This window comes from Martes martes, assembly GCF_963455335.1.
Source record: "Martes martes genome assembly, chromosome: 2".
In the NCBI taxonomy this organism is placed as follows: Eukaryota; Metazoa; Chordata; class Mammalia; order Carnivora; family Mustelidae; genus Martes; species Martes martes.
This window is the reverse complement of record NC_137889.1, coordinates 111004637-111076725: the sequence shown is the minus strand read 5'-3', so window position 1 is coordinate 111076725 and position 72089 is coordinate 111004637. Positions and strand designations below refer to the sequence as shown.

The window sequence follows — 72089 nt, the reverse complement described above, 5'->3', positions numbered from 1 at the left end:
ATCCTCTTCACCTCTCTTAATCTATTTTCTGGTAGACCAAAAGACAGTTTTTTTATTTTATTTTATTTTATTTTATTTTATTTTATTTTATTTTATTTTATTATTTTTTCAGTGTTCTAAGATCCATTGTTTATGCACCACACCCAGTGCTCCATGCAATACATGCCCTCCTTCATACCCACCACCAGGCTCACCCATCCCCTCACCTCTCCTTCCAAAACCCTGTTTGTTTCTCAGAGTCCCCAGTCTCTCATGGTTGTCTCCCCCTCTGATTTCCCCTAATTCACTTTTCCTTTCCTTCTCCTAATGTCCTCCATGTTATTCCTTATGTTCTACAAGTAAGTGAAGCCATATGATAATTGACTTTCTCTGCTTGACTTATTTCACTCAGCATAATCTTCTCCAGTCCTGTCCATGTTGATACAAAAGTTGTGTATTCATCCTTTATGATGGATGCATAATACTCCATTGTATATACTGACCATATCTTCTTTATCCATTTGTCTGTTGAAGGGCATCTTGGCTCTTTCCATAGTTTGGCAATTGTGGCCATTGCTGCTATGAACATTGGAAAACAGTGTGGAGATTCCTTAAGAAAATGAAAATAGAGCTTCTCTATGACCCTGCAATTGCACTACTGGGTATTTACCCCAAAGATACAGATGCAGTGAAAAGAAGGGCCATATGTACCCCAATGTTCACAGCAAAAGACACTTTTGATTGGATCTCTAAACAATAGTGATTAGATTTAAGAATTTAATTTTAGATTATTTAGTATGTAAATAGCTCTAGGTTTTGTGACATGTGAAACAGTAATTTTTCTTAGATTTTAGTCTCCAAAGATTAGGAATATGCTTATTTAACTTGTCTTTTTTTCCTTCGCTTGTCCATGAATAATTTTTTAAGTCTCAGATTCAGCTCTAAGAAGTATTTGAGTGAATTCAACATAAAAGCATAAACTTTCATCATTTCTCTTAATCTCTGTTTTGCTGAGATTGAATTTCCATCCTCAAATGCACTCCTCAAAGTTTCTTTGTTCTTGAGGCTATTTTTCTTTATGTCTACAATTAGATCATAGTTGTTGGGGATTCAAGATGAGGTCCCATTGTCCGGATTTAAATATTCTGGTATCAGTTGCTTTTTTTTTTATTCCTGAAAGGGATCATCTTAATTTTCAGTGAAGACAAACACATTTGTTTAGGACATAAGAGAATTGTACTTTTAAATATTTAACTGAAGTGTTAGCAGTATGAATTAGTCACTTTAGGCTCTGCTATGCTGGATAAAAAAATCCCCACATTTTAGTGGCTTAATACAATAAATGATTACTTTTTACTTACAACACAGTCCAATAGCAATTGGGACATCTTCCTTCTTATAGATCCACCAACTGGAACGTGTGCTATTCATGGTTGCCAATGAACAGAATAAGAGGACTATAAAAAAGCAACTCAGCCTTATCTGTCTCAGCATGAATGTGACATTCATCACTTCCACTTACATTTTATTGTTCAGAACCCGTTATATGGCCCCAATCAAACTGTAGGGAAGGCTATGAAATTTGCAGAAGCCCAGGTATGTTTGAGGAGAATTAATAATCTCTGTCACATTACTTTTATTGTTATTCCTTGACTTTCTCTTTCAGAAAATCGTGATAATGAAATAGATGAAAATTTTTCCAAACAAAAGAATTAGAGTCCTATTGTGCAATTTTCAAAATTAGTCAAGTGAAATTTGGAGCCAAACTAATACATATAGAAGGTTTATTTCTAATTCATTAATTATACTCATGCTAATCAGTTGACTTTAAAGGGCTTGTGGAGATTTAAAATTATGTCCACAAATTCTTTGCCATTTCTCTCTTCTAAAGATGGAGCCTAATTCATCTCTCTGGGTGTGAGCTGGACTCTATTTGTTAATAGAACATGGTGGAAATGATGATATGTGATTTTTCAGGACTAGATCATAAAAAGCATCATGGCTTCTTCCTTGCCCTCTCTTTTGGATCACTAACTCTGGGGGAAGCCAAGTGAAAGGTTTTGAAGATGTATTAGACAGCTCTATGTATGTGCAGTGAGAAATTGAGGCCTCCTGCCAGTAGCCATGTAGGTAAGCTATTGTAGAAGTGGATCTTCTAGTCTCAGTTAAGCCTTTGGATAAATGTATCTCCAACAATCTTATAGGACCTTCTGAACCTAAGGCATCAGCTGAGCTGCTATGAAATTCCAAACCCACAAAAACTGGGAGATAATAAATGCTTTTGTTTTAAGTCACTATGATTTGGGGTAATCTGTTATGCAGAAGTAAATAGCTAATTCAGCATTATAAAATAAAGTCCTACTTTATTGGCTCATTAAAAACTTTCTAATGAAATGTTAAATAAAAATGTTTTAATTAGCATTTTAACACTTTTAAGTAAAACTTGAGTACTCCATGTGTATAGGGGAGGAAGAGGGCAAAGTTATTCAGTTGTGTTTGTGTCCTCTTACAATGTTACATTAACAAATAACCAACCAAGAGAATTTAGATGTTTTCGTTGAAATAGTCGAAATACATAGAGGTTAAATAACTACAGTATACTCTCAATATTAGAAAAGGATTCTAATTTTAAAATCAGCCATAATAATGTTTAGTTCATTTTAATGAAAACACAGATTGCATTATCTTTGTATATAGTATAGAAGGAAATATATTGATGGATATTAGAAGTCAGACTTTGGTCATATTTATATATGCTGTCAAGCACTTGCTATAATAAGCACAATTTGATATTTGCTAGTTCAAGCTTGGTGATAAAACTAAAAACAACCATAACCACTATGGTTTTATAGTGAAATTTTGTGGAAAAATAGTAAATTTTCTTTTATTTGTGTGTCATATCACTTTTCTTTTAGCAATAAGTTCCAAGGTAAACTTTAATAATCAGTTTATCTTTGAGGAGATTTTAAATATGGCCTGTGTTGAAATAGTTTAAACATATTAGTTAATAAGTAATAATATCATTATGGTCTCCTGAAGAATCAGTCTCATTATGCTTATGCCATTGGGTCAATAAACATAGGTTGATACTCAGGTTGATACCTTGATTTTGGGCATGCGGCTCATAATGAAATCTTAAAAAATCATTGAGATATAATTCACATATCATAAAACTCATTCCATGAAAATATACAGTTCAGTAGTTTTTAGCACCATCACCACTGGATTGTTCTAATTCCAGAACATTTTCATCACCTCTAAAAGAAACTCTGTATCCATCAGTGGTCACTCCCAATTCTCTCCTCCTCTCAGCTCCTGGCAAACACTAATCCACTTTCTACCACTGGACATGTCATATAAATGTTATCATGCAATCACATGTGGTCTTCTGTGTTTGACTTCTTTCACTTAAGCATAATATTTTCAAGGTTCATGGATATTGTAGCATTGATTAGTACTTCATTCCTTTTTATGGTAAATAATATTCTATTGTATGGCTATCCATTTTGTTTAGCCATTCATCAACTGACGGATATTTGGGTGTTTCCACTTTTTGTTTTTAGTAATACTGCTGTGAACATGTGCAATTTTTTTTGTGTGTGTGTGTAAATGTGTTTTCATTTCTCTGGTGTTTATATGTAGAAGTGGAACTACTGGGTCATATGGAAATTCTAAATTTAACTTTTTGAGGAACTCCTAAACTGTTTTCCAAAGCAGCTGCATGATTTTACATTTCCATCAACAATGTATGAGGGTTCCAATTTCTCTACATCCTTGCCAACATGTGTTATTATCTGTTACTGATTATCATCATCCTTGTGGATGAAGTAGGGTCTTCATTTTTATTTTCATTTCCTAATAACTAATGATCTTGAGTATCGTTTCAGAACTTATTGTCTGACCATTTGTATATTTTCTTTGGAGAAATGTCATAATGAAAAAATTTAAAACTTTCTCATGTCGCCTATTAATCCAGACATTAATAGGTATAGGTATAAAAGTTTTAAAGACATTTTATATATGAAAGCTTCATTTATAAATTACCCTTTATTAGCTGCATCTGCTTCTCTAGGACCAGTCTTGAGTAGGTAATACATAGAATTTAGCCGTGTTCAAGCATGTTTGGACTGCTCCTTATCCAATTTTGTACTTCCCAGACACCTAAATATCCAGGGTCAGGGACCACTTAATTCAAGAATCTATAAGAATACCTGATAAGGTCCTTAAGATGTAGAATTAATGAAGAAAACAAAAGAGGTTAGTTAAAAATGAGTACTGTTTAATGAGAACTATATTTAGTTTTCTATATTGTTAAGTGAAATTATATCCAAGAACTAGTAATGCTATACATTGGGAATATTGACATTATTAATTTTATTTATTTTGATTCACTATTTTTCCATGTTTTTAGAAAAATTTAAAAATATGTATATTGTGATTACAAATGAAATACACATTTATTGTAGAAATTTGAACACTATATAATACAAAAGAGAAAAGAAAAGCAACCAGTATTAACATACTGGTAAGAATCCTCTTAGATATTATATGCATGCATTTATAAAAATTGTTTGCTTTGTTTTTTTAAACTACTTAATGTATACACATAGAACAAAATAAAAAGGTTCAATAGGGCACACAGTGAAATATTCAATCTCTTTCTTCCCTGTGTTCCAGTTTTTCTACCCAGAAGCAACCTCTATTATCGGTGTCTGGTATAATCTTCTAGAGATATTACATACAAATACATAATACATACACACATAAGTGTTTTAAATTCCCCCTCTTTAAGGTATTGGTAAAAGTTATAAATCATGGATGGTTTAAGACAATGGTTTCTTTTCCAGTCCAATATGCTTTCTTTTGCTCTTTGCGTGTTCCACTTTTATAGATACTACCCTTTGCCTATTATTTTGCAGGATTATCACTTTGTGTATGTTCCAAATTCACTGCAAGCATTGAATTTTTATAAATGATATTCTTAAGAAAGTTTACTTCTACAGTATGCTCTCTAAAAGCACTAGAAATCCCTCTGCCACCATTTTGCTGATGCCACTCTCCCATCCAATAGTATTCTAACTTCATCATATTCAACCACAGAATTGGATTTATAATCTATTTCTATTTCTTGCTGTTGCTATTAAAGCTTTCAGAGTTATTTCTGATATCTTCAGCTAGATTATAAACTGTAAAAATAAGTACTAGAGTTTATAATTTGAATTTCTTATAGCATTCAACGTCTGTATTGCTTTGCAGACTGTAGGTGTTTAGTAAGTGTTTGTGGATCGAGTGATTCAAAAGAAAAAGCACACCTCTAAAACCTTCTCAAAAAAAGCAAAACAAAATACAACAAAAATCTCAGTATGGAAGCAAATGCCCACTAAAGTTACAAACTGATTCCAAAGAGTTCTCTTCTCTATGCAAATGTCTGGATAACATACAGGTAAGAAATTTTCACTTTGACCATTGTTTTGAGAAAACGTTGAAAGAAGTAATAAAACCTTTTAAAAATCTCTATTTAGATTTGATTTTTATGTTTGCAGTGTTTAAGTTATACGTTTACATGAAGGGACAGAGGAAAGCAGTGGTAGGGCTTGGTGGATGGACAATTGTCCATAGATCAGCAAATCACTTGTGAGCAGGATCAGATTATTTGGTTTCAGGGCTATGCCTAATTCCCAGGCTCTCCAGATTATGGGAAAGCAGGTCTGCAAGATACTTTGGGTATCATAGAAGAAATAATTAAGATTTAAGAAATAAGAATTTCGGGCCTGCTGTTTATTTGATCAGTTATACTAAAATAAGCATTATTGCTGACTTGAGGGTAAAAACAGACTGCTCCAGCAGACAACCCATGGGGGCTTCAAAAGGAACATCTTTCGGCCTTGGTTTGGAATTATTCCTTTCCTTCCTGGCATTCTGTTATGGAAGGAGTGAATAAGCAGCAGAAGTAGGGAACTTTATGAAACACGTGTTCAGGGTTCTAGAATTTAATTCCAGGCATGCAAACAGTTGAAGAAATAACTGTAGAAATTAGGTTCAAAGTAACTGGCAGTAACCAGTTCTCAGTTCAAATGGTTCTCAGTGTTACGACTGACCTTTCCATGACATTAAGTTCATTTTCTCAGCAACAAATTATGCCATCACCTTTGGGGCACTTTGGGCCCCCATAGACCAGGTTCAGTGTAAAGAAAACAGCTCAGCATCTGGCCCTTATTATCTTTTTTGTCATCCAGGCACCACCAAGTGTTCCCATCTGTGTTTAGGCCTGACCACTCATGCAATTTTTATAGTAGCAAGTGAAAATAGTTTGGAAATTTCCATCTTGGAGGCCAACACTTCATGGAAAACTTTGAGAAGCATTTTATTTATTAATAGGAACTCAGTATATTAATATTCTTAGTGTATATTTTTGTAACTTTTCTATTTTATTAAATAGATTATCCTTTTAAAAACCACTTTTCTGCTAGGCAGAGAACAGGTGGAAAGTAAAGAAGTTTAATGCACTGAATGCACAAATTAGCATATATGAAAAACAATAACCTTTTATTATTAGTGTACATATAGTGTAGAATATAAATTAAACAAAAAATATTAAATAAAAACACGCCCACCACTCAGAAATCACTATCATTAGCTCCTTACTATACTCCTGGAAAATGTTTATTAAAAAATAAATATAATAAGCAGTCATAATAAATATATATAAATTTTATATATAAATATAACCAAGTTAATTTAAATTTAATATTTAACCCAACTCAAGATGTTTTTTAAACCTTATCTGATAATGTTTTCCTCTTTGAGAGTTAGATCAAATTGGCATTTACAAATAAGAAAGACAAGACACAGTCTGATTCCTAGAGGGCAGGAGTTAAGAATACATAGAAAGTGCAGTTCTTTTTCTCTGTCATGTCACCTGTTCAATGTACAGATAGTCTTCATAATCACATTGGATAGTTGGAGTAGCTGACCTTCAAAATATGGTCAAGAATATACTGGGGATAGTTAGGCAAAAATGTTTTCAAATTCTCCTAAGCCAGAGGTCTCGGAATAAGAAGAAAACAGGTGTTGCTGTCAGCAGCAGTTATCAAATCTGGTAAAACCTTACACTCCAGAGAGTACACAGTACCAGCTATTTCCTCCTGGGAGGGCCTCAGTGAGATGCAGATATATTGAGGATGCCCTATGGCTAGGCAGGAGTGCAAATGGGGTTGCCAGGCTCATAGGACCTCTCCCTACATGCTTCCTCTTTGGGGTCCTCCAAGGCCACAGATGTATTTTACATTCATATCAACCCTGGGAAACTGACCTAAAAGACTCTTTAAAATATTTTGGGGCCTCCGAACTCTAATGAGTAGACTGTCTTTGAGACTGATACTGTTCTTAGAGCGTTAGGGAGGAAGGAGATGGTGTTCCCGTACAGTGTCATCCTGAGCAGAGAATAACTCAACAGTGGTGAGGCTCTTCAGGTCCCCTAAGCCAACTGTCACTGTTCCAGCCTGCCCACTTCCGGGGTGTTCTGGAGACACACCCATACCTAGTAGGAACCTATAGAAGTATGGGAGTATATGTCAAACCCAAAGACTCTATTAGGAGTGAGCTAATTGCTTTTGTATTACAACAAGTGGATTCCTATAATTTCTCTCCCCGCCTCCCCGGGAAAATTATTAAACATTGATCATATGCTCACACGGAAAATTATAGATCAGTGATTTTACAAAGGAGAGTGAGTTAAAGTGAATTTTTTATTGTTGCTGTAAAATAATCTATAAAAAGGAGAGTGAAAAAGCAGAAGTCATTAGAAACGCATGTTGTCTGATAACACAAATTATGTTTATTGTAAATAAATTACTGACATGACTAAGAGCTCAGTTGAAATTTGTTAAATTTGTTAAATTACTTTTTTAAAAAATAAACTTTTAATTTTATTATTATTATTTGTTGTTAAAGACTTTATTCGAGAGAAAGAGAAAGCACAGAGGGGCAGAGGGAGAAGGAGAGGCAGACTCCCTGCTGAGCAGGGAGCCTGATGTGGGGCTTGATTCCAGGGCCCTGCAATCATGACCTGAGCCGAAGTCAGATGCTTAACAGACTGAGCCATCCAGGTACCCCTAAACTTTTAATTTTAGAATAGTTTTAGATTTATGGAAAAGTTATAAAGATTATACGTAAGGACATTGTATATCCAGCATCCTGTTTCTCCTATTGTTAACATCTTACATTAATATTTATACTTACAGTATATTACATTTCACACAACTATTGAACCAATATTGATACACTATTATTAATTAAATCCATATTTTATTCAAAATTCCTTAGTTTTCCCTAATGTCTTTTTTCTGTTCCAGAATCCTTTCCAGGATACCACATTACATTTAATCATCATGTGTCCTTAGCCTCCACTTGTCTGGGACAGTGTTTCAGACTTTCCTTGTTTTTGGTGACTTTGACAGTTTTGAGGAGTACTAGTCAGATATTTTGTAGGATGATCCTCAGTTTGGGCTCATCAGATGTTTTTCTCATAAGCAGCTCAACTCTAGAGTTTCTTGAGTGGAAGACCACAGATGTAAAGTGACATTCTCATCATATCCTATCAAGGGCATATGCTGTCAACATGACTTATCACTGATGGCATTAAGCTTGATGACCTGTTTGAGGTGGTGTTTGTCAGGTTTCTTCAATATAAAGTTACTCCCTCTACTCCCTCCCATACTGTGCTCTTTAGAAAGTAAAAGCTCACATTTAAGGGAGTTATGCTCCACTTTCTTGAAGGGGCATTATCCTCATAAATTATTTGGAATTTTTCTTTGACAGGAGATTTGTCTATTTTTTCCCATTAATTTATTGATGTCATCATTTATTTATATCAGGATGAACTCATGGATATGTATTTTATATTTTGGGTTATAATCCAATACTACTTTATGTATTTTCTTGCTCAAATTGTTCCAGCTTTTGTTATTGGGAACCCTTTCAATAGGCTCTTACAGTGTGTGTGTGTGCGCGTGTGTGTGTGCGCACGCGCGTGCGTGTGCACCCTCTTTCTGGCACTTTCCAGCACTACAAGATATCCCAAGCTCATCTTGTATATTCCCTGTCCAGCCCTAGAATTGGCCATTTTTCCAGGGACCTTAGATTCCTTTTATTGGACAATAGTATTAGACACAAAGGTCTGGGTGCTGGTGTGCTGGTTACTACCAGGGTATGTTATTTCTAAGTGATCTCAACTTGGATATACAAGATTGTGTATTGTAGGGAAAAGACTATCTACCCTTCTAGGTTTGTTTGGCTGGGTCTATGAAATAAACTGACAGTAGGCAGATCAACAAGAGAAAAGGTATATAAATTTATTGTTATTAGGTGCACAGAAATATCACAGGGAAAAAAAGAGAATACCCCCCGCCCCCAAAATCAGTGAGATTTGAGAACTTTTATATTATTTTGAGAGAGGAAGGGAGTGGGAATGGAGGATTTAGGAGGCAATATATGATCTTTAGGGGAGATGAATGGACTCTTTGAAGAATAGATAGGAGGGAGGTATGATGGTTTATGACAGAGTTTGGGTGTGGTGTCCACTTCCAGTTCCTCTCTTGTGATAAGAATTAATGTTCCCTGGTTGGTGAAACTCGCAGGCAGGTTATGACAATGAGTTCCTTTTGGAACATCTTTCTTTAGGCACATAAGGGGAGCTCAGAAAAAGCCTTTTCTTGCATTTGCTATTTTTCAAGTGCCTTCAGTTCAAAATAATCAATGTACCAAAGTGGCATATTTTGGGATGGCATGTCATGAACTCCTTCAATAAAAATGACATATATATATATAACCTGTACTTATTTCCATATCTTTTATCTGTTTCTATATTAAACTGAACATGAGTTCATACTGATGTCCCTTGTTCTGTATTTAAGGGAAAAAGTTGGCAACAGATGGTGTCTCACAGCAAGTTTTATTTCAGTCCTGCTCTGATTGTATGTGCCAAATCTACTCAAAAAATCATTGTCCATTCTCTGGGCCTCCTCTGAAGATCAGATTGCATTGAAAAGCACGCTTCTGCTGGGAAGAAAGCACTGCATCAGACTGGAAGTGCAGTAGACGTTAGGGGAAATACAAGAGGTAGGCAAAGGGTGCAACAGTTTTGCTCTTTGACTAGATGCCAATGGAGATATGAAATATCAAATATGGGTATACTTTGAGGCATCGGCATTATTGTTTCTCCGGGTATGAACATTTCTGACGGTCAGTGATGAAGAGAAGTGACTCACCCGGTCGAGGTAGTTCGTCTTACTTGACTTGGCAGAGATGAAGCAGGAGCACCTAGCACTAGTAAATGGTATCAGTAAGGTGCCTGTAATTTAACACAAGTATGAAAGCTTAGGTCTTTTTGTGTCTGAATCTTTCTGCATTGCAAAAATAATGTCTTCTTTGTTAGCCTAGGGCCTTTGCAAGCCAAGTTAGTGGAAAAAAAGCCTATGCCATCAAACTTGGGTGTCAGTGATAGGGGGAGGGAAGGAAAAGCGCAGTATATTTCCATTACAGCAGGAGGTGATTGTGATGATAGGGTAGCCGGGCAAGGAGCTCTCAAGATATGTTTCTTACAACTTGAAAAAGGGAGAAATGCCTGGGGAGAACTGTATTTGGCCAGCATCAGCTCTATCTGAGCATCTTATAAAAATATCTGAAAGCATAAATTGACAGGTAAGGAAAATGTGGGAGAACCAGTTTTGAAATGCATTAGGAGATGGCACTAAAGATATGCCACAGCTTATTATAAAACATTCATGTCTGTAAAGATCTGGATTTGAGAAACTTCCATTTTTCAGGTAGGGAGGATTGTTTGAAAGAAAAGGAAATAAGATAGAGGAATGGAGGACAGAACAATGTAAATGAAGACTTGTTAAAACAACGATTACTTAAGATCATTCTATGCTTTTAGCATGTTTTCACAGACTAAAAAGATAAGACTCTATGAACATATTAATATTCTTGTAAGCATTACATGTTAATAGTATTTCTAGCTCATTCTATCTAGCTGTACACAGAATGTATCCATGTGTATTAGTAGGTACAGGATTTTTTGGTTAGAGTATTAATATATAATTATATTTATCTTGGTGAAACATTTCTAGTGTGTATTGATAAATACCATAATGTAACAGAGCAACAAATTAGTCTCAAATTTCGCTTTGAAATCAAAGCAAGATAATTTTTGTGATTCTATAAACATAGCTTAATATTCTTGGCCTAATGCAATTGGAGTAAAACAGAAAAGCATTTTCGGAATTGATTTCATTTTGTGAATTGTTCACATGCACAGCAGAATTGCCCATGCATTGGTGAGTGTTAATTGTGCACCTAGGTTTATTAAGGCAAAGGAGCAATGGAAAATGCATGGCATTGTAGTAAGTAGATGTTTAAAGAAAACACAGTATTTCATTAAAGAAGGTGTGGTTGCATAGAGCACATTTATTTCATTTCTGTTCATCAACTCTTTAGGTTCTTCATTCCTTCTTTTTATGATCATTTTGATTCAGGAAGCACTAATAGTTGACAATAATAAGAGAACTCAAAAAGATTTCGGTCATGAGGAACTGGGATCACAGCATAGAATTTGCTTGTATTTATCAGTCTTTTGCCAACAATAAAAAAGATCAGGCCTTTTCAATTACAAGCTTTCCATGGATAGTGAAATATCTCCTCTCTTACATGTAGTTATTTGTATTTAATAATAGGGACCAGTATTTATTGAAAGCTTGCTATGTGTAAGGCACAAAAAAAGATATGCAGTAATTTAACTAGTCATAACAGTTCCCCCATTTTAGAGACGAGGATCTTGGAGTTTAAAGAGATGTGCGTAAGACTTAAATAAACTGTACACTTAGTCAATAGCAGAACCAAGTCTTAAATTTGGGTCTGACATAAAGAAATCTTTTTATCTGAAAGCTAATTTGCCTATTGTTCTAATATTTTCATATAACCAAAGGGAGGAATATGCCCAAACACTGCTACAGTTTTAATATGTACTTTGCTTACAGCCACTGTCTTGCTTGATCTTGCCACCTCCTAAGATTCCAGGGATAAAAATATCAGCTAAAATTATACTTAGGGGCCCCCAAAATATTCTGGACCAAGACTGGAGAAAGCTCTTTTCAAGTGCCTATCAATTACCAATTCCAATTGCTGAAAACTTTTGTGCTAAAATTAAATAGGAAAGTCATGATTAGGACCAAGTCTCCAAGTCATAAATCAGTCACGATTGTGTGTTGGGGTTGGGGAAGATACAGTTTCTTTACAAGTGAGTTCTGCTCTGCCTTTGAAAATTTTATTTTAAATGTGCTCCAAAAATTTGAGAAGTAAAACTGCTTTGGAACTTGGGAAAGAGGCCAGAAAGCACAAAGCAGACTTAACGTATGTCAGGCTTGAACATACCCAACCTCTAAGACAGACCCTAATGATGGTTTGTCCTGATGTCTTGCGAGACCCTATCTCAGGGATTTATTAGCTTATAGTTGATCTAAGCAGGTTACATATACAAAAATCTCATGGATTTCCTACTCCTAGTTTTAAGTAATGGGCTTTTCTGTCAATCATTTTTTTCACCTGTTCCTAGTAGCTTCAAGCCTTTGCTGAATCCTGAGTATAATGTTTAGTCAACTAAAACGTTATCAAAGCCGAAGACCTGACTCTCACAGTAGCAGCAGGCAATATAGAAGACTAAAGGCTCTACCACTACTTTTTAAAAAATCCATCTTGACCAAACCAATGAGTTTGTGATTTAAATTAGTCATCCTCATATTGTATTCCAAAGAGTGGGGGGGATTTTGGAAGTGACTCAGGTATCATGGAGGGCAAGGTGAGAACAAGAGTCCATAGTGGATGCTGTGTTGGGCGGCTCAGCTCCTCTCCTCAGAGCCAAAGGATTTACTCTGTTAACTGCTGGGAGTGCTGCCAGATGACAAGCCCCAGCTGTCAGCTCTCTCTGGGAATTGCTTTTGGCTGAAGAGCTCCCCTGTCCCAACACAGGTCAATGCTTAAGTGCTGTCTCTGTTTGAGGGCACCCCATAGAGTCGCTGAGGCCTTGCTGTGACTGTATTGCATGCCTCCCTTTGTCTAATCCTGTTTCTTTTACTTCCTTCACAGTTGCTGATCCCAGAGCACTCCCTAATAAACTTCCTGCATGCTAATTTCTTCTGTTTCCCAGGGAACTGGACCTACAGCAAAATCAATTATAGCAGCTCTGCTTTTATTGCTGAAAAATATTGGCTATTCATGTAAGATTTCACTTAGGGCAAACCAAACTAAAAATCTTTGAAAGCCACGAATCTAATTTTAAACAAACGCTTCACCTTATATGAAAAATCATCCTTACAGTTTTGTGCAAGGCCAATTTATTTAAGTTAATCCTTCCAAACCAACATTAAGCAGTGTGTTTTCCTTTTGTGATTGTTTCTTCTTAGCCTTTATTTGTATGTTGCATTTACATATATACTCCTCTGCCTATTAAAGCTGAAAATACACCAAATAATGGAATCATAAATATTTTTGATATTACATATATAAAACCAAGAAACTATACAACAGAAGCAATTTTAGCAGACCAGAGAAGGGCATTCAGTAAATGGCATCTATACTCAAATATCGATAGGATTTTTTACATATCCCATCCCTTCCCCTCAAGGAATAACTCTTAAGATTTTGTCTTAAAACAGCTATGGTATAAATAAGGATATTGTATACAGAATTTTCATTCTTCTGTTAAAAAAACTCACATTAAAAATATACCATCAACTAGCTTCTTATAATAAAGGAGTAAACCAATTAAAAAGAGGCAGGGCCTTATGATAAAATTCATTGTATTTTGTGGTGGACTGGAAAGTTATCAAGGAAATTTCCAACTAATTAAGTTGTTGGAAGGTTAAATGATAAAGTGTTAACTGCTGAAAAGATAACTCAAATTTAATAAGCATGTGTATGATTAAGTTCTGGATCTTAGCAGGTCCCTGCAGAGCTCATTCAATAATTCTAACTTACACAATAGTCAAGACAACAAAGCAGAAATACACTTTGGATGCAGAGGTTGATTTTGAGCTAGGTTTTCCTACTATTCTATCGCCTGGGAAGCCATATACACATCAGGCCTTAGCTTTCTGCTGCAGCATTAGGGATGGTTCACTTTCAGGTATGTTGTTGCTTTGGCAATTTCTAAACTTGGTGTGGCAGCAATTAACTGATATATGGCACATGATATAGAGAGTCAGAAGAGAAACTAAAGATGCAGTGTTGTGAAAGAGTATTATTTATTGGAAAAAATAACAAAGTACTTTATATACATGTTATTTAACATATACGATCTGGGTGACTCGAACATTCTAGTAGTGGATTTATTCTGTAGCCTGAAATACCCAAGCTCAGATACTTGAGAATTCCTGGTCACAACTTCTGAGTTTTTTTAAAAAATCAAAATTTAGTAGATAAAAGTCTATTGAAAAATACTGGAAAAATATGAAATTTAGGTAGCATCAATGACCACATGTATTCTAAAATATTCTTTCTGGAGAAACAGTGATTTCATCAAGTATAACACTGAAAATACATACTCCTAAAAATATGCAAGTGTATAATAGTAATCCTGCATATGCAAATAGTAGCAATATTCTTCTATCAAAAGTGAATAAACTTTATAAATGATAACGTATACATTAATTCACTTTCTTTGTGCATTATAAGCATACTTTTGGAGTGAAAGAACTCTAAAATACAACCAGTGCTAAATCTTTGTTAATGCATTATAGGGAGTACATGAGTAAATGAAGTTGATTTATTAATTTGCCAAATATTTTGAGCATTTATTATGTGCCAGGCACTGTGTTAGACAATGCAATTTATGAACCAGATAGATATGCTCTTTGCCTCTGAAGTTTATTGTCTAAAGGAAGAAGGTGTCAGGGCTGCCTGCATGGCTTTGGTAGGTTGGGTGGTAGAGTGGCTATCATAGTGATCTTGGGTTGGAAGGATCCAGCCCTGCCTCTGGCTTGTGTTCAGCATGGAGGCTGCTTGGGGTTCTTTCTTTCCCTTTCCCTTTGCCCTCCCCACTTGAGTGGGTGCATCTGCATATGTGTGCTCTCTCTCAAATAAATGAATAAATCTTTTTTAAGAAAAGGAAGGAGCTGACAAATAAGCTATTATGATATAGCACTACAAGTACTGATAGGGTAAGTGCAGGGTTCTCTGAAAGCACATGAAATAGTAGAAGTGGACTTAACAGAGAAATTTTCCTGGGGGACCTTATGTCTAAAGGTCTTAAAGCTGCGGATGTGTTGGTCAGTTTGGTGGGGAGGGCCTAAAGAGAGAAGCTAAAGCATGTGCAGAGTTCTGGAAGTGAGTAGGCATGTCTCTCACATGGAACTGAAAATACAAATTCGGTAAAGCTGAGTGTTGAAAAGGGACAGGCGTAGTGCAGAGAGATTAAGTACACAAAAACCAGCTCTTAAGGGGCCTTGTAAAACATAGTAAGGAGCAAGCACTTTTTCGTAATGGCAACAGGAAGCCACTGAAAAGATTTAGGTGCAGGAGATCAGAGTTATGATTTAGGAAGATTATTCTGATTGTAGAGGGAAGAATGAAGGCAGGGGAGACCAAGTAGGATTCCGTGATAGCTATCTAGGGAGATGATAGGGTATGAACTAAGTGATACTGGGAATCAAGTTAAGTATGAAGATTAAAGATTTTTTAGGAAGCAAAACAGACAGGACACGGTGATTGGTTATAAGTGGGCAGTGTAGGAGACAACTGTCATTTGCTGAGATTGGAAATACAGGAAAAAAAAGAAACAGTTTGGGAGAAGGATGCTGAGTTCCTTTTGATTTTGGATATACCGAACCTGAGGTACTAAGGCATAAGCAAATACATATGTTGGGCAAGCAATTGAATGTATGGATTTTATATTCTGTACGGTGCTCTGAACTGGAGATACTGACTGTGGAGTTGTTAGTATGAAATGTAACTGAAACGTGGAGTGGACACATTGTCTGAGGCAATGTGTAGGGTAGGGAGAGAGTAGGTTGGGTTCTTCTTACATTATCCTTGGTCAAGTCTATTACTAGAAGCATTAACAGTTATGAAAGTCTTATTGTTTTCTCTTCTTTGACCTGCTGAAGCCATATATTGACAAGAAAAACATTTAAAATAACCTGAAGTCAGTAAACATTCATAAAATAACTGTTAAGTATAATCTACAAACCCTACAAACAGCCCTTAATTGCTCAGTATCTACCTTTGACCATCTGAGCCTTCTTACTTTACAACAAGTCTTTACTTAGGCTGGAATTTGCCTTCCATCAGTTCTGTAACTGTTTATTTCCTGATCATCTGGATCAATGGATATGCAGCTCAGTGACAGCCCAGGGAGATTTTGTCTGATCAAAACATGAGATTATGTAGGGACGTGTTGGTCAGAAGACAACCATAATTCATCATTCCCACATGGAAAAGATCCAAATACAGTTTTGGATGGGTTGATGGGGATTTGCTTCAATATGCTTCCTTTTCGATCCACAGAAGTCGAAATGGGGCTGTAACCTGTAGGGTGGCTAATAGGTGGCATGCTGCTAATGTTTTAACAACTGGCTTGCCAGGCGAACAGAGCCTTGATTTGTTGTGTTTGCCAATGTTGATAGTCTGAATACTCCCTTCATAGACAATTTCAGGCTACTAACTGATGCCACTGAAGGTGGGCTGGGGGGAAAAAGGTATACAATCGGTTTTTGCAGGTCAGTGCAAGCTGGCCCTGGCACAATACTGGACCAAATATGATGTGACTGGTGGCCTGGGATGGGAAAATACCTTGCATATCACAGCTTAAGATATGAAAGGACTGAATTCTACAAGACATTGAGTTTCCACTTTAAGGAAAATTGACTTATTCATCTCTGGCCCGTTTTTTTGTATATTTTAACCTTTTCCATTTGAATTGAGAGCTGTGGTATAAATGATGTATATATTAATAATCTAATAACCTTAGTATTGTAACCTCCATGTCTTTATCCATAATCACTAACGGTGTCTAAAATTGCTTGTATCTGAGATTGAAATGATTGAGAACCATTTTCCATTTAATTCCTTACACCGTGAACCAAAGAAATGACCAGTTTCTTTCCATTTCAGGGTACAAGTATAATCCACAGTCTAATATATTTCACAAAAGAAAATATATTATTTCCATCAAAGAAGCAAAGATTGTTTTTTCCCTATCAAAGCAAACAATGTGATGGTATGTTGCTCTAACCAATAAAAAAGTTCCATAAGAATAGCAGCAAAATATCTCTTTATGTGATTTAATATATGTCCTACCAACAGCAGTGTGCAGATACATAGTATTGATGTATATTTTAAATAATTGCTATTCAAACTTACTTTACAAATTTTTTTCAATATTAGCACTGGTGGAATTAGAGCTATTATTGTGCATACTGTATCATTTTTATATTCCAAAGGAAAATTAAATTTCTTGGTAGCATTAGAAAAGAATGCCCTTTTTAATATTTAATGCAGATATACAAAAATCTCATGACTTCTATTAAAAACGTCACAATTCTACTGTGCACAAATGAAGACACATTTTCAAATAACTTGCCCATATGCCAAGTTCATAAAGGTTTCTATAAAAATATTTCAAACCCAATAAAAACACAATGATATAATACAAAGTCTTTTCTTTGTCAAACTTTAAAAGGTCTGTATTTTTATAAATCCACAGTACTTTTTAGTGCCCTCTGATTGGTATTTTTGTTCAGGATTATCTGATTTTAGAAATCAAAGTTGAACACTTTTCATCAGTTTTCTGCTTCAGCATGGAAGACATTGATAACTTATAGAATAATTTTTTTAAATAGGATTGGGTAAAAATTTTACAAAACAGAATATTAAACACTTTATACACTTTAATTACTGTCCTGCCAAAGATAAAAATACCCCATTGTCCCATTTCCCTCTTATTTAACTTGAATTTCTAGATAATTATCTTTAGTGCCCCTCCTTTCTCTGTATAGAGGGTCTCCGAGATGCAAGTGCACAAATTTTAGGTTCTTTAACAAAATCCAAAATATCACTAAGCCATTTTCTGTTTTTAAAGTGTATTTAAAGAAATGTTTGTTTAAATATAAAATCCCATAGTGCTGAATTAAAACACATTAATAACATGACCAGCCAGTTACTGACGTGGCTCTAGCCTTAGAGGAATATTATTAAAATTGGCTGTTAAATTTCTAATTTAAGCATTTGGTTTTATACTGTAATACTGTATTTTCCAATACAGATATCAAAGAGACAAAGCTGATCTTTTTTCCCTTAAAGACATAGTAAAACATTTTAGCCATAATACAAATCAATTTTTGGGGGGGATTCCATGCCAAGATAGGAAATAGATTTTTTTAAATCTTAGAATAATTGTTATAAAAAACTATAAAATGTAAATTTCTGGAAAAAAATACATGGAAAATGTCTCTCTAGAAAAAAAAACACACAACTTGGTAGACACAAGAAAATATAACATTACCATGGGGTGCAGCCAGCAATGGACATGGCTTAAGAGTCTTAAAAAATTCACAAAAGGTAATTAGCACCAAAATTGTCTAAAATTTCAAACGATATACTGAAGTGATTCCAGACCCAAATGTTACACGATAAAAAAGTTACATTTAACTTTCATCAGTCATAATAAATATATCTTTTTCAATCTTTAGAAAATGTGCTAGCTTTACTGATTTTCATCACATTATTAAGGTAGTGTATAGTAATTACGTTTATATTGGTTTGGGCTGAGCAGGAACATAGATATCCAAATTATTTCCCAAATAGTAAGGGGTTATTTGGTGGGTATGGGTGGGGACAATTCTCCCATTAAAACTTTGTTTTAGCTCCGTGTTCCATCCTTTTTCTTCTAAAACGTTTTATTGGAATTCTTTACAAGATCTATATTGCCTGGTTTGAATTCCATATCCTGTTATTTTCTCTGCTCACTTTTTGGTGTGTTAAGAATGACAATGGGAATAAGGTGGGGTTTTTAAAAGTGGGCACAGATCACAGTAATAAAACAAGACTTCTGAATAAGCTACCAAATGTATATTCAACCCTGTGATAATCAAGAGTTGAGTTTAGTTTTAAACAACGTTCACTTATAAATTTAATTATAAAACAGCACATAATTTGAAACAAGGCAAACTTTTCAGCTTTCACGTAGTGAAATATATAACTTCACCAATACATATACGGCTACCAAATGTGAAACAACAGCTTATTTGGCCATATTTTACTGTTGCACATAAATAATGACAAGGCAAACAACAGCAACTAGTCCAAGGGCTTGTAAGCCAAGGAACCACAGCATTATCCAAAAGAACATGACTATTACTGGTTCCACAATTCGTTCTCCAAAATACATCCTTGTGAAGCCCATCTCGATGAGGCTTTTGTTCAATTCACCAAAAAGTGTTCCCATCTTTTTGTAGTCATCTCCAACAGGTTGGTCAGTGTGATTTTGTGATTCTTCAATATCCTTGAAAACAAAAACAAAAACAAAAAAACAGAAAACAAAACATAAACATAAAATGAGAAACAGGTGAAGGTCCATAAGAATAATGAATATCTCACCATTCTCCCAAAATACTGGGTGTAATTCTGATAATCCTTCAGTAAATATTTGGGATTGTTCCTTTTGATTAACATATAGAATGACTATGTCTGTGCCCACCTTTCAAGAATTTGGAAAGCACTGATTTATTGATTTCTGTAGAACCAACAATGGACCCTCAACACTGATTTATAAGATTAAGGAAGGAGCTGATTCATTTCCATTCATTTTCTAGTTTCCTGGGATTATAAAAAACAGCTGCTTAAAATGAGGAGTCATGTTTGTATTACCCTTCCCCTTTACCATGATTTCAAAAAACGTTTCTATCAACCTCCTGTTTTGAGGCAGGGACCCAGATTGCTCTGCCTTGTGAAAGTAAGCTTTTTAGTCCATTCCCTGGACACTGAGACTTTAATGAACCTAGCCTGAGCTGACTTGTCAAGGCTTGTTGCTACTATTGAGCATTTCTCAGCCATCACTGCTGTGATCTTTCAGTTTTAGCCCTGGCTAAGGAGACCTCAGTGTAGGCCCTTGCATAGTTTCTTGTCCAGATTCCAGAAATGTCCTAAGTGTGTCTTATTAATCTCATCAGAAGACACAAATAGTTTTCCAATAGGAATAATTTTGTACAGTAAGTCAAAAAGTCCACCTAGAGGTCAGTTCCTAGGAAAATGTCCATGTGTACCTAATATACATACCAAAAAATATTTCCCCCCAAAGTTTACTATTTCTATTACCTCCCAGTCTTATTACCAGTAAGGCCTTTATGCCAGTTATTGAGCTACTACTGTCTCTCAGCTTGAAGTCAATCCTTGGAATTCTAGAAACATTTTTGGCTTGTTAGTCTCTGCCAATATAGAGACTAATGAAACACTGCACAGGTGGAGAAGGAAAGCGATTTGCTCTCGTTTGCTTCTGAAGGGTTTGTTGGTGCTGTCGGTTTTGCTCTAGCAACACTTCTTCAATCTGGTAGTAGTAATTTCTTCGAGTAGCAGCCACTGGTTTCAACTTGGGGATTTCCCAACACTTGCAGAACCAATCTCAATGTGCCTTCTTGAGACTAGCTCCAACCTGTGGGTGTCTATTCCTCAGCTATCTTGTTCTTAGTTCTATGGGATCCCCCCTCTGAGTGAAGAGACATCAGTACTGGGAGAGCAATGATGGGTTCTTGAAAGTCTGAGTTTCAGCTCCACAGGGCCTTTCCCCAATCTTCTCAGTTTTAGTAAGTCTACCCCTTTTCTTGGCTGCCCCAGGCCAGGGGCTGCTTCCACGTATTGTTACCTACATGAGTTTTAAATTTTAGCATACTCTGTAATCCCCTGGAGGGTTTGTTACAGCACAGACTGTTGGGCCTATCACCAAGGTTTCTAATTCATAAACTGGGGCTAGGGCTTGGAGTCAGAATTTGCATTTCTAACAAGTTTCCAGTTGAAGCTTATGATGCCTGTCTGGTGACCATTGTTTGAGAAATCACTGCCTTAGTGTTCTCTTTCTGCCTTTTCCATTCTTCAATGCCTAATTAACAATTCTTTAAATTAAATCATATTTGTTGAAATCATTGATATAATTTCTCCTCACTAGACCCTAATATAGCCACAAAAGAAAAACTATGTCACATAGGTGACAGAGTTATCTGATCACAATTTATTAAACCTAATTATATTTAGGAGTCATGATTCAAATCAGTAATTATATACTGAATACCTACTAGCTCATTGTAGGTACAAGATGGAGAATTATTCATAGGACAAAAAAATCTTTAGGTAAATGGTTTGACATAATAAAAAGTAAGTATTAGATAAGATTAAGTGTGCTGTCTAACCAGAGGAAAGTAAACTTAGAAGACAAAAGTCACCTGTGAAAAGCGCTAATGAATTTGAGCAAGTTTTGAGGCACTCTTCAAATATATGAATCAAACATTAGATTCCTTTAGTAGAAACCAAAGCTTGATCATTTCAGCCATCAATATATAAGTAAAAATATTTTTATTTTAAAAATGCCTTATTATCTCACCTCTCTCTCTATATATACAATTTAAAGCATATATTTAAGGAAAGAGAGAGTGAAATCTAATTTTTATTTACAATAGCAGATAAAATGATGTTCATTAGGACTTTAAGGTGATCTTTCCCCATATAACAGCAGTTTATGTGGAACACAGAGTATCATTGATGAAGTAGTAGGAAAATTAAACTTACTGGGGCATCATTGTTAAGTCTATATTTTAAGTTTAAGCCAGAAATATTTTTGAATTATTATTTTTAAACCAGAATTATATTTACATATAATTTTAAAATTAGTTTTGGACTTGCATTTCTATAAAAAAAAAAGAGTGGAAAAAACAAAATTCTGCAGAGGGAGTTGAAATCCAGGCTCCAACACTTAAACCGAGTGACCTTGACCAAATCACTTGCACGAGCTTCAGTTTTCTAATCCACAAAACGGATTTACACAATTCCTTTTGATAATGATAATTTTCTCTTGAATTATAATTTACTTGTTAACCTTTCCTTAATTTTTGTGTTTCATTTCTTTTTTTTTTTTAAGATATTCTTTATTTATTTGACAGAGAGAGAGAGAGAGAGAGAGATCACAAGTAGGCAGAGAGGCAGGCGGGGGTGTGTGTGTGTGGGGGGGAAGCAGGCTCCCTGCTGAGCAGAGAGCCCCATATGGAGCTAGATCCCAGGACCCTGACATCATGACCTGAGCCCAAGGCAGAGGCTCAACCCACTGAGCCACCCAGATGCCCCATGTTTCATTTCTAAACTAGTTTATTTCTCACTGATGTGCTGTGATTGGGTGAATTTTATGTTTCTCAGCTTTTCATACTTTTATGTGTTCGATGATGATGTTCTACATTATAAAAGAAAAAAAATCTTGTTCTTGACTGAGATCAAGCCCTTCTTCTCTTTAGGACAGAACTTGAAGACTGCTTGATTTAGTTTGTAATTCTTCTGGTGCCTCACTTCTCTCTATTCCACCAGTGTCTTACATTGTTGATAATCATTTCTAGCCTCCTTTTTCTACTTTTTATTAAAGTTTTTTGTTTTCTTTTTTACTTTTTCCAGTTTCTTTTAATCTATGTACTCATTGTACTTTGGGGTTTTCTGTTGTTACCGAAGATTTTTAAAATTTTTTTTCAACATTTTTGTGGTTGTAGTACAAAGAAAGTACCCTAATCTGATATGGTCCCTTCTGAAGATTCGCTTTAAATTTTTCTACAGACTGCTTGTGGGTTTTTCAGGGAAGAAGCTGGTGTTGCAAGGAAATCAAAACAATCAAAACAAGGAATTAGCTAACTCCTAGAGGCCAAGCGAGCAGGCAGGCCGCAATGGATCACATCATCTCAAATCCTGAGAATACCAGCTGGGATTGAGACCGTAAGTAGAAGACCCAGTAAGGACAGGTCTTGGCAAGATGTGGGTGCTACAGCCTGTTTTGTTTTTTAATATGAAAAATTTCAAGCAAACACGAAATTAGAGAAAAACAGTACAATGGTCCCCTGTACACCTATAATCAGATTCAACAATTACTAAAAGTTTGCCACTTTACAGCAGCACTTCTTAATCTGGACAAGCCAAAGGAGAAGAAAAAGTAAAAATCATTAGGAGAATGCTTAAAAGTGGCATATCTTCACAAATGAAGTCCTGTGGAAACATCCAAAATATCCAGCAAAGAATTAGATAGGTTTCAAACAATCCTAAAGGAAAGATATTTAAGAACATGGAAAAGAAAATAGGCAGCATTTTTAAATCAGTGCGATTATAGTTAGTTTCATTACAGTATTTTCTATACCCAGAATATCCACCACAAATACATTATCCTAAAAGGTACAAACATTGGTGCACTGCTAAATGTTTAGCAGTAGGCTTTGTCTGGGGTGGGAGTTGGGTGGATCTCTGACTGGAATTGTTTGCCAGTTCCTTAGCTTTTTCCAGTTTCTGTAGCTGGTCCTCCCGCTGTGGTCAATTTCAAGCTACTCACACCTAGCTTGCAAGTTTCCTGAAAATTTAACAATTGGCTCTTGAGGTCTGGTAGGAGCTGCCATCAGTACTCCACTGTAGGTACAGTAGTTGAGATAAAGACCCACATGGTTGTAATTGATTAGTTTGATCGCTCCCTTCTTTCCATCAATTAGTGCATTTAATGCAAATTTAAGTTTACAAAGTTGCTAGGCTAGGATAGTTAAATAGAATTACTGCAATACAACATATTGAAATTAGGAAAATTGTATTAAATATATTATGACTTGAGTAGTAGATAGGGCAGATAAAATGAAATACATGTAATGCTACAAAACTACCACAATTAACAGAATTTTGCTTTTTCTGGTCTGTGTCATACTGATATCAAGAGTTCATTCAATTCAATACTTTTTATAAATTCTTATTTACAATAAAATTTAAAAAGCCTGGATGGTTTGTGAGGAAGTAATGCTCCTTCAGTGCTCTCTGGCTGCATGAATGACACCTCCATCCATATGCTAGATCCAAGGGCCTTTATGACTCCTCCTACCTCCCTCCCCTTTACATCAAGCTCATCAACATATCCTCTTTATTTTACCTTCTAGATATTTCCTTATTGTGTATATTGCTGTTCCATCTGCTGCTGTAATCTCAAAATAATCGATGAACATCTCTTGTCTTGACTATTCCAGTAGTTTCCTAGCTGGTCTTGCATATATTCCTTGGCTCCCCTATAAGCTATTTACCACACTGCAGCCAAAGTGATCCTTTTAAATGCAGATCCAATCACTCCCCCTTGCTTTTAGGATAAACGCCCAAATTTTTAATGCGATCTATGAGGCCCTGCTTAGTCTGGTTTCTCTCTGGATCTCTGGCCTCACCCTGTCATCAGCCTCCCTCTGTCTTTTCCTGTTTCAGCCACACGGGGCTTTAACTTCTTGAACAGGCCATGCTTTTGCCTGCCACAGATTTACACCCGCTGTTTTCTCTGCCTACCATACTCTCCTCCCTCCCTTGCTCAGTTAATGCCTGCTCCTCATTTAGCCTCAGCCTAAGCCTCGACTCAATCTCATAGCACCTTATAATGCTCCTTCAGTGTATTCTAAATCAGTGTAGATGTATGTGTGATTATTTGATGAATGTCTCTATCACTGTACATGAGGATATGGACAGTATCTATTTTTGCTGACCATTTATCCTCTAGTGTCAGTGTATAGCAGGAGCTCTGTTGGGAATAGCAGCACATAGAAGGAGCTCAATAAATATTTGTTGAATAAATGGAGAAAATTTATCATGTGTCTGGCAAGCATTGGAGCAATATCTTGATAGATTTTTCCATTGCTCATTTCTTGCCAAACAAAAGATGATTTTTTTTCCGAAGTATTTTTATTATAGTAGTTTCAAAGCAAATATTTCTGTTTGGAAAATTATTAAGCATCCATTCCCTCTTTCCTCTTAGAACCTATTCCAGCCCACATTCCTCAGGTGAGGCAGACCCCACCTACAGGTCCAGAGACGACAAGTCTTAAGAGTAATAAACTTCTCTTTACCAGAATTTGGCTTTGGAAAGTGCATGTGATCCACTTTGGAACAATGACTTTTGTGGGTCTTCTTGGAAAAGTCTTCCTAACCCTTCTGACACAACTTTGGAAAGTGATCCTTATCTTCTTCTATTTCTCCACATATAATCCTATAAGTAAAGACACTTTATTGTATTTTTATCAGTTTTCTATTCCTGCTGTAAGAAATTACTACAAATGAAGTGGCTAAAAACAACAAGAGTTATCACCTTATTGTTCTGTAGGTTAGAAGTCATGTCAGCAGGATTGCAGAGAATCTGCCTACCTTTACTAGTTCCTACTGGCTGTCTATATTCCTTGGCTCCTGGCCCTCTTCCTCCATCTTCAAAGCCAGCAATGTTGCAGCTCTTCTGACCATTCTTCTGTAGTTAACTTTTCTCTCTGACCACAGCAGGCAAAGGTTCTCTGCTGTTAAGGACCCACGTGATTAGGTCTAGCCTAATGGGATAATCCAGGATAATCCCCCATCTCAAAGTCTTTAAATTTAATCCCATCTGCAAAATCTCTTTTGCCATGTAGGTATCACATTCACAAATTCTAAGGAATAAAATACGGACATCTCTGGGGAGGCATTATTCTGCTCACCGCAATATTTTATTATAAAAATTATTTCTTTATATATCTATTTTCTGTCACTAGCTTTGATAGGAAGGGTAAGGCCATTAAGGGTAAGAAACATGTCTTATAAATTTTAACATTAGTACTTAGTATATTGCATTGTGCCTGGCCTATTGTAGGCTCATAATAAGTATTTGTTGAATAATAATAGTACTTTACAATAACAACATGTTAGGCAATGAAACAAAACAAAAACCCCACAAAAAATAAACAAAAGTTACATGTAACATCAAATATTTTATTCCTCTATGAGTACAGTTGTGAATTTGTTCAAATATTTATAAATAAATTCTATTAGATTACAAGCTATGGTAGCTGCTAGCTAAAATTTACATGCTTGGGGGCACCTGGGTGGCTCAGTTTGTTAAGAATCTGACTCTTGGTTTTGGCTCAGGTAAAGATCTCAGGGTTGTGAGATCAAGCCTGTCCCCCACATCCATGCTGGGCATGGAGCCTTCTTGAATTATCTCTTCCTCTCCTTTTGCCCCTTCCCCCACTATTCACCCACATGCTCTCTCTCTAAACACAACAAATTAAAAAAGATTTACATGCTCAGCTCAATTTTTAAACCATTGTATTTGAACAGTGGAGAGTAATATACACAGAGGAGTTCATGAGTCCTTCATTCCCTCACATGTTTGTAATTTTCAGAGTAATAGTAATAAGTGGTGGTATTATTGAAGATATAGTAGAAAAGCTAACACTGAGTGCCTACTATGTGCCAGGCACTGGCTTTACACGCTTTATCTTGTTTGCTTTTTCCACAAGCTGTGGAGGAATTATTATTTTCCCTCATTTGCAGATAAGGAAACTAAATTTCACAGGTATTAAATATCTGGCCATTGACTTATTCTTAGTAGATGGAGGAGCTCTTACTCCAGAGACCACTCCTTTAATCCCTATACTCTACTCCCTCCAGTTATTATTATATTAATAATTAGCGTCTGTCTAATTCTGTTTAGTTTTCAGAGTAAATTTTACATATTTGAACTCTCAAAAAGAAAAGCTATATGAACACATTTCCATTTGTCACAGAATGAATACATTTAACAAAGTGAAATGAACATCAGCATCTTTTTTTGTTTCACCTCTTTCTCACAGTTTACAGCATATCGAAAGTAAGTTTATCAAGCCAAAAATTACTCAAATTTTTATTTTTATCTTATATAAAAATGTAGACAAGGCAAAGCTGTTTGCAACAGTTTAGTGGATTTTTCATAGCCCTTTCAGTATTGACTAGAATTCAGATTCAAGTATGGAAAAAAAGATTACAAACAAAAATGCAGAGATACACTTGGCAGAATTGCAGTAAGGCAACAACCACAAAAACCAAAAAACCAACCATACAAAACATTTCATACATAAAGTGGCACAGCAGTGCAGAAATTCAGATGGTGCTTTTCGCTCTGTTCTAACATTAATCACTTTGTGTATTTGCCAAATTTTATTCTCTGTATTGAGGTCCTGGTGAAAGAACATTTGTCAAAAGCACAGTTTCCTTCATGATCATACAATAATGGTATGACATGCGAGCTGAAGTGTTCTTACCAAGATAGTGATATTATTATCTTTTCATCCATGATTAAAGACATACGTAAAAACAAAGAGGTGTTAGATTGATTCAAAAATCTTCTTCAAAAATACACAAAATTAGTGATGAGAAACCGAAGGTGAACCCTTACATAATCATAGGATTTTTTTTAAGAGTGAAATATCCTTAAAGATAATTAAAACAAAATCTCCTACTTTAAGAAACAAGGAATGAGAGGTTAAGTCACTCAGCCTATTAATGACAGCACAGGTTTTAGAAGCAACTAGGACAGATTCAAATGTTGCTCTGCACGCCTACAAGGCAAATTACTTAACCACTGACCCTCCATTTCCCCATGTGTTAAAGGAACATAATAATACCTAATTCATAGAGTTGTGATACTAAAATGAAGACATGGATAAAAAGCTTTTAGAATACATATACTAATCGTTCAATATATGGTAACTATAACTATTACTATATTTTTGGTAGATTTATGTCTTGTGATTTTTTTAAAAGAGTTTATTTATTTATTTGACAGACAGAGATCACAGGTAGGCAGAGAGGCAGGCAGAGAGAGGAAGGGAAGCAGGCTCCCTGCCGAGCAGAGACCTGATGCGGGGCTCGATCCCAGAACCTCGGGATCATGACCTGAGCCGAAGGCAGAGGCTTAACCCACTGAGCCACCCAGGCGCCCCTATGTCTTGTGATTTTTACTTCTCTTTCTATTGTGCCATGTTGCTTGAGATAATACCTTAGGGATCATCTTTCTCATAATAATCAAATTCAGTTGTATTTTTCTTCAAGTGTTCTGACAATTTAATTATACAGAAGTTGAGGTGGGATGTTTTCTATGGAACAGGTAAGGATAACCCCCATTAATTATTGTGGCTATATACTGGATATCGCGTTAATTATTGTGTTTTCTGTGGAATTAGGTATGGACCTATGGCACAATCTGTGCGCATTAGTATGGCAAGGGTTCTGTTTATTCACTTTATGAAGAGTGTAGGCTACATTCTATAAACAGGCTTTTGCTGAGTGGGTGACAATTTAAAATGTAGTTTCAACTGTTTTCCTGTTTGCGGTACTACATTTGTACTACTGCACAGCATTACATGTGCAGTATTGGAAATCTGCTGTTTTTGCCTGTCTGATATTTATCCCACCTTTTTCTGCTAGAAGCACGCACCTTGATTTAACTTTGGAGTAACCATCCACTCTACTCTTACTCCCTGTGTTTTGGTTGAGGATGTTCCCATCCCCCACTTTGAAGCCTGACCAATCAGAACATTCCATTTCCTTGGACATATGATTAGTTAAGGAATGAGCATGAAACCCAAGATAGGCCAACGAAACACCTCTACCTAAGACTTTCGCTACAATTATTAAAAAAGAGACATTTTTCTTTCACTGCTATTGGTTAGCTGGTAAGATGCAGGTTATCTTATTACCATGAGGGGAAAGACTGATCTAAATGAAGCCAATATAAAGTAAAGCCAAGAAATGATACAGCTGATATAGTTTCAATACCTAAAACCAGCTAGTGTATCAACCTCTGGTCTTTTTAATTATGTGAGCCAATAAATTCCTATTTTGCAAAATCGAGGGGGAGTTGAATTTTTGTCACTTGGAACCAAGACTTCTGACTATAGATGATGATAATGATGACGATTATAAAAAGAATAGCTGTTATTAACTGAATATGTACTATATACTGGATATTGTGTTAAGTACTTTACATTCTTTAATGGCATTTAATCTCCATTTTTTACAGTAAGTATTGTTAATTCCAAAGCCTGTGTTTTTCAATATAGTGCTCAACTACTTCCTCATTAATTGGGATTTATTGTTACTAGCAATAACTAATATGACAAATGTATTCATAATGTTAAAAACAGCAATTAATGGAGGTTCCAATAATAATAATCCAAGTGGACATTTTTAGATATAACTTCCTAAAAGTTGCTTTAAAAAACTATGTAAGAACATGTAGATAAATTATTATTGTACATATTCAGACAACAAAAGAAAATATAGGATAAAAACTAAAATGCTGATTTCTTCTTGCTACTTTCGGTTGTCCTTCCCTAGCTATTAAGGAAAGGCAGCCACAATAAAGCAAACCCAAGGAAATCATAACTGGGTAGGTAAATTTATACATCTCAAGTATACATCTCAAGATGCATACCAAGCAAGAGGAAAATAGTCTTTAAATAGCACATATTAGTCTGTGAATTGAGGTTTTTATTGAATGAATGATAGAACTAATGAATGAATGCACTCCTAAATCTTCTCACTGCAACCTTTTCTCCTTTTATCTTGTTTTTTCAACTATTCCCACTGACTATTTTTCATCCTCATTGGGCTTGTAGTCCACTGATCTCTAACTTCTCTCAATCCACTAGCTCAGTCCATTCCTTTCTTCTCTATCCTTGTTCTGCTTGAGTTCTATGGCCCAGAATTTCAATAAAGTTTTAAACTCCATTGTCTTATTGGGCAAAACCTTAATTTTAGAGGAACTTAACTATTTTTTCTGCCTACACCTGAGTGGTGCTCGAGAAAGTCATAACACTGGGTGTTTTTGACCATTAACCCCCACCAGATCTTCAAATATTCTGCATTCCTACTTCATTTCTCTGCTCAGCTCATTTTTTTCTGCTCTCTCCAGTCTATTTCAAATCTCTTCTCTCTTTCAAACCTCTATCCCTCATCCTCCAGCAAATCACCTGAGCTTCCCTCATCCTCCAGCAAATTACCTGAGCTTCTACTTCTCAGGGAAAAGAGAAGCAGTCAGAAAAGAGCTTCCTTAACTTTGTGATACTAAAGGTAACAACTACTTCATTTTATATCCCTCTTCCCTACCTTCTTTTTTGTTACACATAAAGAAATGAGGAAGTGTTCCCCTTCTTTGTCCCAATTCCTCTTACTTGTATGTAGGATCTTTTCCTAAGTTAGATCATCCCTCTACCATTATCTTCTGTCTCATGTATATTGAATCTCTCCCTCTCAACTGGCCCCTCATCAATATTTCTACATGCTTACATCTTTACTCTTAAATACAAGCTCCCTCCTTGCCATATCCTCTATTAGTACTGCCTTGCCTTTTCTTCTCTTTCATTGCCCAACTGTTTGAAACATTTCACTTGGTTTATTTCCATTTTTTAAATTTCATGGTTACCAAGAACTGTAAGAGACTGACATTTTATCCTACCTGCAAGTGAACAAATTAGCCTATCACAGTTTCATGGATGCTGGCAGAAGACATAAGATTTTTGGCTTAGAGGCAAAAGACTATTACTTGGGCCACATGAAGCAGCATGAGTTTCATGTTGACATTGGTTCTCCTTTCCACCTAAGTCCCACCGGATGACACAGAGTGGCACAGATAGATGCTGCAGGCAATGGGTTTATATCACAGCTGAGGAACTCTGAACTTCAAGAACTCTAATCTTTTATTATGGGCTACATGCAAACCTTCCTGACCTTTGTCCCAGAGGGAGACATTATCTTTATTATACTGGACAACAAATAAATTTCCTCTCTGTTCCAGGAGACAGTGTCTCTATCTACCAAGTCTGTTCACTTAACAACAAATATCCTGGAAAAAAGTCTTGAAAAAAAGCTCTTAGTGCAAGAGATCCATGCAGAATTACTCCATCCAATCATATCTCATCTTCCACTCTGGTTCTGTCCCCATCACACCACCAAAAAGCTCTTGAAAAGGTTGCCAATACACTGTTATATCAATAAATTAAATAGACATTCTTCAGTTCTCATTTATTCTACTCCTAAGTACATTCATGATGACCATTTTTTCTCTTCTTTTGCATTTTATGATATCACATTCTCCTGGTTCTACTTTAACCCATCTGGTTATGCTTTCTCAGTCTCAGTCTCCTTTGTGGGTTTATCATCCTCAACCGCCATTAAATATTAGCCCTCAACCTCTGGTCCTCAGCCCTCATCTTTCACTCCACATTTTTTCCCCTTAAAAATTAGGTATATTTACTACCAATGAATCAATTATTTAAATATTATGTCCAGCTCAGACCTCTCTTTTGCACATCAGACCCATAAATTCAACTGCTTTCTTGACATTTACACTTGCATATCTTGAATATATACTTTGATATTCAACACATCCAAGGCCAAACCCATGATTTCCCTCCTCAAAACTAGCCTTCATTCAATGAACAGATTATCAGGAATGAAATCCATCCTTAACTTCTACAAGCCAGAACCCTGGCTTGTAGATTGTTCATTGATAGGTTTTTACTTCCAGCACTTTGAATGAGTTCCCCTATTGCCTCTGCTATCCAATATTTCTGATGAGAAGTCAACTATTAATCTTGCTTGTATGCGATAAGTTGTTTTCCTGTACTGCTTTCAAGATTTTCTTCTTCCCTGTCTTTCAAAATTTTGACTATGATGTGTCTGGTAGTGGACTGCTTTTTGTTTAATCTATTTGGACTTCACTGAATTTCTTAGATGTGTGACTTAATGCTTTTCGTTAAATTGGAAAAAAAAAATCAGCCATTAGATCTTAGAATATTTTTTCTCTCTCCTCTCTTTGTTACTCCCATTATTTGTACGTTGGTGTGCTTAATCATGTCCCACAATTCTCTGAAGTTTTACTCATTTTTTTCCATTTTTTCTCTGTTCTTTGGATTGTATAATCTCTATTAATCTATCTTCAAGTTTACTGATTTTTAAAAAATATTTTATTATTTATTTATTTATTTGACAGAGAGAGAGAGAGAGAGAACACAAGCAGGCAGAGCAGCAGGCAGAGAGAAAGAGGGAAGCAGGCTCCTTGCTGAGCAGAGAGCCTGATGCGGGGCTTGATCCCAGGACCCTGAGATCACGACCTGAGCCGAAGGCAGAGGCTTAACCCACTGAGCCACCCAGGTGCCCCAAATTTACTGATTTTTCTCTTTTGCCAGCTCAAATAATTTTTACTTGGTTTATTATAGTTTTCAACTCCACAATTTCCATTTAATTAAAAAATTTCTCTTAACATTGACTATTTGATGAGACTCCATCATTATATTTTCCTTCATTCTTTAAGCTTGGTTTCCTTTAGTTCTTTGAATGTATTTATATTAGTGTTTTAAAGCCTTTGTCCATGAAGTACATCATCTGGGACCCATCAAAGGCATTTTCTATTTCCTTTTCTCCCCCTGTTCCTGGGTCATACTTTCCCATTTCTTTCCATGTCTCATAATTTTGTGTTGATAATTGGGCATTGTAGATAATATATTTTAGCAACACTAGATACTGATCCCCTACCCCTATCCTGGAGGTGGCTGCTGTTGTTTCCTTGATTGTTTATTTGCTTAATGACTTGCTTGAACTAATTCTGCAAAGTTTTTTTCCCTGTAGCGTGCAGCCTCTGATGTTTCTACTCATATATTCTGCCACTATTTTGATCTTTTAGGCTCATTATTTAGGGGTTGCTCCTCAGTTAGCACAAGCCATTGGTTAAAGATTATGCTTAAGCCTCCTTTGCCAGTCAATTTTACTCTCCATTATTGGCTGTATCTGTAGGCTAGACACTGCTATCCTAGTTCGGGGATTTTACTTGTTTATCCCACATTCAGCAGGGACTAGAAGCTTGGAGGTTCCCACTCTGACTGTTCCTGAGAGGGCACAGCCTTGGACATGTGCACAGTTTTTCAGACTGTCAGGAGTGATCATATTTATTTGTGGGAGTTACCCCTGGGTCAGAGTAACTTACTATATATAGCTCCCTAAGTGTTTGATCACAGGTTGTGTTGAAGCCCCTTGTTCCTGTGAGGCTTCTGCCCTGTGTTGATGGGTCTGTGTGCAGCTTGGGGAATGCTTTCAAGTCTGCCCCACATCCTGCTCTGATTGCTCCTGAGTAGGTGCAGCCTTGCACATGCATATTACCTTCCTGATCATCACAGTTGATTATGATGCCAGGAGGGCTATTCTTGGCTAACTCTTTCCCTGGTCCTTTAAAACTTTTGGCTGCTCTGTTGGTTTGACGCAGTCCTCTCGGTCAGATTTGTAGAGATCTTTACCCATATAAGCTGCCTTTACCCCTGGGTGGAACATCTGCACCAATGCACTGGAGGTTGGGGACAGAGACCCTTTTTTTCCAATGACAACCCTGCTCTACAAGTATACACTGAAAGTGGGGGAGCAGCTCTGGTCTTGGCTTGCCTCTCTTCACGTGGAACCTCTACCCTATGGCAAGTTAGGGCAGGGTAATTCGGCCACAGTGTTCTCAGCTTGCTCTGCTGAGAGTAGGGGCTGGCTGAAGAGAGAGTTTGTCCTCTCAATCATGCCTATGTGGAATAGAATTTCTGTAACATGGAGTTGATTTGGGGTGCAGGGGGATGAGAAACACTAGATGCCCACTCCTCTATGGTCAGCCTGCAGCTCTAGATGGCTGGGGTTAGGGAGAGAGGAAACCCCATCTTCTTGGCTTCTTGGCTAATATGCTGGGGTTGAAACACTGTGAAGGGGACATTATGAGGGAGAAGTAACAGGTTGTGGCTCAAATGCCATAAAAACTCACTGTTCTGACATATAGCAGATTTTCTTTAAGGAATGTTTCTTGGGGAGCCTGGATGGATCAACTGGTTGAACAGCTGCCTTCAACTCAGGCCATGATCCTAGGGTGCTGGGATTGAGCCCTGATTAGGCTCTCTTGCATCAGGCTCCCTGCACAGCAGAGAGCCTGCTTCTCCCTCTCCCTCTGCCTACCACTCTGCCTACTTGTGATTTCTCTCTCTCTCTGTCAAATAAATAAACAAAATCTTAAAAAAAAGAATGTTTCTTGATTTGCTGTATGCCCTTAGAATAATTCCCAAAGACTGAATAATTGTTGTTTTTGAATAATTTTCACCAGTTAAATTGTTATTTTGCTGGGGGGAAAGCCCACTGAGTTCCTTACTTCATTGTTTTGGAAGTCCTACCTTGGTTGTTTTTGGACGTTAATTGTTTTGGATGTTGAACTGATGAATTGAGGTACAGTTCCTGTAAGAGTGAATTGGATGATACTGGATGGTGGATGGCTGTTTTTTTTTTGTTTGTTTGTTTTTATAAAGAGAGAGCAAGACAGCAGGGTGGAGGAGGTGAAGGAGAGGCGGGGGAGAGAGAGAGAACTATAAGCAGTCTCCATGCCCAGTGTAAAGCCTGACATAGGGCTTTATCTCATAATCCTGAGATCATGACCTGACGGCCAGTTTTTTTGATTCAGTCCTGGGATCTTAAGCTTTGAAGAGTGTTTATTATTTTTCATAGTCCTGTAATGGTCAAATTCTGAGTATAAAAGCTCAACTTCTGAGGATCCATTTAATCAAATGGTTCTTCTACTAACATTTAAAAAAAGTCTTTATTTACTTATATTTAAAGTTAAACAAATAAAAATCACTGGGTTTCTTTTCTTCCTTTCTCAGTTCCTCTCACACCCAACATTAAAGAAGCAATTTTCCTTCTTTGCTCGGCAGAGTCTAGCAAGTACTTTAGCTGATTTAATTCATTTTTAAAAGTAAGCCTAAGGTAAATTAACCAGAAATTAAAAGCTCAGAATAGTCCTGTTTTTTCCTTAGTTTCTATCAATACCTTAAATTTCACACCCAAATCTGTTTTTAAAAACAATTTTAGCATAATTAAAATACTTTTTTTTTCTTCAAAGATTTTATTTATTTATTTGACAGACAGAGATCACAAGTAGGCAGAGAGGCAGGCACAGAGAGAGGGGGGAAGCAGGCTCCCTGCTGAGCAGAGAGCCCAACGCAGCCTCCATCCTCCCAGGACCCTGGGTTCATGACCTGAGCCTAAGGCAGAGGCTTTAACCCACTGAGCCAGCCAGGTGCCTCTAAAATACTTTTTTTATTAGTATTTATAACACTCAGAAAATTTTTTATTTTTTTTAACACTCAGAAAATTTTTAAAAGATGCAGAAATGTCAGGAGTAAATCAAGAATTCTCTGAGCATTGGGGTGCCTGGGTGGCTCAGTCAAGTTAAACGTCTGACTCTTGACTTTGGCTAAGGTCATGATCTCAGGGTTGTGAGATCAGGCCCATGTCTCCACATCAGGTTCCCCGCTAAGCATGGAGACTGCTTAAGACACTCTCTTTCCTTCTGCCTCTCCCACTGCCTCTTCTCCCTAAGGAAAAAAAAATGCTCTGAGCATTAAAATCACTGCCTTCTTCCTACTCTCCACATTAAATCCCTGGCAGTCCAGAAAGAAAAATAATGAGCAAAGAAGAAAATATCCCCAAAACATATAAGAATTAAATTACCTTAAGTTATGCATATCCAATATAACATTTATAATCATTTTGCTGTAAAAACACTTTTATTTGTATAACCAATTCAATTCGACAAACATTTTTCTTGGGACGTCTGGGTGGCTCAGTTGGTTGAACATCTGACTCTTGGTTTTACTCAGGTCATGATCTTAGGGATTGAGTTCTGAATCAGGTTCTGCCCTCAGCAAGGAGTCTGCTTGATATTCTCTCCCTCTCCTTCTCTCCATTCCCTCCACTTGCATGCATATGCTTTCTCTCTCAAATAAATAAATAAATCTTAAAATAAATCCAAAAACAAAAAACAAACATTTTTCTGGTGCCTATAATATATTAGATAAATAAGACTACATCCTTAACTTTCAGAAACTAAGAAATTTGGTAAGGAATTTACATACTTATTTATGTAAAACTAAGTATATTTTAAGGCTAAATATGTGTTTAGCATTGTAAAATGCTTGGCCTTTAGTTCAAAAAAGGTCAATTTGGTCAAAAAATTAAATCAAGAGAGTTGGCCAAAAAACTACCACCGCCAAAAACAATCACTAACATAATGCTTTCAAATATTTAGTTAAATGATGTTTTTAAAAAATGATATGGTGTGTTTAACTGCTTTTGTCTTGTTATATAACAGAACAGTTGTTATAGCTGATGTACTATCAAATGATTCTGTAGTTATCAAAAATATCTTCACTTCAGCATTTAATCACCTGCAAAGACTCATTTTTGCTTTTTATTCCTCTTCATTTTTAAAGGCTGGTCCTATGTAGAGATGCCCTATGTAGAGGTATATAAGCCTTATAAACAACTAAATAATGTTTAAGTGAAGTTTTTAATGAATTTTGCAACATATTTATTAATTTAAAAAATCTTAATATTTACTGAATATTATATGCTGGGCAGTGTTTTAAGTACTTTGCTCTTCAGAACCTAATGGAGGGCACCTGGATGCCTCAGTGGGTTAAGCCTCTGCCTTCAGCTCAGGTCATGATCTCAGGGTCCTGGGATTGAGACCCACAACGGACTCTCTGCTCAGCAGGAAGACTGCTTCCCCCTTTCTCTCTGCCTGCCTCTCTGCGCACTTGTGATCAATCTTTCTGTCAAATAAATAAATAAATAAAATCTTAAAAAAAAAAAACCAAACCTAATGGAAATCAAGGAAGTGAGATTGTGTAATTTTGTCAAGGTCACCTAGTAACTGGTGGAGTGAAGACATATATTCAGGCATTCTGCTCTAAAGACAATGTTCTAAAGCCCTACGCTATCTGCTTTCTTATAAATAAAAAAACAATCTGGTAATTATTCACATTCTATTTGTTTTAATATATCAGTTTTTAACAGCAGTTCAAACAGTTACACTTGTCTGGATTCATTTATATTTAGCAAAAATGTTAAATTATTTATAAATGGTTTTGTGGCGTTTACCTTTGGTTCACTCTACAGTATAACCTGTGGTCTTGAATGTGATACTTACTATTTGACCAGGATTTAAAATTTGTCTTTGTAAAAAATAAACACCAAACCAATCTCTAATTGTTAATACCACCACTGCCTCCCCCCAAAAAGAAAAGCAACATAAACTGGCATAAAGACTAAGCACATAGAATACTTCAGAGGCAGATTTTTTGGGTTTCATTTTTCTAGCTATATTCAGTTAAAAAAGAAAAATGTATCTTATTTGGACAGAAAATAACCACCTTTTATTTCCCCCCTGAAACTGTCTTGCCTTAGTAGTATGAACAATAGTACTAACATAGTAGAATGTGATCCAATTATCATAGGAAGTCTGCCTTTATAAATAACATAACTTCGAATGAATATAATTATGGGGATACAAAAAGGAAGGAAGAACAATGATAGAAATAAACTGGGAGTCAGTTTCATAGGCATTTTAGACTGAAAAGTCTTTCCTCACTTCCAAACACTGGAATTCTTTTTCACTCAATCCACTCCACTATCCCACTCAGCCTCTCAAATGAAAGACTTTTTTTTTTTTTTTTTTTAAAGATCTTAATACTTTCTTTCAAAAGGACAGGAGTCTCACATTCCCAAAACACCAACAAGAGATAGTATCATATAGTGATAAACAAATACAGAAAACAAATATTAAGAAAGTAGTAATTAGAAATGGTTTTTAAAAAAAAAAGGCCCCCCCCCAAACCAGAAAAACTTCTGGGTTAGTTACAGATTTAGCCCTTTTGGCTTTACTTTCTCCTTGCAGTTTAGAACCCACTGCCTACTATTTTAACTATGAATTCATAGTCCCATGTTCTCTCCCACTCCCTGACTTTCAATAGACTCCAATTTCCCTGCTCTTTTTTCTAGGCTGCTAAGTCTTAACGTAAAAATTGTGCTCAGATGCCTTGTTATAAAACCATGTTTATTCAGTGTCCTAGTACTCTTCCATACTCTCAAGTCCTTTCAGTTACTTCTTGCTAACTGTTAATCCAATTTTTCATATTTATTGTTCCAAATCTTTCCCACTCTTCTATCTTCTCCTTCCTTAGAGGTATTGCTTTTCTTTTTAAGGTTGACCTATATTCATAATTCCAAATGCTTTCACCCATACATCTAAGTACAGAAATGAATTTTTATACTGTAACACTTATTTTTACTCCTAAAACAAAAGAAAAAAATAGAGATCCTGATTGGAATTGTACCACTTATGTATTAGGCAAACCACACTTTAAAAAGAAAACCAAGAAAGGCAAAGATATTACAAAATTAGGGTGCTGGTCAGTACCTAACTAGATGAAGATGGATTCTTAAAAGTACCAGGTCTATTACTGAAGGTCACTGTTCTAGTTGCTTGATTCTGTTGAGAGAATCATCAACATTTCTGACTTCGTGAATACCTCTTTTAAATTCGATTTTGAAAGAATGAGATCTTGCTACTTGCTACAATGTGGATGGAGCTAGAGGGTATTATGCTAAGCAAAATAAGTCAGTCAAGGCAGGATAAATTCCACATGATTTCACTCATATGTGGAATTTAAGGAAGAAAACAGATGAATACAGGAAAAGAAAAAAAAGGGAGAGAGGGAGGCAAACTATAAGAGATTTTTAAAAAAATATATTTATTTATTTGAGAGAGCGAGCATTTGCACATGGTGGGGGAGGGGCAGAGGGAGAGAGAATCTCCAGCCAACTCAGCCCTGAGCACAGAGTTCCATGCAGGGCAATCCCACAACCCTGAGATCATGACCTGAGCAGAAATCAGTAATGGAAGGCACTTGTGATGAGCACTAGGTGTTACATGTAAGTGACGAATCACTAATATTATTCCTGAAACTAATTTTACACTATATGTTAACTAACTAGAATTTAAATAACTTGAAACTTTAGGAAAAAAATCAGAGTTTAGGACAGGAGTTTTAAGATTGTACCTAGGCCACAAAAGTATAGCTTTATGAAAATCTGAAAATTCTACTTGTTTATATTGTATCTTCTCCATATTATATTTGAAGAGTTAAAGGTAACCATGACTGTTATGTCTAACAGAACTATGCAAATATATGAACCATCCTTGTTGGAATTAAGTTGCCTTTAGAGTTAACTCTTTATCATTACTTTCTAAGGTCTATAATGAGATTTTGTCTAATAGCAAAGTTAACAGTACTTACGACTATGACAATTTTTCAAAAAAGCTATGAAAATGCCACATATAACAATGCTTGGGAGTTGTTTATTGTGTTTTGTACAATAATAGCTCCTTGTTTTATACAGTGCACTTTTTGTCAAATCCAGTGACTTGGGTGATACTTTTCTTTGCAGTTCTGATTTAACCATCATGGTGCAATTCCTTTGAAATGAAATGCCTACTAAATTATTAATCAACCATTCAGATGAAGTAGGGGAAAAGTTTGCTTTTTATTATTTATGGCACTAAAGAATCTGTAGGAATCTGGTTTTATAAATAAGGAAAAGTATGTGGGCTTATTACATTTCTTCTGGAAAAAATACTTCAATAACAGTATATGTACATAAAGCCACCTTATCTTACAATGAAGTATAATAGTTGTTTTAATGTTATGTAAATGGTGATATAGTGAAAATGACTATAAGTTTTCTGCCCACTGTAACAAAGTCTGTATTTACTCTAAAAAGTTATGATCCTCTCCTTTCAGCATGTTTTGCACCTGCATTTTATGCAAGATGTGTTGTGGCAAATCTGCACAGACCTGACTGATTTGCCAGACCGACAGCTGCTTACTTTCAGGAAACCACACTCCAGTTCTTGGTGTGTGTCATGTCCTCTCTGAGTACCACTAACCTCTGATTACTTAACTCCAACTCCCATAATTCACAATCCTTGACTTACAGAACAGCCTGGCCTTGCAAAATAATTGCTTTAGTCAATTTAGTGAAATTCAGTAAATAATAATTGAATTGCCTACTACGAGCAAGTGCTATGGGGTACACAAAAGAAATTATCCATATTCTGTCTCATTAAGCTGTTTAATATATAAGGAAGGATATGCACTCAAATCACCATATGAAAACACTGCTGTACTCTCTCTTACTAATTAAAATGACCTGCACTTTTATCAAATGTTCATAGTTGTTTTTTATTTTTCTGAGCATTACTTCTCAGCTCAGGCAACTCTTCAGATTTCTAGACTTGCATGCTCAACTCCATATTCAACATTTTCATGGAGATTTCTTATAGGAAGCTCAAACTCAACATGCTCTGTACCAAATTCATAATCGTCTGTCCTAAAACTGGTCTTCCTCCACGGTCTCCTACCTCAGAGAATGGCACAACCCAGAAGTGTAATCAAGAAGCCTGTTAGTCATTGTAGATGTCTTCACCTCCTTTGTCCTTTCTTGTGTACTTTTATTGGCTCATTTCCCTCTGAGTTTATGTTAGAACTCCTCAGGAACTTATCTGTAGGCCATCTTCTCTTCTTATTCTATAGTCTTTCCTGTTGAAGATTTCATGCACTCTAATGATTTTATTACTGCTTACATGACTTATATGCTAAAGATTCCACTTTAATTACACCCTGGCCAAGAGAAAACACTTAGCAAAGTATTTTTAATCTTTTCAGGAAAAAAAAAATCCCTGTAGTTTTAATTTTATTTTTCCCCAATTTTTAAATGTAATGCTCTCCCATTTTTACTTGCTTATTAGCCATTTGTTCAATAAACTTATTAAACACACACATTCCAAGCCTTTGGTCCTGCAAAAACATCATTAAGTGTGTTGTTAAACTTTAGAGGTCAAGTGACTTCCCTACAATCAGACAACTAGCCAGGATTTAAATGTAGACTTCTGAATATAAATCTGAGCACTTTCTAATAAACTGTGATGCAAACCTTTATGCAAAAGATCTGAACCAGACATTGAAAAAAAAATTTAAACAAATTCATTATAAGGTGTGATTATATGATACTCCTTAAGAAATGTATTTTTTAAGAAATGAAATTTGTTAGTCCATAATTAATTTACTTTTCCCTCTCTTCTTCCACAAAGAGTTTGAATTTACTTACAGTAGGAACAAATGAAAAAACAAAACAAAACAAAACAAAACAGAGAACTGGAAGGTGGGGTGGGTGGGAAAGAATTGAGAATTTAGATTGGGGAAAGATAAGTTACCACAATTACTAAAACCAAACCTCAAATTTGGTTCTACCCTCCTAGGAAGTCAAAGCAAAAGAAGGGGCACAGCCAAATAATTCTCACTTCCTTTAGTTCTCTGCTCAAATGTCACCTTAGTGAGGCCTTCCATGATCACCTCATTTAAAACAGCAACCTTACGCCATGCCCACACTCCCTACCAACTCCCCTCCTTTTATTTTTTTCCATAGCACTTATAACCCAGTTACTTGTTAATTTATTCATTGTCTCTCCCCCTACTACAATGCAAGTTTAATGAGGAAAACAATTTGGGCTGGTTTCCTTGTATCCTAGATACAAAGATACCTAGAACAGTACCTGGAAAATAGGAGCTCAATAAAGTTTTTGAGTGAATGAATGAATAAAAAGCTATCGAGAAAGTATATGCTAAACAGAAAAATAACGAATAGACAAATAATACTGAAAACTGTCAATAATGAAATAACTATAATCAGTTGTTAAAACAATTGATGTTTGGGGCGCCTGGGTGGCTCAGTGGGTTAAAGCCTCTGCCTTCGGCTCAGGTCATGATCTCAGGGTCCTGGGATCGAGCCCCACATCGGGCTCTCTGCTCAGCAGGGAGCCTGCTTCCTACTCTCTCTCTCTGCCTGCCTCTCTGCCTACTTGTGATTTCTCTCTGTCGAATAAATAAATAAAATCTTTAAAAAAAAATTAAAAAAAAATTGATGTTTAATATTAAACAAATGGATAAAGAAAGAAAATATCTTCAGTATACGGCCAGGCTGTTAAAGCAAATGAAGTCTTAAACAGTAGCTAATTATAAAGTGTCCAAAGACAGATTTCCAAATAGTTAATCATTTAAACTCCAAAGGGAAAATATTATTATCCAGAAATAGCAGAATCATTATATCCCTTTAATTATATTACTGTTAAATAGACTATGCATACATATTGAATAATGAAGTTTGGTATTTAATTTTTTCTTCATATATTTATTCTCCAGTGTTTTATACTGGATAATTTTGATACCATGGATGGTCATACTAAGTGGTTAACTTTCTATAAGAAATCACTTTGTTTTTACCCTTCTTTAAATTTAAAAATGCAAACTAATGTACTTCTACGCTCCTGTGAAACTCTTGAGTTGAATTGTCTTTGAAACCAATAACCATTCAACACATGCTAGGATATGAACAAGCAGTTGGAATTTGTGTGCTGAATAAAAACTCATCATAGATATGAAAGCAGCAATGTTGTTCTCATCAAAATTTTTCAGTAGTTATCTTAGTATCAGGTGAAGTCTAGCTATATAACTCAACAGAAAGAACTTCAAGTATAAATCAATCCTTGCTTTTCACATACATATACGTCATGTATTTTCATATGCACATTGAATGTGTGTGTGTAGGTAGATATGTATGTGTATATATATATCTATATCTATATCTATCTATCTATCTATCTATCTATCATACTGTCATGGGAAAAGATGAGAATAGAATTAATATTTTCTAGCAGCACAAGGCATTCTAAGAGGAGAGATCAAGTATCTCACTATCCAACAATTAATCTATCCATATAGCAAATTTTAGAAATTACTTTGTTTCTTTATTACTATAAGGAAATTAAGAATAAGTAAAAAAATTGTGGAAATTCTGCATTGTTTAGAATATTGTTTAGCCTTCATAGCTTTTGAGGTATTTTATATCTATAATTAGGTAACCAAGAGCACTGAAAAATAATTCTTATCTATAGACACACAAATAAATTCTGTTTCAGTGGAGTTCAATTGTCTTCCCTCCCCTGCCTATGGGAAAAAGCCAGTTTTGACTCCACTTTTAAGTTTATTTCAACATATCTTTTCCCCATATACATTTTTGACTTTTGTATTTCACCTGTGAATCAGCTGTAACATTTGCTTGGTTCCCTCATTAATGACGAGTTAAGTAAAATCCTTAACATGTGATCATTTTACATTTAATGAGCACTATACTTTTACCTCTTCTTGAAAATTATCCTTTAACAGTGCTATTATTAAAATGACTGATCTGAATTTTAATTTATGTTAGTTCTGGGTTTTATCTACTATCTTTCCTATGTCGAGCTCAAGAAAAATTAAAAATAAATTTGCAAATTTAGACCAATTACATAAGTTAATATCAGTTAGTATTTCAAGATCCTATGCTCATTAGCCTTTCACCTTCTCAGTAATGGGTGGTTTTAAAATACAGCATATCAAGGAAGATAATCCTTGCCTAAATCAAGTATCTTACCAGGATCCTTAGCTCAATGCACAACTAACACTACTGGTTTCTTTTCAGTTGATTTTGACAATAGAGAATGTTCCTGTTATATACAAAGTCCTCTCTCTCTCTCTCTCTTTTTTTTTTTGTGTGAAGATTTTATTTATTTATTTGACAAAGATAGACACAGAGAGAGGGAACACAAGCAGGGAGAGTGGGAGAGGGAGAAGCAGGCTTCCCATTGAGCAGGGAGCCCAATGTGGGCCTTTATCCTAGGACCCTGGGATCATGACCTGAGCCAAAGGCAGCCACCTAATGACTGAGCCACCCTGGCGCCCCAAAGTCCTCTCTCTTTTGAAACTAATTTTTGTCATAATTGCCCTTGGGAAGCCACAAGCAAAAGCATCAATTGAGTTTTTACCAGCAGTGTTGTTTTGGATAGAAGGTTTTACAGACTCTATGCTACACCCCAGAGATGCTAAAATAATTGAAGCATTTGCCACAAAATGTGATCTCTGCTCTCATGTTCTTCTGAGCGTGTGAGGGGGGAGTGGAGAGTGTCAGAGAATAAATATTTTAACAAACAAATTATTAAGATAATTTCAAATAGTGAGAAAAGTTATGAAGAAAATATAATAGGGGAACAGAAGAAGTTGGGTGGGTTGGAGATTCTATGTGGTAAGCAGAGCTGGTATCTGAGAGGTAAGAGCTAGGTTGATGATATAAGCTCTGTCAAGGGAAGAGCTGGGGAAAAGAGTCCAGGCAAAAACCTTGAGACAGAAAGGAACTAGCTATGATCTTGATCTTGACTTGGGATCTTGACTATGATCTACATTAAAAATATGTTTTATACTTTGAATTGTACATATAAACTAAACATCTAAAAAATGACACTCATACCATGTGTGATAGATTCTAAAAATTTTATCTATCCTATCCTGTTCACAATCCACTAAATTGGTTTCATGGCCCAACACTAGCTTGGTGGTTAAAAACTCAGGCTTTAAGCATGGGTTTGAATCTCAACTCCACAACTTACTAGCTGTGACACTTTCAATAAATTACTTAAGCTCCCTGTGCTACATTTTTTACATCTTTAAAGTAGGGGCAATAATAGTATGTACTCATGAGGTTTGATACGAGATTTCTGAAACACTGAACCAGTTTATATTTTTAACTGTAGTGTATTCTTATGTCATAGAATTTCTTTAAACACACACCACTTATCTTTTTAATCTTTAACAACTGGATGGGTGAAAAATAATTCCTAATAGTTTTAATTTGCATTTCTTTTATTTCTAGTGAGGTTGTACACTTTTCCTCCTCCTTGGATATTAAATATAATCACAATTTTCATTTCCTACAAAATGTACAAAATAATATGTTAAACATAAAAATTTACCAACCATATAAAGCTTCACCTAACTGTAGTATCATATATTATAACTTATAACATGTTTATTATTAGATTTATACTTGTTGGCCATTTCTTCATTTATTTTAAAGATTTATATGTTTATTTTAGAGGTGGAGGAGTGGCAGAAGGAGAGGGAGAGAGGCAGATTCTCCACTGAGTACAGAGCCCAACGTGGGGCTCAATCTCATGACCCTGAGATTATGACCTTAGCTGAAATCAAGAGCAGAAATTAAGAGCCATCAAGGTGCTCTTAGTTTGCCATTTCTAACTAAATGCAAAGTTATAGCATTTATTTATTTCCACTTAACCTCCTGAAATTACATAGATCCAGTAAAGGAGAAAAAAACTTTTTGAGGAGAAAATCAATGAGAATATCAGCTAGTTCTTTTTTGTTTGTTTTATTTTAAGTTGGTTTGGTTTATTAAGGTATAATTTAAAAACAGTTCAAGTAACCCTTTCTAATATATAGTACTGTAAGTTGTTTTTAAAAAATATTGTTCAAGTATAATTGATACACACATTAGTTTCAGGTGTACCATGGGCTCGTTATTGAATTGGTCTGTTATATCATTATAAACTGAAAAATATTAAAATTTGTATTCATTTCCATTTTAACCAATAGAATCCAATATTTTATTAAGTTTTAAAACTTTAAGTCCAGTGTAGTTAACATACAGTGTTATATTAGTTTCAGGTGTACAATATAGTGATTTAACATTTCTATTTTTTTAAAGGGTTTTTTTTTTTTTTTTTTAAGATTTTACTTATTTGTTTGACAGAGAGAGACGCAGAGAGAGAGGGAACACAAGCAGGGAGAGCGGGAGAGGGAGAAGCAGGCTCCCGGCCGAGCAGGGAGCCCGATGTGGGGCTCGATCCCAGGACACTGGGATCATGACCTGAGCCAAAGGCAGACGCTTAATGACTGAGCCACCCAGGCACCCCACATTTCTATTTTTTTTAAGATTTTATTTATTTATTTGAAAGACAGAGATCACAAGTAGGCAGAGAGGCAGGCAGAGGGAGAGGAAGGGAAGCAGGCTCCCTGCTGAGCAGAGAGCTGGATGCAGGGCTGGATCCCAGGACCCTGGGATCATGACCTGAGCTGAAGGCAGAGGCTTTAACCCATTGAGCCACCCAGGTGCCCCAGTGATTTAACATTTCTATGCGTTACTCACCCATCATCATGAAAAGTATACTCTTTAATTCCCATCACCTACCTATTCTACCCATCTCTCCCCCCACCTCCCCTCTGGTAACCATCAGTTTGTTCTCTATAGTTAAGAGTTAAGATCCAATGTGTTATATCACATTTGCAAACGTACCCTATTGAAATCATCAAGTAGTCAAAAAGGTAACACACAATTTCAGCCAAAGTTATTAAACATATTTAGAAAGGTGCCTATGGGGTACCTGGCTGATCAGTCAGTAGATCATGCGACTCTTGATCTCAGGATTATGAATTAAAACCCTTCCTTGAGGGTAGAGATCACTTTAAAAAAAAGTTGCCTATTGTAGAGGAAGAGAATTGCTACATAATGAAAAAATAAATAAGAAAAAAAGGGCTATGCATGAACTAATGAGAGATAGTATTAGGCCATGAAATGAAGAATATGATTAATTCAAGCTATAGGTTAAAAATTTCCACAATTTGTACTTTTTCTAAAATCTACATATTTTTAAAGACATGAATATCTTATATGTGCACTAGATGTTACTACAAGATGGAATAGCTTGTCTATTGAAAGTCATCAAAATCAAACATGTTTCCTTAAAATTGACTCTCCCCCCCCTTTTTTAAAAAGATTCATTTATTTATTTAAGAGAAAGAGAGAGAGAGAGAGTGTGTGTGTGTGTGTGCACACATGAGCCGTAAGGAGGGGCAGAGGGAGAGAATCCCAAAGCAGACCCCCTGCTAAGCATGGAGCCTGATGAAGGACTTGACGCCACAACCCATGAGATCATGCCCTGAGCTAAAACTAAGAGTCGGACGCTTAACCAACTGAGCCACCCAGGTGCCCTGACATTCCTTTTTAACTCTCAACTTAGGGAAGTGACAATAGCTTCCGTTATATGTCATTAGAAGACTTCTGAGCACCATAAATAAGGTATTCTGAATTCAATCAGATTGATGGAATTTGCCAGTTATGGGAAATCAAATGTATGTTCCCTGACTCTGTAGATGGTCTATATATGTTCAAGTAAGATTTTGATCAGGAAGATTAAAAAAAAAATCAGTTTTTTCAGATTAATTGAAAAAGAATTTAAAACTCTCAGAGATGTTAGAAAATATGATATCAAAGAGAATATAGTAAAAACCATAAATAGAACTTTAATTTTCATGACACTGTGTGTAGATATTAAGTATTAATAATAATTTTATCCTATATTTTCCATAAAGTTCAAAACATTTGCACTTTGCTTTTTCTTTGATCAGAACACCAATAAGCTATAGTTGATGCTGTAAGAAAACAGTAACAACAAAGAAAGCCAATCATTTCCTCTTCCTTTGCTAAGAAAAGGTGTAGCAGCCAATGAGGTTAAATGGAAAAAAAAAAAACAAAAAACAACCACTGCATATGAGGGAAAAATAGATCAGAAGACAGAAAATATCTTTTGCATCAAGTTAACTAGAAATTCAGTTCTCTGCTGAAATGAAACTACTCTTTTGCTTTTCTTAATATTTTCCCTTAAATATACACACACATAGACACACACACACACACACACCTCACACAAACATACAACACACTTAATGAACCAAAACATGACTAGTAAGGACTCCTAATGTTTTTGAAGCTGCTACAGCAAGATAAGATTACAACTCCAGAGAAGAAGGCAGAAAATGAAGATAGTGTCCTAAGGCTTAAAGAAGGTGGGAATAAAGATAAAGTTTTTACTTAGGCCTCTCAGGACAAGCTAACGTCATGGTGCTTTTATTTTTTTCCTTTAACCTTGCTTTACTTCTTCTGTTGAATAGGAAATTGAGAATAACTTGTATAGAGGAAAGTGGATATTCTTTTTCCTAGGAAGGATAAGTGACACACAATTGAAAAAAAAAATCAACTGCAGATCTCCACAAAATGCAACATATTTTAGGTTTGGTGAGTTAATTTTTTTAAAAGAAATATTAAACAGTTAATTTTTAGATTAGTAAATCTTAATACTTTATTCAATACATAAGTAATATTTATTCTATAAACCTAAGTATTGCGTATACTAAAAATACAGTTTTATGATGTGGTTAGTTGAGAGGAAAAAAAAAGAAGGGAACCAGAGGGAAAAATGAGAGGAAAGGTGAGGATAAAATAAGGAGCTAATATTCATTGAAGGTCTATTATATGCTAGGTATTCTGTATACATAATGTCACCAAATCCTCATAAGAACTTTAAGAAGTGGGTAGCAAAATACCAGTTACAATGAGGAAATTGAGTCTCTGAGGGATTAAGTGATTAGTAAAACAGTAAAGCCAGAATTCAAACTTAGAATTGTCATACTCCAAAACCCTTTTCATTGTTCCATAAGGCTTAGCTTCTACAGAGGAGAGGAGGTAGTAGAGAGAAGCTGTATGAAGAAAAAGAGAAAGTAGCTGAGAGGTCAGGGAAGAATAAAAGACAGTGGGAGAATGAGACCCTCAATAGGAAGAGTGAGGAAGGAGGTGGGTAGTAGGAAAGCAGGGTGGAAAAAGGATGTGAGAGAGAGAACAAAATAGAGAATGTTAAGAGAAGTTATTAGAAGAAGAGATAAGAGAAATGATCAGTTGAGGGACTACCTGTTTGGCACATAGGCTTCAGAAAATAAATAATTTTTACTATCCATCGAAATCTCAATTAACAGAGTAATTATTCTTTTTAAAAAATATTTTATTTATTTATTTGACAGACAGAGATCACAAGTAGGCAGAGAGGCAGGCGGACAGAGAAGGAAGCAGGCTCCCTGCTGAGCAGAGAGCCCGATGTGGGGCTCCATCCCAGGACCCTGGGACCACGACCTGAGCCGAAGGCAGAGGCTTTAACCCACTGAGCCAGCCAGGCGCCCCCAGAGTACTTATTCCTGACAAGTCAAACTGCTGGAATATTATTATATTATTAATATATTCTGAGATGGGTTTCTCAAATTTGGTACTATTGACATTTGGGCCAAGTAATGCTTTGTTGTAAAGGACTGTTCTGTGCATTATAGGACGTTTAGCAGTATTCCTGGGCTCCTTCTCTTAGATACCAGTGGTATCCCACTAGTCTTCAAAATGAAAAATGTCTCTAGACATTGCCAATATCTCCTGTGAGCAAAACTGCTCGAGTAAAGAGCCATTGATTTATAGGTTCCACTCTGAATAATGATAAAAACAAACAAAAGAAGCCTACCATATATAAAATTATTCCAAGTTACTTTAGAGACTGGACGATGCCCTTGGGAACAAGATGAGGTTTAGGGGTGAACTCACCAAGCTCATAACACTTGTTACAGTTATTGCTTGAACACTGCTTTTAAAAGTATGAAAGAGAAAAAAAAGTATGAAAGAGCAGATCTTGCTACTCAAAGTGCACTCCCTTCACCGGTGGCGTCAGCATCATCTGAGGGCTTGTGAGGAATGAAATACCTCTGATCTACTGAATCAGAACTTGTATTTTAACAAGAGGCAAAATCATGCCCTTGGCTTTTTTTTTTTTTTTTTTTTTAATGACAATTCCTGACTCATGGCCCTGGAAATCTTGGGAAAACATCATCCAGTTTCTTCAATCCTGACCTTGGGGTTTCCTTTTCCCCAGCATCACCCTTACCCAGTTGACTGAATCACTCTCTAGAACATGCCATTCAGCAAGACATGGTGGTGAGCCTTGGCTTTAAATCTTCATGACTGTGGGACTCCTGCTCAACACAAAGTTAGGGTGTACCATGGGATTCTTGGAAGATTGGAGGATGGAAGGGCAGCAGCAGCCACTCTGTAGCTCGTGTGTTGTTGCTGATCTGTTATCTCACCTGGTCAGTGTGACACAGCTTTTGGGCCTGTGACTGCTTCGCCTTTCCCCAGAAAAGCTACTTGAGAAAAGGCCCTGGCTGTAGCAGGTCATCCACACTGGCAAGCTGGGAAGTGGCAAAAGTCAAGGATCCAGTTAAGTTTTCATGGTTATGGGTTAGCACATGCTTACGAGATCCAGGCTGCTCCTGATTTGCCCCATTATTTATATCCATCTTTCCTTCCCAGCTGCCTGCCCAGTGAACCTCAAGCTCCAGCATCAGGCATGATTCAAGGGATTTACAGACTGCTTAACTAGTTCCCACAATTCCTTAAGACCACATTCTTCTATTAGATAAATAATACACATATAAAAAATAAATACAATGTGAAGAGAAGTAGGTATAAACAGATATCTGGTTTTGAACTACACAGTCTAAGGGTTTTGTCAGAACTATTCTCCCATTTTGTGGGAGGCCTCTTTGCGTATATGAAAACACTGGCTTTAGAATTTGGAGACCTGGGGTCTGGTCTTTTCCAGGACTAGTTAGTTGTAGGACCTAGAACAAATCACTGGTTTGAGGAATTACTGTTGGCTTCTTGTACCTCACCAAGAGTTCAAATATATCTTTCTAGGGAAGAGTTAAATGACTTCTTTACCTGTATTTACTATGTTGAAGGGCAAGTATGGTGAATATTATGGACTGACTTGCTTATCCTCTCTAGTTCTTTGCCACTCAAAATGCGGTACATGGACATAGCATCAGCATTGTAAGGGCCTATTTAGCCAGAACGGCCCCAGTTGAACAGCCATTTTGTTGTTTATGCAGTAAAACTTAAACTGACCCTGCCCCCCCAGGGGAACTTACTTAAAACCAAGTCTGGGAAACCAGTCCCAGGTAACAAAGCCCAAATACAAGGGTGGGTCAGGTCAGGTGGAGATAACAGCCCAAATGCCGGGATGAGTCGGGTCAGGTGGAGACATCCAATCAGTAAAGCGCACATACTGTCTCCCTAGCTACCAAGGAGTGTGGGCCCCGCCTTTTGGGCGCCAATTCTGACCAAGGTGATAGGCTAGTTCAAATAGCTACTATGGGGTGAATTGTAATTCAATTGGCCACCCATGTGTGACCTAGCATGACTGTGCAGCTTTCTCTGTGCATTACAATCTCATTCCCCACTTGTGTGTGGCCAGGCCCAACCACATGGCCTTTGCTCTATAAAAGTTAGTCTGTGAGGCAGGGAGGGGTCATCGCCCTCTCTGTAAGGCGTGTCCCCGACCGGTCAGTTTGATGGTCAGTTTGATTCTCGATGCTTGGCACGAAATAAAGCTTTGTTTCACCTTCGCTTTGTATCAGTCTCGCTCCTTTGACCATGAACCCATTACTGGGGGACCCAACAAGCATCACTTGGGTGCTTATTAGAGATGCAAAATCTTGGGCCTCACCCTGGACCAAGGAAATCACAATCTGCACCTAATAAGGGATGATTCGTATGCACACTAAAACATAGGAGCACCTTCCTCTATGGTGACTTTCTAAATGCAGAGGCTAGGAAACTTGAAAACTGTATTTCTTAGATTTCTTTTCAGTGTGGATTCTGTTTGAAAATTAGGCCCCAAAGCTAACATTTATATGATTATTATGTGCTATGGATTGCTATAAGCACTTTATACACATTAACTCATGGAATCCTCCCAACAATCCTATAAGGTTGATAAAATTATTATTCCCTTTATATAGGTGAAGAAACTGATGTCTGGAGAGGTTAATTAACTGCCCAAAGTTATAGTTAGTAAGTCACAGAGTTAGGACTCAAACCCAGGTATTCTGGATCTAGAATTTATACTATTGATCATATTTTTAATAGATCAAAGAGGAAGCTTAAGCCTTCCTTCTGCTGCAGTTTTTTTTTTTTTTAAACAGATAATCCTGTGGAACATATACTCTGGCAAGTGCTTTTATTTTATTTATTTTTAATTAATTTATTTATTTTAGAGGAGAGAGTGCACACATACGCATGAGGGGGAGGAGAAGAGGGAGAGGGAGACAGAAAGAATTTCTCCAGCTGACTCTCCGCTGAGCGTGGAGCCAGATGGGGACTGGATCCCAGGACCCTGAGATCAAGACCTGAGCTGAAACCAAGAGTCAGAAGCTCTACCGAGTGAACCACCCAAGCGCCCCAGGCAATGGGTTTTACAAAGCTTTTTCATTTATTCATCTACCTATCTATGAATGAGCGTTGATCTGAAAGTTCTAGGTATCACAAAGGCAAGAAATAGAAATGAAGCATTAGCATTTGAAAGGAAGAAAAATCAACCTTATGTATAGATTGGATGATTATATATCTAGAAGATGCAAAGGAATCAAGTCTAAGAGATACTGTTATTTATTAGCATTAGAATTAATAAAAGAATTCAGAAAGGTAACTAGTTAAAAACTAAATATATAAAAGTCAGTAGCTAGAAACCAGCAGCAAAAGGATGATTTGTGGGGAAAGAAATCCCGTTCACAATACCAACAAAAATGTAAAAGCTTAATATAGATTTTACTATTTATAACTATTATAAAGGATTGTATAAGCCAGGGAGAAAGTGGATTATCCAATCATTGGCAGAGAAAAAAACAGATTAGCTCCATAACTCCACCCAATACATAAAGATATTCTAAAGAGACAAAACATACAGAATTTAAAAAATAATAATAAAACCATAAATACACACACACACAAGAAAATACTGGATATTTAACTGATTGTAGGATTAGAAAGAATGCTCTGAACAGATATAGATATGTATATACATTATGCATCTGTATATGTGTGGTATGTGCAAATGAAACTACTAAAATAAATTCCTTTAACAAATAAAAATTTAAAGCATTTTTAAATCGAAAATATCATTAACAAAATTATAGAGTCAATAACAAGCAGAGAAAATATTTATAATCAATGTGAAGTAAGAGATTAACATTTTAGTGTCAAAAAAGTTCAAAGAACATGATTAAAAAGAAATTCAAATGCTCAATAAATATATGAAAGGTTTATTAAACCTCTCCAGCAATCTCTTATAACATAAGATAATTTGACCCACTAAATTGGCAAAGATAATCTATAAATTATACCACTCATTAGAGGCATGGATGGTTTCCAATCAGCACTCTCACACACCAATGCTGGGAGTTACATTGGTGTGATCTTTCTTGAAAGCAATCCTTTAGAATGTTCCAAGAGGCTTCAACGAGTTTGACACATTGACCTAGTTCTTTCGTTTCTAGGAATCTATTGCAAGGTAGAACTGTGAAGATTTACAAGGAAAGATTTTCCTTATAGCATTATTTAAAAAGAAAGTTTGTACCTTAATGTACAGTAGTAGAAAATGGACTATTTGGCAGCCTTAAAATAATTTTTACAAATAATTTTTCATAACACGGGAAAATGAAACAACACGCTAAGTAGCTAAAACAAGAAAGCAAATTCAGTATTACATTAAAACATGTTAAAATATATGTGTGTATATATACAAGTATAGTAATATATGAGAGAGAGAGAGAGAGATGAATGTAGAAATACCAATGTATGAGATATATTTTTTTAAATGTTTGGTATTTTTTAACAAAATGTTATTTGGAGTGGGATTTCAAATGCTTTTGTTTTCTTCCCTAGAGTTTTCTTTATTCCTACAGTTTCCAAAGTATATTACTTCAATAAACATAATGACCTTAGAGCTAAAGATAATGATTCTAAAGTCAGTCTGAGGATAATAGGATCTCTGTGCTCTAGGAGGTACAAAGAGCCATCTTAGGTTATTCAAGTTGTGAACTGCCACATCTAAACAGATGCTATTCACATTGTAGGCATATAATAAAAGGACTAGAGATGTTTAGTCCTTTACTTATGCAGTAGATCAGAGACTCTCTTATATAAAGCCACCTGATGGTCATAGTTATGAATATCATTGAATCATCTCTCATACATACAATGAACAACACACCCGTGGGATAGTTATACCCTCTCCCTTCAATCCTTTGGGCATTTTGTCTCTTTCCCTTGGTTATCTCTCTGAGATGTCTGATGCCTACTTCAAACTTGACAGTTCCTTCATCTAAAGGACCTGTTCTATTCTTTCAAGTCTTCCTTTCAGGTCATCAAGGATACTTGAATTTAACTAGGCTTCCTTTGTCCATCATCTTACCAGGAGAGACAAAGGAACCTTCGTTCTCTCTCAGATGGAGTGGCATTTAAGAACAAATAGTAAGAAAAAAAAGCAATGCTGACAATCTTAGTTATTGAGAAAATACCTATGTTACTATTTCAATATTACATGAAATAAATACCAAGCTATAGATACATTCTGAGCTGGTATCGTACCAATGAGAGAAAGGTAGGTTTTGTACAGCCGAAGCTGATACAAGAGACTTTCTGGCTGAAGCAAGGGCACGAAAACTTTCAGACAGGAACAGAAAGAAAAATCAGTGAAGGAAAGGATGCACGTCGAGGGACCCTTAGCCTGGGGAATAGCTACCGGAAGAAACCTGCTTCATCAAGTTATCAGGTAAGGGCAAAACTCAGTGAAGGAAATAAAAATAGAAAGGTATTTAATACAAAAAATTAGGGGCTGAAAAAAAAAAATCACTGAAAGCTGCAGGAGCAAAAGTCAGGTGTCTTCTGGAGCTACTGCATTCAAGAGCACTACCATAGCCTTGATCCAGAAGTAAAGAAGAGTCTGTGCGGTCTCTTGCTGATGCCCCCATGGATGCCGCCAGTTCTCTCTCAACAACCGTGAGGCTAAGACTGTGGAACACCAAGTGTGTGTGTTAAGCAGAAAGGACATCAGGAAGAGGGACTCTGCCTCATTTCCAGCTAATTAGTGTTGGTTTTGTTTCTGTGTCTATCATTGTTTCTGTGGAAAAAGTCACTTTAAATTCTAAAAACCAGTCTGCAAAACAAGTTTTCAAAAATATTCTCTTGTAATTTGGAGTCTGTGAGCTCTTAAAATGACAAACAAACACATACCATCCCCTAAAGAAAAACTAAATCAAACAACTCCTTAGGATGTATTTTATAGTCACTGAATTCATTTACTTCTTCCTCAAACATTTTTATATCTATGGTTACCATCATTGCAAGGGAGTGCATAAAAATTTTAAATTTCATTTATAGGACTTGAGAAAAAAAAACTAGCCTTGGTGATAATATTATCAATGACTGATTTATCACAAAAGCTTGCTTCTTATACAAAGGGTTGCATTGCCCCAATTTTTTGTTCATTTTAGGTTTCTTTCCAATTTTAGTATATGCGCTGTAGAAGCAAGCACTCATTTTTGGTTTCTTGCTAAGTTCTTCTTTGATGCTCATTTGTGGTAAGCGCATATCTCAGGTGTAATCCTCAATTATTGTGTATGTGGGCTTACAGTACAAAAATACATCATCAATAAAAAATAACATTTTCTGGGGCACCTGGGTGGCTCAGTTGTTAGGTGTCTGCCTTAGGCTTGGGCCGTGGTCCCAGCATCCTGGGATCAGGCCCCTCATCAGGCTCCCCGTTCAGTGGGAAGCCGGCTTTTCCCTCTCCCCACTCCCTCTCCTTGTGTTCCCTCTCTCTCTGTCAAATGAGTAGATAAAATCTTAAAAAATATATATATTAAAAAAAATTCGAAAATTTTAAAGGAGTACAGGAAAAAAAATTTCCATGACAGGGAATGAAAGAAGCAGGTATGCAAAGTGCTAGGATATATGTTTTCTAGTATATATATTTCATTTTTTTGTGTCATGCTTTTTCTTTGTACCATAAGCAATTTTGGTAAGACCAGAGATATTGATGATGTAAAATCCACAGAAGTGTAAATGAAATAATATTTTACATGCTCCCTTACAACATTTGAAAATTTACTTTGAGAACCTTAGTTCAAATGTATCCCCCTCACCACCACCACCACCCAGGGAGTTCCTGTTGCTGTTTTCTTCACTTTTCCAGTTGAACTAAAGCAAGAGGATACTAAGCCCTTTAGCTACTGAGTCATGGTATAGTTGGTATAGTTGGGGAGCAGGATAGCATTAGGAAGGGAATCAGGAAGATCTCCTGGCAACCAATTATTTGCTTCAGTCACCATGCCATTTCTTATATTGTCATAAGGATGAAAAATTACACTTCTACACGGTGAGCGAGACTAATGCTAAGACATATTTTGTGCGTCCCATGCAATGGTATTTCTGTTTTCTGAATGAAATACTGAAATCCTAGAAGTTATACCTTACCTATTAATACATTTAGTGATGATATTGGAGTCTAGGAGATGTTACAAAAAGGACAGATGGAGAATAATTAAAGGAGACAGGTATCAATTCCTTGTCCCAACACTACAGGCTTTAGCAAAGGCAGATAATCATTTGAATTCCTGCTCCTTAATGTGATTCTGAAGATTGGCTGATCTCAGGTATTTTCGAGAGTCTAATTACTGTTTTTGCTGGTGAAGATCCATCCTACATATAACTCAGTTTCTTTTATTAAATTTCTTGCCTACTCTTGAAGACAACTGATATGTTGTAATGCTTATTATGATACTTCATGTAGTGAGAACAAATTCAGAGGGTTTCAAAAATTACCCAACTTCTCCTTTCCCTTACTAATACTTCTTTCCGTTTGGTACTAACAGAAAGCAATTTTCTTGCTTTTTCACTTTTTAAATGAAGTTTAGATCTCTTTTGTGTTCGTGTGACGAACCTACTCTTGGAGAGTCCCTGTCAAGATATCTATTGTAATACTCGCTCCTACACATGCCTTCAGACATTGATTGCATATCTAGAGAAATACACCCACACCTTTTCAGAGGCGCTAGGTGTGTGTTCAGAAATGCCAAGATGGAGGGCAGGAAGGGAGCAACTATCCCCTAAAACACAGCACAAGGGGTATCGACTTGAAGTTGGGGGGGAAAAAACTGTTTACATGTAAGGCTTTTAGACAAGTGACCGTTATGGAGGTACTTCCACAGAGCCCCGGGTTCTGGCCAGAGCCTCCTCTGCCCCACAGCAGGAGAAGGGCTGTGCTGACCCCGCCAGATACGCGGTCCCAGGGCACTCGCCACCGCGCACGCATTGCCCCGCAGCCGGGCCCAGAGCGCGCCGTCTAACCGCTCCTCGGGGCAGCTTCCCCGAACGCCGCAGCGACCAGCGCCCCACGCCGAGCAGAGTATAGGCGCCGCCCGCTCGCCTACTTCCCTCCGCCGCCGGGTGGGGCTCGGGAAACCGGCCGGGCCGCGCCGCCCCTCCCCGCTCACCTGCTCGCGCTCCTCCAGCGGACGCTGCCCGCGTCGGCGCGGGCTCGCTCCGGGTTCCGGCTCTGTCCTCGCCACCGGCCGCTCTGCCAGCGCGTCCCCGTCCTCGTCGCGCTCCCCACCGCTGCTACCGCCGCCGCCGCCGCCGCCGCCACCAAGCAGCTCCCCGGCCGAGCACATCCCGTCGCCAACTCCCGCCGCCGGGACGGCCGCCGGAGGAGGCCGAGCGTGAAACGCGAGGCAGCGGTCGCCACCCGAGGGCCGTCCGGAGATCGGCCGCGCTGCCACAGACTGGAGCCTCCGGAGCGCGCCCCGATGGCCAGGGTGCCAGAAGTACCAGCCCTGCCCGGCCTCTCCTGTCACTGGCTCGCCCCGCCCCGGCCCCCGGGGCGGAGCCCACCCGGAGGAGGGGCCACGGCGGGGGCGGAGCCAACGGAGGCGTGTGTGAGAGAACTGAGAGCGACTGTGTGTGTGTTCGCGCGTGTTTGTGAGACTGTGTGAGAATGTACATGAAAAGACTGTATGCATGTGTGTGTGAGAGATTGTATGTGAAGAAAGAGTCTGTGTATGAGATTGTGTGTGTGTGTGTGTGTGTGTGTGTGTGAGACTGTTGGAGTGTGTGAGAGTGACTAGGTACATAACAGACTGAGAGATTTTGAGATTGTATGTGTGAGAGTGTGTGTGTAAAAGTGTTAGAAAAGCAGTGTGTGCGAGAAATAAGGTGTGTATGTAAGAAAGTGTGTTTGTGAGGGAGGGAGGGGAGCATGTGTGTTGGGGTGTGTGTGTAATACACAGTTACACCCCTGCAGGGTACCTCTGTTCTTCCCTGGAACAGGGGCTGTGCCTGGGTGTGCTGCTGGATGCCTGTCCTGAGTAGACGTCCATCCTTTGCAAGTAATACACATTTCTCCCCTTTGTTCCTTTTGTCTTCTGTCTAGTATCTCTCTGAAGGTCTGTGTCTTGGTCTCTGTTAGGTGTTTCTCTGATGTGTGTTGGTTGTTGGAGCCTTGGGAGTATTTGGTGGTGTATCTGCCTTTGTGTATATTTCTGTAAATGGGCAGGGATATGTCTTTCTCTCTCAGTGGATGGTAAGGGGGATACAACTAATTCATTAGTCTTTTCCTTACTACCTGTGATATTGTGATTTATAAGAAATATACAGTTGACCCTTGAAGGTTGTAGGGGTTAGGGACACTGACCTGCACAATCAAAAACCCATGTATAACTTTTGACTCTTCAAAGAATTACTGTTAGCTTAGTGTTGACTGGAAAGAAGTCTTACCGAGATATATATATATATATATATATATTTGATTAATATATTTTGTATGTTATAGTTATTATATACTGTATTCTTACAATAAACTACACTAGAGAAAAGAATATGCTACTAGAAAAGAAATCATAGGAAAGAGAAAATACTTAATAGTACTATGAAAAATCCAAGCATTAGTGGACCTGCACAGTTCAAACCTGTGTTGTTCAAGGGTCAACCATATATTTGGTCTTCATCCTGTTGGAACAGAGCTCCTAAAACCTTGGAATTTCCTACTGGGGGAGAATGATAAACGTCCTTATGCTAATGAGGAAACATTTGGAAAGCCTCTAGTTAACTAAGGATGGGGGCTAACTGCCGGGAGAATAATCCTGGTAACTAGCGGGTTAGAATTTTTAGTACCACTCCCTGAACTCCAGGAGGGTAGAGAGGTTTTGGAAGTTGAATCAATCAAGGATGGTCAATTATTTAATCAGTCATGTCTATGTAATGAAGCCCCACTGGAAGCCCAAAAGGACAGAGGTTCCTAGAACTTCTGGGCTAGTGAACACATGAACATGTAAGCCGAATGGTTCGCACAGAAGATGGAAACTCAGTGCCCCTTCCAACACATCTTGTCCAATGTACCTCTATATCTGGCTGTTCATCTGTGTCCTTTATATTATCCTTTATAATATATAAACTAGTAAAAGTTTCTGTGAGCTGTTCCAGCAAGTTCACTGAACCCAGGATGGGGTCATGGAAACCTCCAATTTAGAGCCAGTTGGTCAGAAGCACAGGTAACAACCTGGACCTGCAATTGGCATCAAAAGGAGGTTAGTCTGTGGTATTGAGCTCTTAAGGTGTGAGATCTGTGATCTTAGCTCTAGGTGGATAGCATCAGAACTGAGTTAACTGCTTGATGGTGTTAGAAAACACACATTAAACCACCCTACCCATTTTGTTGAAGGGAAGTTGGACGGTATTTAAAAAAAAAAAAAAAAAACTTTGTATATCTTTTACCTGTTCTTTGAGAAAATTATAGACTATTGTATAGATAACATATTAGGCTATTTGTCAAAGGAAAATTAATATGCCTATGTACGGAGAAGAATGAGTTATTTGGAATCTCCTATTAAAATGTCTTCAGGCCCAGAGAGGGAACTAAAATAGAAACTTAGAGAATTATTCTATTTATTTATTTATTTTTTAAAGAGATTTTTATTTTTTTAATTGACAAAGAAAGAGAGCACTCAAGCAGGGGGAGTGGCAGGCAGAGGGAGAGGGAGAAGCAGGCTCCCTGCTCTGGGCTCCATCCCAGGACCCTGGGATCATGATCTGAGCCAAAGGCAGAGGCTTAACTGACTGAGCTACCCAGACATCCTTTAAAGACTTATTTTAAGACCTGTTTCCTGTTTTTGGTAATCAGGACTATAGAAACTAGAAAATATGCCTTTGGGTATCACAAATTAGAAAGAAAATTAATCTGGTTTATTTCCTTTCTTAAAAACCTTTTAAGACCCAGAGGAAAGTATTTAATATTATATATATAATGAGAAACAAATGTCTCCATGGGAAGCCAAAAATAGTACCTGATGGGCCTCTTTGCTTTGCTCTAATGACAACATTTTCATTCTTGAAATTTTGCTTTGGCTCTCAGTAGTATTTCTTATAAATAATGGCCTATACATTTTTTACAAAAAGCTTTATGATTATATATAGTGGCACAGAGAACATCAGCCTTTTACTGCCAACTCTGTGGAGCTTAACACACATTTTAAAGTTCCCCCTCCTTTGGCCTGTGTCTGACAACTTGGTAAGTCAAGTAACTATGCACTCTTCAGTCAGGTTACAGAGTGAACAGAAATTCCTTTTATATGTGAGGATTCAGAAGGCATAGAATAGATATAGTAGGGCAGGTAAAAAGAGTAATATAGAGCTTAATTTTGTTCATCTTGGGGGTAAGTCTTATAGAAGTCCTTTGGTTCTAGAATATACTCTCTGGACTTTCAGAGATTCAGGCTTTTTCTTCAAGAATTGTATTCAGTCATTTAACACGTATTTATTGAACACCACTAGGCATTAGGCCCAGGTCTAGGTCCCTACTCTTAAGAAGGTTCCATTTTATTCTCTTTCAAATTCTGGTCTGTTTATCTGGCAAAACCCAAGAACTTCCACAAAAGAGTGGCCAAAATCTGATCCTCGTCCAGGACTGATGTCACAACTTCTTCTTTTGTCTTAGTGTTGTCTACCTTTCATTTAGTGAATGAGTTTTCTCTTTGAACTGTGATTCTTTTGTTCATAAAGACTGGTCTTTCCTGGACATTTAGGGAATCACTTCTTTAAAAAAAATTCTAATAGTAGCATTTTGTGAAAAACAAAAACAAAAACAAAAAACATTATTCAGGTTACATCCCAGACAGCACACTTTCAACCACATCTTATGGGAAGGGAAGGCTGTTTTCACTGGACTGTACAATATGGATATTATACGTAAAAAGCTATTATTGCAGTTATCTGTGGCAAATATATTTGCTATTCCCTAGTTACCTAGGCAACTATGACATGTTGGTCTCAAATTCTGTGTAGTTTAGTTGTGATTTTATTAGTGTATTTACCTTGAGTTTTCACAGGAATTAGTAAGTGGCAAGAAACAGATGCCTGTCTAAAGAGTGGGCTGTGTAGTGCTAATGTGTCTTGTGCCGTTGCTTTGGGAATAAGAACTTTTAATCTCTCACTTTCACACCTTTAATAACTTATTTTTAATGTTCTTCCACTCTTACTTAGACATTTTTCCAGAGGAAAATGAACAAATCAGAGCGATCTGTCCTCATTTAGTACTATAATCTTAGAAATAACAAGTGCACTTACTTGTGGAAACTTCATTTTCAATTTGATTTTTTTTTCATATTACTATAATGTTAATTTATTATGTTTCCTGTGTTTTAATTTTTGCTTCATATATGATTTTTTATCTGCTTCTTTTCTGTTTAGCAGATCCTTTGGTATGAGGAATTATTTTTGAGATGTTTGGAATCTGAACCAAAAATCCCAGGAAAAGGTATGGTTTCTAGATTCATATATGTGAATTTAAAGGAAAAGTAACTTATTGGAGACCATGCACTTTCTTTAGCCTTCCTTTAGTTTCAGGAAGCTCTATCAGAGAGATGTTGAACCAATGCTTGCTCAATGTTCTCTAGCCTTCCCAGAGAGACCACGCTGATTCAGAGGAGGAGACATTTGCCCTTCTTGGAATTAATTTTTAGACTTGCTGTTGCTAAAGAACAAAATTCAACTGAGGAGATTTTAAGGATCGTATTGGCTTATTCAGTGATTCATGGATTGAGCAATATCCAGTATAGCAGACAGAAAGGAGCTCCAGAGAATTGTTCAATTCAAGAGGGTTTTATAGACCAAAGTGAGAAGAAGCAGGGAAGTTATACTGGGCATTTGCTGACAGGAGCAAAGGGAAGTTGGGAGCTGGGTTAGGTAACTTATCTTGTGCAGGCAAGTGCTGACTGGTTGAGCGAGGCCTTCATTTCCTGGGAGAGCCTAACAGAGAAAATTAAGTTTTGGTTTGCTAACGTGGGGCTTAACGTGAGTGGACTCCAACTAAGGCCTAATTTGGTTACTTTAACACTGTTTATTCTCTTCTTTGGTGTAACTTTATATCTACATGTGCTGCTGAGTTCTTTCCCTACAGTAGGAATGCAAATTAAGAGTTGTGTTTGGCTTAAAAAAAAAATGTTGAGATTGCTATTCCAATTCACTAGTAGAGGAAAAAAAAAGTAATTATAAAGTACCACTTAATATATGTTACCAATTTTTTAAATGTTGAATTGGACCTAGTGTGGACAATGCCTTAAGGAAATGTTAAACTCAGTTATTGCCAGTAGCACTGCAAAGTGCTAACATTCTTTTGGTAGTACATATTCAGAATCATAAAAATATCCATACCCTTTAGCCCAGTAACCCCAGATGTAAGAAATAATTCAAAAGGGGAAAAGCCTGTTTGTATAAAGATGTTTATGGTAGAACTACAGCGAAGACTTCAAAGAAGCCTGAATGCCAACAGGGAAATGGCTGAGTAAATCTGATACACCAACACAACTGAATGTGTAAGGTGTTAAAATGTTAACAATGGAGATTTTTGTCTCAATGTAGTAAATATATTTACTATAATGCTGAATGAAAAAGTACAGGTTGGTGGTAGCAGTGTCACCCAGCTATCCTATATCTCGGGAGCTGGGAAGATTAAAAGAGTCATACAAAAGTTAGCTTTGTTCCATTAGGGAATAAGTCTGATAGAAGGGAAATTATGTAAACATTGATCAAATCTGAAAGAGAAAATTTTTAAATTGGAGGGGAAGGGTGGTATGCTCCCTTATAAAATTAACTTTACTGTTGTAATTTAAAGATAAACATTTTGTAAAGATTTGTATCTGTTTTCCTTACAAAATAGGATAGCTGACACCCAAAGTCTGGCAGATTCAACTCCATAGCTGAAAGTTCTATCACCTTTTGTTGAATAATTTAGTTCTTGAATGGGTTTGGATCTTTTATTCATGCTGTTCTCAATAATTTAGAATCTTAGAGTTGGAAGGAATCTAACAGTCGGTTTAGAGCAACCTCCCACCCAATATAGAGATCCCTTCTATAACATTCATGACAGATGGTCACCCTCCTTCTGCTTGAAGGCTTCCAACTATGGGAAACTCATTACTTCATGGTGCCACCTGTTCAGTTACTGGATATCTTTAATTGTTAGAAAGTTCTTCACATCTACTGAATTGAATCTGTATCCTTTTCTCCTCTGCCTATTGGTCTTTATTCTTTCCTGAAGTATAAAAAAACAGATTGGTCTTTCTTTTCCCCTTAAGATAGTTTTTTTGGGCGTTTTCTAAAAGGCAATTTTTATCTTCTCTTAATCTTTATTTTTTCAACTTTTGCTTATGGATCGATGTTGTAGAATTTTTGGATTTTGCCATTTGTTATCTGTACCTACTTCTTATGTTAACAGTATCCCAGCTTTTTTTTTTTTTTAATTGATTCAACTCTCTCCCACTCTTAGTCTGTGATTTCAGTGAATATGACTTTTCCTAAGTCCAGGACTGGGGAATATGACCATTACTAAGTAAATCAAATGCATTTGACCCTGTTTTCCTCCCATGGCCACAGAGATTGGTTAAAGGATGGACACATCACGACCAAGTCAGGCTGATCAGGGTCAATAAAATTTAGTTCTGGGACTTATATTATAAGAAAAGCAAAATCTTATCTACAGGATTGGTGTGTGATGATATGAACTCGGAAATATAGGAGAACCACCTTATAGCCTAAAAATGAAGCTGACCTAGTGGAATACATGACTGAGAGATGAACATTTTTAGCCAGTTCCTCTAAAAGTTAAGTGACCCCTATATGCCTTTTTCAGTCGTGTTGGCCAATGAATCTATCACCATAATATTCACTGTTCCCCCACCCCTTTTCTCATAGGCCATCTTGGGATGGCTTCATCACTTAATAAAGGAATTAGAATGACACAGGCTCTAAATGAGAAACAGAAGAAAGGAGTAGTTTGCAACTATTAGACTGCAGAAATTTGGACAATTCATTTAAATCCTGGTATTGAATTCCATCATCAGTTCAATGAGCAGATTGGAGTAGACAATTTTAAAAGCCTCTGTTTTAAAATTCTATGATTTCCATATGACTTTGCCTCCAGATCTAGCCTGTGTGTCCTGGCTGCTGTGTTTTGGGTTTATTCCAGTTGGTCAGGCTGTTCTTATTAGGAGATTAATTCTCAAAAGGATAGAAACAATTTTGTTATGCTGCATATTCCTTTATCACTCAAATTGCCTAAGGTTATTTTCTGCACCCTCCTCAAATTTTTAAAAATGTTTTTATGAACATATAAATTGTCCTATTAATATTCTAAGGCATATAATTTTAAGACCCTTTACTCAGCAAATATTAGGTCTATAACCCTTTTGTCTCCAACTTGTTATTTTGAAAGATTTCAAATCTTCAGAAAAGTTGCAGGAATAGTATAATGAATACCAAGAAAACTTTCTCCTTGATTGACAAGATGTTAATGTTTTGTCATAACATTTGCTTTCCTGTGTGTTTTCCTGTATATGTTTATATGTTTAAAATGTATATGTTTATACTCTCAGTATATGTTTAAAATAGTGTATAAAGAAAACTAAGGACTTTTTAAAAAACTAAGGATGGGGCACCTGGGTGGCTCAGTTGGTTAAGTGACTGCCTTCAGTTCAGGTCATGATCCTGGTGATCCTGGGGTGCCAGGATCAAGTCCTTCATCAAGGCTCCCTGCTCAGTGGGGAATCTCCTTCTCCCTCTGACATTCCCCCCACCGCTCCTGCTCTCTCTTTCACACATTCTCTCTCTCTCACATAAATAAATAAAAGCTTTAAAAAGATTAAAAAAAATAAGGACTTTTCAGAGGAGTGCTACCCTTGTCTGGGAACATTTAGAAGGATCCGGAGAAGAGAATGAGTGGAGGTGGTAGAAGGTACAAGTTAGTAATTCAAGAGTCTTAACTTTGCCTGAATTCTAATCCTGACTCTCTCTAATTCTCAGTTTTTGTATTTGCAACATACAGATATTATTGACACTCAAGTTCATACTCAAAACATACTAATTAGTATTAATGTTATGTGAGTAGAACTAATAATGAGGTATGTGTGATTTTTCATTGCATATGGGAAACCTATAGTTATTTTTTCTCTATAGATGAGCTTGGACCTTGAGTTTCCTCGCATAGGAAATAAATTAGTGGTTGACCCAAAAGGGAATACAAAAAGCTTTAACAGAAATTAAAGAATATGTGTTTTTGGCTGGGCAAGCAACCCCATGCTGAGAGTTTCAAACAGCATCTGCAAATATGGTGCTAGTGGAAGTAAATCCAGATTGAAGGAAGAAGATGGGTTTCATCTCATGTGCCAGTTACTCTTAATGACTGCCTGGTATACGGTGTAAGATGGCTTTTGAGAACTTTTTGGCAAAGAATGACTGCCATGGTAAGGGAAATATGAGCGATGGTGCAAGTGCCTTGTCTTTATCATCTTTGATCTAGGTATGAAAGACAAAGAAGGCAAGTTTCATCAATAGGGCATGACCTTGACAACAGGCTAATAAATACTATTAAGGGGGCACCTGGGTGGCTCAGAGGGTTAAGCCTCTGCCTTCGGCTCGGCTTGTGGTCTCAGGGTTCTGGGATTGAGCCCCATGTCGGGCTCTCTGCTCAGCTTCCCCCTCTCTCTTTGCCTGCTTGTGCTTTCTTTCTCTGTCAAATAAATAAAATCTTAAAAAAAAAATACTATTAAGACTGAGGGGAGAGTAAAAATCAATAGATTTAAAAGAAATATTCCATCAAGCCCGTTAGTAAACCAATAATATGTGATTATGGCTATTCTAGCATTTGTCACATTATAGTAATTCCTTTGTTTATGTATTCCTCTCTCTGAACTATATGTTTCTAGACGGAAGATCCACTGTTAATCTTTGTGCTTTACCAAGTGCCCGGTATGTAGTAGGTACATAATCAATGTTTGAGCTGATTCAGCCGTATCTAAATTTTTATTAGTTTGGGATAAAAGGCTTACTCTGTCAAACTCATCCCATATCTATGCTCATTTTGAGGCCTCTTGTTCTGCTTTGTTTCCAATTAAAAATATCTGTGGAAAATTCCCATCTTGTATCAAGTAAGGTAAGACCCAAAAAGATGTTTGCCAAACTTTAATCATTATAGAGAAGAAGCAGAAGCCCCTGCTAGCTAAATTCTTTTTTAGAGTTCATGTAGGACAGAATGTAAGTTGGGAGTAGACTTGGGGGACTTTAGACAAGCAAATTTTAGGCTTTCTGTGGATACTAACTAGCTCCTTTCTGCTTCTGCAGCAGATTAGACATGGTATCTATTTAAAAACTAAAAAACCAAAATTCTGTGATTCTTTACCTTCTTAAATATTCAAATTATGGGCAGTCGTTAACTCACAATTTCTGAGACTTTTTCCAGCTTGCACTTTCCACATCATTAATTGACACTTATAAATAAAATGTGTATTGTTGTGTTCAGCAGCTGGAGAATGATTCTTTTAAGCCATTAGAGGAAGAAGGCCAATAGATTAGTTTGGCCCCACTGTGGTGCTTTTTGGAACACGTGACAATTTAACTATTCAATTGAATTTTGACATAACATTTTTTATAAATAAAAGTGGCAGTGTGCTAAATAAAAGTCCTGTTGAGACATATATAAGGGTATGTATAGGCCTCATAAAGTTAACTGCAGTTGAGCAAAGGTCAAAATCATCAGGCTTATCCTTGTGGCACAGTTTTGGCATCAGCAATACACTATTTAGCTTTAATTTGTTCAGTTTATCTGTGAGGTTCAATTATCAGGGAAGTTAAGAGTAAAACGTTGATACAAATCGCTAGACCTGTATTTTCAAATTGCACCTATGAAATGTTTGTACCTAATGGATTTTCGTAACTAAAATGAACACATTTAATGCTCATGTAAATTTATAGCAATTCATTGTGTATAAAACCAGGAGCTTCCTCTATTTATTTATTTGATAGTTACTTTTCTTAAATTGTACTTGACTTTCTTCAGTTTTTCCTGTGCTAATAATGTTTTGCTATTTGGTATCTCTGACTCTTTTTTTTTTTTTAAGGTTTTATTTATTTGACAGAGAGAGACACCGCAAGAGAGGGAACACAAGCAAGGGGAGTAGGAGAGGGAAAAGCAGGCTTCCATCAAGCAAGGACCATGATGTGGGAACTCAATCCCAGGACCCTGGGATCATGACCTGTGCCAAAGTCAGCCGCTTAACGACTGAGCCACCGAGGTGCCCCATATCTGACTCTTAATAATGTTATCTATCTAGAATACAGGAATAAGGAACTGAGCAAAAGGCCTTCTGAAAAACTGTTAAATCTTTTGAACATTATAGTACCTCTACTCAGGAAAAAAAATTCTCCTTGGGTCTTCAGTCTATTTATTCATAATCTATTCACAATTTTAACAATCTTTTTTAAAAAAAATATTTTATTTATTTATTTGACAGACAGAGATCACAAGTAGGCAGAGAGGCAGGCAGAGAGAGAGAGGAGGAAGCAGGCTCCCTGCTGAGCAGTGAGCCCGATGCGGGGCTCGATCCAGGACCCTGAGATCATGACCTGAGCCGAAGGCAGAGGCTTTAACCCACTGAGCCACTCAGGCGCCCCCAATTTTAACAATCTTGATGCAAAAATACCTAGGTATTATTTAAGTTCTGTTTGCAGTGTGATCGTGCAAGGAGTCACTTATGGAAAAAGGGCACAAAGAATATTGAGTCCTTTTTCATTCTCAGTTGCTTAAACCTTGACAAGGCATTATTCTACACAAAGCAGTGTAGAATGAAGAAATGTCATAAGGTGTTACAAATGAAGTGCTATGTAATTTAGAAGAGAGGGAGATTAGTTACCTAACTTCCATACCTATAGTATACATATGAAATAGAAAACTGAGAGGAAGGAAGAACTGTTGTAGGCAGGCATGTTGTCAGCAGCTACTATTACAGCTGATAAGCTAACACCGAGAGAGAACTTAGCATTATTCTAGAAAACAGGCATTTGAACTTAAAATGTCCAGGAGTGAGATGCCTAGGTGGCTCAGTTGGTTAAGCATCTGCCTTTGGCTCAGGTCATGATCCCAGTGTCTTGGGATCAAGTCCTGCACTGGGTCTCTTGTTGGGCAGGGAGCCTGCTTCTCCCGCTGCCCACTGCTCCCTCTTCTTGTGCTCTCTCCCTTTCCCACTTTCTGACAAATTAAAAAAAAAAAAATCTTAAAAAAAGTCCAGGAGTCACTTAGTGTAAGGTCAACATTAAGAGGTTTTGAGCACATCACTGAATAATACAATAATCTGTATTATAATGATTCATAGACTTTCAGGATAGAAGTACTCTTAAAGGTCATCTAGACTCCGTATTTTTATTTTGTATTTTTTAAAGAATTATTTATTTATTTGAGAGGGAGAGAGAACAAGCAGGGGGAGGGGCAGGAGGAGAAGAAGATAGAGTCTCAAGTAGACTCCCAGCTCAGAGGGGAGCCCAACGTGGAGCTTGATCCCAGGACCCCGAGATCATGACCTGAGCTTAAACCAAGAGCCAGCTGCCTAATCAGCTGAGCCACCCAGGCACCCCTAGGCTCTACATTTTATTAATGACATTTAGAAAGGATTAGTTCCTTGCCTTATAGTCTTACTGGTGTGCGGAGTTATTCTTGACTCTGTTTTTCTCTTTTCCAGTCCTTTTCCAACCTCCCCACCTGCCATCCTCACCAAATCAATCACCTTGTCTTTTTGTCTGTATTTTCATCAAACTTGTATTCCTTTTTCCATGTTAGTTTTCACTGCCTTATATCAGACCTTCAATATCTTGTGCCTGGAATTCTTCCACCAATTACCTAAATCCTCTTTGTCCTTCCATTTCTTATCCTTCTTAAATTTATATACCACTTATCCAACCAGAGACGTCTGATGGAAATGCAAGTGTGATGGTGACACTCTTGACTTTATGTTGCAACAGCTTTCCACTGTCTGCAAGATGAACATTGAACTCTTATCCACTCCTTCCCTTCTTTCTACCATCAATTCCTGATACTATATGTGTAATTAGGGGCTGACTTGGTACATTTCCCCCTTCTCGCTTCTCATTCTCACTCCAAATTCACTTGGCTAATATCTCAACCTTTAGAATTCATCTCAGATGCCATCTCCTCCAGGAAGCCCTGGCTAAGCTAAAAGGTCTTTCACTATCCAGTGATTGATTTTCACGGCATCCTGTTATTGGATTGACCCACAGTACCATAATTATGTATTTGGCTCCCCTACTTAAATATGAACTCTTTGACAGATCATGTTTTATTCATCTTTATATACCAAAGTCCACTTTAGGTGCTCAATAATAGGACATATTAGATGCCCAGTCAATGTGCATTGAGTACATGAACAACTATTAGAAATAAAGCTACCTGAATACTAATAGGTAAGTGTTCTTCCTTTTACACTCTGTTCATGAAACTGGCTATGAATTAGAATCACCTGAGAAAGTTTTTAAAAGGCACATATTTCCGGGCTTTACTCCTGCCCTAGAAAATCAGAATCTTCTCTCTCTATATATATATATTTTAAAGATTTTATTCATTTATTTGACAGACAGAGATCACAAATAGCAGAGAGGCAGGCAGAGAGAGAGGAGGAAGCAGGCTCCCTGCTGAGCAGAGACCCCCCCCCCAATGTGGGGCTCGATGCGGGCTCCATCCCAGGAACGTGGGATCATGATCTGAGCAGAAGGCAGAAGGCTTTAACCCACTGAGCCACCCAGGCACTCCATCTTCTCTCTATATTTTCACAAGGTGACCTAAATTCTTATGAGTCAATCTACCACCTGATCTCAGATTGGAGTTGCACAATCTGTGTTTTGCACAAATATTTTTTATCATAACCTTAAAGAATAAGCCCACTTAAGAAGTCAAGGTAATGTACAATAAATTTTAGAAATATTTGCATTCAAGATGGGTTTGTTTTTTTTTTTTAAGAGAGATAGTGAGTGCACTTATGTGGTGGGAGATAGCTGGGTATGGGCAGGGGAATAGGGAGAGAGAATCTTAAGCAGGCTTCACACTGGGTCCCCATACAGGGCTCAGTCTCATGACCCTGAGATCATGACCTGAGCCGAAATCAAGAGTCAACTCACTCAACTGACTGAGCCACCCAGGCACCCCTAGATGGTTAAATTTGTTTTAAATGTGTATAAAGGATATACTTCTCCGAAAACTCTGCATACCTAAATTCATTCATTAATGATTCTGGAGAGATGAGGCTTTAATTTTTGTTCACATCACTCAATTTATTTTTTTACTGTCCTAATGCCTTTAAAGGGATTGCATTTCTCATGTTAGTTTTCTTTGTGTGACTATAGTTGACTCTTGGACAATGCAGGGATTATGGGTACCAACCCTTGTGGAGTAAAAAATCTGCATATAATTTTTAACTTCCCCAGAACCTAACTACTAATTGCTTACTGTTGACTGGAGGCCTTACTGATAATATAGTCAATTAACACATATTTTGTATGTTATATGTATTATATCTGTGTTCTTACAATAAAGTAACCTAGAGAAAAAAAATGTTAAGAAAATTCTAAGAGAAAATACATTTATCATACTTTGCTGTAAAAAATCTGTGTGTAAGTGGGCCTGTGCAGTTAAACCCATGTTGTTCAAAGATCAACTGTACTTTAATATCTTTTGCTCCTTCCTCCATTTATAATAAGGAAAACCCCATTCCTTCATGGCTCAAATCTCCTTTTCTAATAAAATGCACCTTTTCAACTTTTGCTTTTTAAAACTCTTGATGTTTCATTTATCTGCTCTGGGGGTTGGTTGTGTTTCTGCAATGTACCTAAAGATTTTCATTTACCGGAGAAGTGGGTCCTGGCTTTCATCTTGCCATCACATTGAACTGATTGGTTTCTGTGGGTTGTCAGGAAGCTGCTGAGGATAGGAACTGAGGTGGGTGGGAGTTTGGCTGACTCCACAGTTTTCCATATGCACTGTGTGCTCCTCATGCTTGAGCAGGAAGCTGGTCTCCATGGGCAGACCTGGGAGGAGGAAGACAGCCACTGTGTGGGTGGTTTTGAAGAAACCTCCCTCTATTTTTCCTGAACCCAGCTGGTTTTAAGTTTCTGGGTAGTAGTGCTGTAACAACCTTCAAGTTTTGCCTTTGATTTAGTAGGAATTCTGGCCTGTGTTTAAAGATGACTTTGAATTTGGACCTATTTTTTTTATACAATTTACGAGTCAGTTTATCTCCAGTTTTGGATTTCTATTAGATATATTTTGCACAAATGTTTACTATTTTTAGCTTTAATTATGTAATTTGGTATACATCCAATGACCTTCTGGGGGAGGTTTATACTACTGTAAGCATAATTGTAGGAGGAAAATAAATTGGTTATAATTTATGTTAGTATTAAGATTTATATGACCTTAAGTTATGTGCTAAATGAAAAGCACAAAACACTCAAGTCTTTTCTAAGATATTTCTTAAAAGATCACTAAGAATATAGACTCATTTAATAATTGCATCTTCTGATTCTATTGTTATTTTTGTTATTTTGCTAGCATCACACATTTGCTTAAGAGATCTTCGATATTGTCGAGTGCTTACAGTCTCATAGGGAATACAAAGTGTTTATACAACTAAGTATAAATGTTTTAGAGCTCAGAAGATGTCAGAATGAGGCAGTGGGACATCCCTAAGGTCTTCAAAGATTTCTATTCTGAAAAAAAATCTTCGTTCTGCCTTGTCCCAGACCTAAATTGACTGGTTCATGTAAGGACAGGAGGGCAGTTATAGGCAGATACCCTATGGTGGTTTATGTTTGTTAACTGTATAGTTATTGTGTAGTCCTGAGCATATAAAATGGCATAGTCCTCAGCAATTTTATTTAAGTGTTGGTAAAGTGATTCATTTTCATTATTTAATGAAATGTCCTTTACCAAATTTTGCTTGTTGCTTCCCTATATCTCCAGGGAAATCTGCATTACAATCTTGCGTGTTAACTTAAAATATTAAGTTTCATGTTAAGACATGGTTTAAACATGGTTTAAAAAACCTATTGTTGGGGTGCTTGGGTGGCTCAGGGGTTAAAGCCTCTGCCTTCGGCTCAGGTTATGATCTCAGGGTCCTGGGATTGAGCCCCACTTTGGG

At 36.9% G+C, this 72089-nt stretch overlaps 1 protein-coding gene across 1 annotated transcript; it reads right to left on the bottom strand.

The window, feature by feature from the left end:
* Positions 1-17484: 17484 nt before the first annotated feature.
* FAM241A (family with sequence similarity 241 member A) lies at positions 17485-57429 on the bottom strand. Its single transcript, XM_080797414.1, has 2 exons — positions 57060-57429; positions 17485-19534 (listed from the first exon to the last, which is right to left on the bottom strand). Exons 1-2 carry the CDS (start codon positions 57234-57236, stop codon positions 19289-19291), a joined length of 423 nt encoding a protein of 140 aa, XP_080653540.1. The 5' UTR covers positions 57237-57429; the 3' UTR covers positions 17485-19288.
* Positions 57430-72089: the final 14660 nt, after the last annotated feature.

Bases quoted from the DNA above. Each gene is read 5' to 3' on its own strand.
- FAM241A (XM_080797414.1), bottom strand. From the start codon at position 57,236: ATGTGCTCGGCCGGGGAGCTGCTTGGTGGCGGCGGCGGCGGCGGCGGC. The intron at 19,535-57,059 runs GTGAGCGGGGAG...TTTGTTTTCAAG, and splicing joins CGCTGGAGGAGCGCGAGCAG to GATATTGAAGAATCACAAAA.